Consider the following 68,400-nt stretch of genomic DNA (forward strand, 5'->3'; position numbering starts at 1 on the left):
TGGCCTTCATGGTGGTTGGCCTGGGAGGTACAGAGTCAACCCAGCTGGAGCTTGACCCTGTTTGGGGCATTCCCTACACTGGTTGGACTGTGTGGCCTCCTGTGGGGAACCACTTTGGAGAACAACAGTAGCGTTGATAATTTGTAGCTCTGGTACATTCAGTGTCTTTGTCGCTATCTCATTCTAGTGTGTGTTTTTATTTAATTCCAGGGATAAATAGGTGCAGAGGCTTGTTTTGTATTTGTTGTTTTGGTAGCCCCACCCCCTTTAGTTTGTCTAAGCACATTGGTCTTAACTCTTCTTTTCCTAATGCTGCTGCTGTTAACCATTTTTTGCCTAACATAACTGTACCTTGCTCTCGGGGTGCTAATTGTATTTTGACGGCTGGGCAACCCCAACTTACCGCTAACAAGCAGTAAAGAGTAACACAAACTGGAGTGCAATTAGGTACCCAAATACATGGCTCAAGGGCAAGAATCTCCAACCTTGAAATATTGAAGCCTGTGTGCCCCAGAAAAGTAAGGACTAGATCTTGACACGCACACACCTTTATCTAGAGAGGCACTTGCTCGCCCTTCACCCCTCAACTTTGACTCCTGCCTTCCTCTCAGTGTCGGAAAGCCAGAGCAGGGAAATGGGGGAGGGGGCGTGCCGCTGGCTTCCGTGCTGGTTTATGTCCCTGGCAGTCTGGGGGAGGTGCTGGACGAGCGGCCCCAGTCCAGCCGCAGCCGACCCATGTCCAGGGCCCTGCCCTTTGCTCTGCAGCTTTTCCCTAAGTCCCGAGGCTCTGTTGAGTGGGCGTGGGAGTATCTCTAGCTGAGGCTCCAAGGTCCTCCCGGCTGTTTAGGGGGCCCCAGGCGATAGCCACGTTCGGATCCTGGCTAGCAGCCAGGGGAGGGAGCTTGGGGTAAGGGGAGGGCCCTGAGGGAGGGGTCAGACTCCTTAGGAAAGAGTTAATGGGAAGAGGGGGAGGGGATAGGACGAAGAGACCGAAAGGCAGGCTCAGGTAGGAGAAGGACGGAGGAGGGGAGGCTGGCGGGGAGAAGGTGGCTGGCCGGAGCAGACGTCAGAGGTGGGGGGCTTTTCCCCTTTGCACCCTCACCCCAGAGCAGCCAACTCTAAACCGCGGCAGCGACTTTCAGTTTCATTTCCACGGACCCTCCTTCCTGGGCCGCAGTCGCCGCCGCGATGCCCAGCAAGTTCAGCTGCCGAAAGCTCCGGGAGACCGGCCAGAGGTTCGAGAGTTTCCTGGCAGAACGGGGACTGGACCTGGAGACAGATCGCGAGCGGCTGCGGGCGATTTACAACCACGACTTCAAGCCCAGGTACGGGCCGGCCCACCGTGGGCCCCAAGGCTCGGGGCCAGCGCCGGGGCGGTGGGGCCACCTTCCCGCCGCGGGCGCACGGGGATGCAGCCCCGGGCCGATCGGGCCGGGCCGGTCCTGGCAGTCCTCCGCCCGCGCCTGCCCACGCCCAGCCAGCGCCACCCGGAGCCCGCCCGCTCTGCACAGCCCGGCCCGGCGGGGAGGGGTCGGTGCCCACGCGCGGCTCGCAGCAGCCCGGGCTCAATGGTGGGGGAGGGGAGCCCCACAGGGAAGTCGCTGCAGGCGCGGGCTAAGCGGGGATCCCCGCCCCCTCGATGAGGGGCGGCTGCCCCCGGGGTCCACGCTACGGGAGAGCTGCAGAGGCCCAGGGTAGGCGGGAGAATCTCGGGAGCTTCGGGGAGAAAAAGAACACAAACTGCGTAGGCAGTTAAACCTCCATTAGCACCTGTGGCTTCTCCATGGAGACCCAGGGCCAGGGACAGCCTCCTGGAGGCCCCTTTTCCCCATGGCTGAAGATATTTGGTTTCCCTTTCCTGTTACCACCCAAGTGAAAAATCAAAGAGACTTCTGTCAAACCATAGACGTGTGCTTCGAAACACCTCTATCAACAGGCTGCTGCCCTGGATGGAAGACGAAGAAGGAGTTTAACTGGGATGGGTATAAAGAGTTGCACTAATAAATAGGGAAATGCAATTGGAGCTTAACAGATTTTGAGAGAATTTGAGCTGCAACTGACCAAAATACCTGTATGGGTGAGATATGGCTGCTGCGATTTGGGGCCAATCTTAGATGAAATTAGTAATGGCAGTGTGGCTTGAGGTTAGGAGAGAACATGGGGATTGTCCATATTGACCAGAATATTAGTTATTAATGAATTTATATCTTGAAAGGAACATTAAGAGGGTTGAGCAGCTTCTTGAAAAAGAAGCAAAAATGATGCTGACCTGCTACATTGTGCTGGGCGCTGTGGGAACAAATGAAAACTACAGTAAACAACAAAGGCTATGATATGTGTACAGCATATAGTCTGTAGTATGCCATGCAACAGTCGAAATGATGATGTTTGGAGATAGTAAAGAAAATGTTGACAGAAAGTAAAGAACATTTGCCACTGGGTAGTCACACTTCCCCACCCACGAGTTCACCTCTGTTCACCTACATCCACAAAGCAGTGTGGCTCCAAACACAAGTCAGGTACTTTGGCAGTAGGGGAGAGTGATAGAGCTTAACTCCAAATATGCTGGGTTGCTAGGGACTCATAGCAGATGGAGACATCAGGGCATTACAACCCAAGAGCAGTTCTTGCTATAGGCAGACCAGAAAGCCAGGTATCAAAAGTGGAGGGTGAGAAAGTTGATCAGATCATCAGAACAGGGGAGTGTCTCACTAAATTAACTCGGGCTTCTTATTAAAACAGAGACGGGCAGACCTAAAGCTAAGGGAGTAGGGAGCCAAACTCAAGGCCTAGCCAAGAGGGCTCACAGGAGTTGACTCAAGTTTAACCTAGGAGTCTTTGTCAGCTCCAAAACTGTTTCAGTACCTGGCAGAAGGCAGCTATGTTGGGATGCATACAAAAAAAAACAAAAAAAACAAAAAAAATTATGTGTGATAGATACAGGGTTTGATTTATTTCAGTCAAGTTTATTACTTCCCAGAAAATTTGACTTAAACCACCATTCCTGGCTATTATAATGTGTTGGATTTTTATCTTTCTTTTTTTGTTGTTGTTGTTTGGATGTGATGATATTTTGTTTGTACTCTAACAAAGCTTGCCTGAAGATCAGAGTGCAGAACTAAGCCACTAAGCTAGATATAGAGGGCAGGCAGTGGTGGCCAACACCTTTAATTCCAGCACTCAGGGGAGACAGAGACAGACAGATGATCTCTGGGAGTTCAAGGCCACCCTGGGCCACATGAGAGTGAATCAGTCTAAAAGAGAAACAGAGCTCATGCCTTTGTTCCCAGCACTTGGAATGACACACCTTTGACCCCAGTGCTAGACAGTAATATAAGGGAGGAGCTCAGTGCAGTCTAGGCATTCTGAAGAGTGCAGTTTAATAGAGTTCAGAACTCTCTAGTGATTGGCCTGTTTGCTTCTCTGATCTTCAGGCAAGCTTTATTTGTTAGATTACAAACATTGGAGTCTGGTGTTTTGTTTTAAAATGTATTTTATTTGTGTGTGCATGTGCATACTGTGTATATGCAAGTGCCCACAGGGTCTGAAGAGGGCATCAGATTCCTTGGAGCTAGGGTTGCAGGCAGTCGTGAACTTCTCAATATGGGTGCTTTGAGAATCTAACTCCTGAGCCATCTCTCCAATCCCATTTGGCTTTTGAAACAGGATTTCATGTACCCTAGGCTAGACTCAAAATTACTCTGTAGCCAAGGCTGGCCTTGAGTCTCTGATTTCTCCTTTCTCCAACTCATGTGTGCTACAATGATAGGCATGCCTCACTGCAGCTGGGGTTTGCTCCTATTTTTTTTTTTCCCAATTTATTTTGCAGTGCTGGAGATTGAACCCAGGGCCTTGCATTTGCTAGGCAAGCAAACCCTCCACCACTGATGGCATCTGTAGCCCTAAGGTAATTTTTACTGTGTGCACTTGTATTTTACCCAAATAAAACTGGAAGACTGGCCTTGGCCTTGGAGGAAAGATAAAGTTTTAGTCCCAGAGAGGAGGAAGAAAGCCCTGAGTATGGGTTTTTATGTCATGAGACCTACTCGACAAAACTGAGGAATATTTGACCTGAGTATGTTAGAGACTGCCGTGGTGAGAGTGTTCCCCAAGTCACTCGAAAAAGCAGAAGTAGTAGTAGCATGTTTTTATCGTGTTTTTATCGTATGCCCTTCTCTCCCAGCTGCTGGAGATTTCTACTTGGATGGAAGCTTAAGTCTTCCATGTGCCCCCCACCCCTTTTTAAATAGGGTCTTTTGTATCCCAAACTGACCTTGATGACCTTGAGCTGCTTCCACTTCTGTACTGGGAGTGTCCCTCTGAGGGCTTTGTGTGTGCTAGGCAAACACTCTACCACCAACTGAATTATATCCCCAGCCCCTCCCTCCTATGCAGTGAGTGTATGTGTGTGGGGGGGGGGGGCTCATCAGGTTTGATTGCAAAGCACCATTCCCCATCAGCCGTTTCATCAGCCCTACTATCTGTTCTTTAAAGCCAGACCATGATGAGTTGCTTCTTCCTCTAGAACCTCATGGCTTACTCTTTCTACATTGGGTATAGCCTATTTACAACCGGATTACACTGCTTCTCATTAGAACTCTGCTGCTGCCTCACCCCCCCACCCACCCCCCACCCCCCCCCCACCCCCCGCACACTTTCAGGTCCCCTGCCTTTAGTTCTATGTGTCACAGCTCTCAACATAGAGTTTGTATACAGTAGATGCCCAGTAAATGCCTGCAGAATCCAATTGCTTTCCAGTTGACCAAGAGAATGGGCTAGAGTGAACATAACAAGTCACCCTTCTCAGGAGTTCTTGGGACCTTCCTACTAGGAAGAATAACTGCTGTCCAGGTAGGTGACTTTATATTAAGTGAGCAAGAGGCAGGAGCTGGAGCCCACAGGAGGTAATGGAAGGAGTTTGTTTTGTTTTTTTAGTCTTTTTTTTGGGGGGGGAGGTGAAGCAGGATCCTTCTAGGCTGGCCTAAAACTCATTGTATAGCCCAGATTGACCTCAATTTTGAGACAATTCTTTTGTCTCAGGCTTTGGATAACCCTCCTGCCTCAATGGCCTGCATGCTATTAGTATTATAGATGAAAACCTTCATTTCAAAATAAAAGACTGACAGCCTGGCCTAGTGGTCCATACCATCATTTGAGAGGAAAGAGACAGGATGATCAGGAGCTTAAGAGTGCCTTTGGCATATAGCAAGTTTGAAGCCAGCCTGGGCTATATAAGACCATGTCTTCAAAACCCAAAACATCTTTGAGGAGTGGAGCAGGAAGACGGGAGGGGGGCTGTGAAGAGCTTGCTCTCTTCTGGACATGACAAGACTTTGAACTCACAGTGGCTATCTTTACTGCCGCAGAATTTCAGCATTGGTGGCCCCACCCCTAGCTGAGGACTTAAATGGAAGTTGATGGCTACTGGAGAAGGGAGGATTATTTTTCTTCTTGGGGCAATGGTAACTGGTATTTGCCCATGCTCCAGTGGTGGCACCACATTGATGTCCATATGGGACTCGGTGGGTTATGTTTTTTTAAGGCGGGGAACAGTTTGAGGAGATGACTCAGCTGATACAGGTCCTTACTGCCTAGCCTGATGACTCAAGTTCAAGCCCCAGGACCTATTTAGTCTAAGGAGAGAACCAACTCCCACAAACTGTCCTCTCACTCCCCGTCCCCCAACATACACACACAATAAAGAAAAGTGAATGCTTAAAATAAAAATTAAAGAGGACATGAAATTGGGAGGGAGATGTATGGATAGAAAATTCAGGGAATTGGAGGTGGAGTGGGGGATGTATATGATCAAAAAATATGGTATGTGTGAAATTATAAAGGAATAACTAAAATATTATTCAAAAGTAGGGGCTAGAGATGGCTCATGGATTAAGAGCACTTGATACTCTCACAGAAGACCAGGGCTACATTTCCAGAGCCCACATGGCAGCTCACAGCTGTCTGTAACTCCAGTTCCAGGATTTGTGACACCCTCTTCTGACCTCTGCAGGCACCAAGCACACCACAAGTGGTGTGCAGATGCACATGCCGAAAAACACCTATTCACATAAAATCAAAAGCAAATCAACATAGACTGATATAATTAAAGTTTTAGAAATATTCTTGCCTTTTTGCATGGAGGGTGGTTTGGTGTCTTCCCCGATATCCCCGTGAAAACTGCACTATACTTGGTGGCCTTGGAGTATACACACCCTTCATAAGGCAGTCTCTTCGTGAAACACTAATAGCCATGTCCTGTTTTTTACTCTTGATTTTTTTTTTTTGTGTGTGTGTGTGTGTGTGAGAGAGAGAGAGAGAGAGAGAGAGAGAGGGAGAGAGAGAGAGAGAGAGAATGAAAGAGGGGGAGGGAGGAGAGAGAGACTAGGTCTATGCAACCTAGTTTGGGTTCAAAGTAGCAACAATCCTGGCTTATGTTTGTTGATAGAGGCAGAAAGCACACAGGTTTAAGGCCAGCCTAGGCTAGATAGCTAGGCTTTGTCTCAAAAATCCTAAAAATAAAATTCAAACCCGAATTTGTAAAACTAGATGTCTCTTTAAGATCACTTCCAAATCAGATACCAGATTCCTGGTTTGGGTTTTTTGGTACCCAGTAAGTACTCAGACAAGTGTTCTGCTGGTAGAGATAATGCTGCACATGCACTATCATTGTAACTATAAGTGTGACAGGGGTGCTGGAGAGATGGCTCAGTGGTTAAGAGCAGTGGCTGCTCTTCCAGAGGTCCTCTTCCCAGCAACCACATGGTAGCTCACAACCGCCCGTAATGAGATCTGGTTCCCTCTTCTGGCCTGCAGGGATTCATGCAGGCAAAACACTGTATACATAATAAATAAATAAATCTAAAAAAAAAAAAACTATAAGTGTGACATGCCGAAGGGTCAAGTGGGTTTGTGCACTGTGGAGTTGTTAGTGGGCACGTGGTTAGATCTGTGTTTGGCAACCCTGCCTATGTTCAGGATAGGCATGAAAGGAGAGCTGCAAAGCCAGAAGTAGGGTCAGCAGTTAACAGAGCCTAGAAATAATGACAACAAATATGACCAAGCCAGTTTCAGAGACATTACAAATGACATGCTAGGCAAGGTTCATGTGAGATATAATCTCATCACTTGGGAGGTAGCAGCAGGAGAATCTATGCCTGTTCAAGGCAAGTCAGAGCTACATAGTGAGACCCTGTCATCTACATGACTGACCAGGGAAGTAAGAATTAAAAAAAAAAAAAAAAAAACCTGGCTTTTTTTAATTAAAAAAAAATTTAAAAGATAGCAAAAACTAGCCAGGCGTGTGTCACATACCTGGTTAGAGGTAAGAGGATCAGGAGTTTTAGGCCAGCCTGAGCTACAAGAGAGCTTGTCTCAAAATGGAAACTATAAAACAATATAAACAATTAGCCTGTGGTGGTGATGCATGCACACACCTTTAGTCCAGCAGAGGTGGGCAGATCTCTTGAGTTTAAGGCCAGCCTGGTCTACAGATCTTTCCAGGACAGCCAGGACTGTTACACGGAGAAACCCTGTCTTGAAAAACTAGAAAAAACAATTGAAAATTTCTGGTGTTAGGGACTGGAAAGGGGGCTTTCTGAAGCTCTTGCTAATGAGAACATAAATTTGTATGGCTTGTCTAGGAGGCAATTTTGCAGAAGTTACCAGTTGTACTGGATGTGGTTGCATAAGCCTGTAAATCCAGCATCTGAAAATCCAAACAGTAGGGTCATGGGTTTGAGGCCAGTTTCTATCTCCAAAAGAATATCACCTTTTTATTAAAGTTGTAAAAGTTCATTCATTCTCTTTGGCTCACCCAGAAATTCTGTTTCCAAGAGTGTGTCCCACTGGACTTGTTTAAAGTACAAGGAGTTTTTTGTATGAATGATTATTATTATGACATCAGGAAGCATGGGCAGCCTGCCTGTCATTGGAGAATTGGCTACCCCATTTAAATTAAAGCTGGGGTACTTTCTGTAACTGTTCAGAGGAAGAGGATGGCATCATAGAGCCCTGTCATAAACGATGTCTGTATATGTGTGGTTAAGAGGAGTGCTTATCAAGTAACAACTGGATATCCTTCCCATGTCTTCAAGAGCTTGGAGTGAAGGCCTTTCACACTGCATGTGCAATGCTGCCTTGCTTAAATGTCTCACGCTTGCTGAATGCCTTCTTCATTTCTCCTTATGCATGCATACTTAAACTAGGTAAGTTTACCTACAGAGAACCATTGTCATCTGTCCCTCCTCCTCCTCCTCCTCCTCCTCCTCCTCCTCCTCCTCCTCCTTCTTCTTCTTTTTTCTTTTTAGTTTTTTCGAGACAGAGTTTCTCTGTGTAGCCCTGGCTCTCCTGGCACTTGCTTTGTAGACCAGGCTGACCTTGAACTCAGAAATCCCCCTGCCTCTGCCTCCCAAGTGCTGGAACTAAAGGCGTGTACCACCAACACCCAGCTGTCCTTTTCTATCATTCTTTTCATTGTAAACTCCGTATCAACATCCCATCGTGCACTTGTGTAGAGGTCAGAGGACAGATTATAGGAGTCAGCTCTTTCCTTCTACCATATATATATATATATATATATATATATATATATATATATATATATCTCAATGGTGAACCCAGGCAAGCACCTTTATCCATTAGGTTGTCTCACCAGCCTTCTATTTTTGGGGTTTTTTTTTTTTGTTGTTGTTGTTTGTTTTTGAGACAGACTCTTGATGTGTAACTTTAGCTGTTACAAACTCACTAAGTAGGTCAGGCTGGCCTCAAACTCACAGAGATCCACTTGCCCCTGCCTCACAAGCCTCACAAGTGCTGAAATTAAAGGTGTGTGCCACCACACTCAGCCTAGTTTGTTTTTGAGACAGTATCTTACTGTGTAGCCCCAGATAGTCTGCACCCTATTATGTAGACCAGACTAACATCAGATTTGGGGTGGTGGGATTATGGTTGTGAACCACCATGCTTCATGTTCTCTTCTGATTCTTCTCCCTCTTGAGGCTTCTGTTTTCTCTTCACCCATGGCCTGTGTTGGTCTTGGCTATTCTCAGACTACATCTCCCTGGGGAGGTCCCAAGCACGAGTCCTTGGTTGTTAACTGCCACCAGGGGACTCCCTAATATTATTAGATTCTGACCTTAACTTTGGTGTGAGATCTCAGCTCCTGCCTCACATAACCAGGGCTGCCTTTGGACCACAGGCATCTCAAACCCAGCATGTCCAATGCAAATGTGATGGTCCTTCTGGCTACCTACCTTCTGCTTCCTTGGAGACAATCCCAGAACCAAAGTCCTAGATGTGGGTATTCCAGGTGCTTCTCTCCTTCCACTCTCTATTCTCCCGTCAGTCACCAAATTCTGCTAATTTGCATTCTCAATATGATCAGATCTGACCCCCCCTGTTTCTACCACTGCCTCATTCAGGCCTTTGGTATCTTTTAACCAGACAACTGCAGTGGCCTCCTTCTAACTGGTCTCCCTGCCTACAGTCCTGCCTCCAGCATATTCATCCTCCAATCCTGATGCCAGAGTGATCTGAAATGCAAACATGATCTTGCCACTCCCCTGCTTAAAACCCACCAACTGCAGTGGTTCTGTAAACTACAGGGTAGCCTCTGACGAGGGCTGAAAGTAAGTTGTTACTACTCCTACCCCTGCTGTGATTAGACCTCTTCCCACTAATACAAATACTAACTATAGCAGCTAACACTTACCAAGCATTTGTCACTATGCTTTAAAATGACTGACCATCCTTTTAAAAGAAGTCATAGCCTCTTCAATGTTGTCTGAATCATACTGCTCTTCTTTCTTGGGATGAAGGAGAGAGGCAGAGTTATAGGTATGGGGCACAAGGAGATGTTCTGAGCCACAAAGGACCTTACTATGTACTCTTATAAGCAACCTTGCTGATTTATCCCCAGTGATGGGTTACTGAGAATCACCACACCGTCGCTAGGATATGCTGTAATAACCCAACAGCCCCAACAATCATTGAGGAAGGTTATCACTCCTCCAGATCTTGATGGTTCATCAGATATGTCATGTGTTTGGGAGCATCCTCGGACTCCTGGGTACCAGAAAAGGGAAGTGAAGAACTGCTGAAAGTCAGGGTCAAGTACAGGCTCCTTGCCTGTCGTGTTAAACTATCTGGATCTGCCCATCTCTGCCACCTCCTGTCATCCCTTTCTTTGAGCCTTTCACTGTAGTACAAACCAACTGTATGTGACACTAACCATCACTCTCCCTTACTGAGGTCTGCTTTGTGCCAAGCACTGGGCTAATGGTTCCCTACAAAGTCAGTATCTCAAGTGAGCCTCATGGAGGCCTTTTAAGGCAGGTCTTCAATCCCCATATTTTTTTTGTTTTTGTTTTTGGGTATTGGAGTGTTTTGGTTTGTTTGGGTTTTTTGTTTTGTTTTTGTGTTGTTTTTCTGTTTTTGTTTTGTGGTGCTAGGGGTTGAACTTCAGGCCTCACACATGCTAGGTAGCATTCCTAACCTCTGCCTTCCATAGCCCTCAATAGTTCAAAAAGAGGAAGAACGCAAAGTGCTGGAGGTAGCCCAGCTGAAGCAGCTGGGATGTACACCCTATCACCCATACCCATGAGTTTGCTTACTTTGTGCTTCCTCTTGCCCGGAAAATGCCTACTCATTCCTCAGAGACCTATCCCTGCCCCAGACAGTCCCCAGTGCCCCGACTTAGCCCACTGAGCTGCTCTGGGCAGCCTCAGCAACCCTGCCCCATCACCATTCCGGAACGTCTGGGTTCTCTCCGAGTGGTCCTCAAGGCTAGATGTAGGTCTGGCATCTTGGAACCAGCCGCAAGTACAGTATTGGCACCTAACATGCCTCCATAAGTGTGTGTGCAGTGGACTACACTGAACACCAGGTGCTGAGCCTGAGGTCGCCCTGCTGACCACTTTTCCTGTCTTCACCTCTCTAGGCACAAAGCCAGGCTATTTGATCTCGGGAGAAGGATCCTTTCCCTTCCTGCTTGGGTTCCACCTGCACCCTTTGACTTCCGGTGGAAACTGCTGTCCGGTCCGCCACCTTGCCCACACTCTGGACATCTCTGCTCTCTATGACCCTCTTTCTCAGCCCTCCCTACAGCCTGGGACCTGTCCATTCCTATGAGCCATCGTTTTCAACTTCCCCTAAGCCTTAGCTCTTGCCACTGCACTTTTTTTTTTAATGTCCCAAATAGTCCCCTCCCTTTAAAAAAAAAAAAAAAATCTGTTTCTCTCTTTGTCTTCCCAGCCAACAGCCCAATATTGGACTTTTCTCCACAGTGCTGTTTAAGCCAGTTATTTTGTGTTGGAAAGCCCCAATGCCTTGCTTTAAGTTGTTAAAAGTTCCTCACATCCCTAGCCGGAGTCTCTGCCTCTGAACCCCATCCTGCCTTGAAGCAGGGCTGGTGTGTCCATGCAGAGAGCAAACAGCCCTTGGACCTTCCCGAGCACCCTCTCCACAGCCACCCTGCCTTCCCTCACTTCCCAGTGTCCTCTGCTTCTGGCAGCTATGGGACCCCTGCCCCTGGCTTCTCCTCCATGCTGTATGGAATGAAGATTGCAAATCTGGCCTTCGTCACCAAGACTCGGGTCAGGTTCTTCAAACTAGACCGTTGGGCTGATGTGCAGTTACCAGAAAAGAGGCGAATAAAGCAAGGCTCGAATATCAGCAAACAACACAGATCACTGTTGGCCAGGATCTTTCATGACAGGTGTGTGGGTGTACCCCCGTGAGTGGGCAGGGAGGGCAAGGGGAAAGGATGTCTGGCTTGAAGACCAGTGGATTTCCTTGGTAAGTCCCCCTTCCCCCAGGAAGTCAGAGAGGCAGGGAATTAATCCAGGGAAGAGGTGGGTTCCCGAGCACAGCTGACACCTTCCCCAGGGCAATTCCCAGTCCAAGGTTCTCCTGTCCTATACCCCCTTGACTCCCACTCTTCCCCAGGGCCGAATATCTTCATGGGAAGCATGGGGTGGACGTGGAGGTCCAGGGGCCCCATGAAGCCCGAGATGGGCAGCTCCTTATCCGCCTGGACTTGAACCGCAAGGAGGTGCTGACTCTAAGGCTTCGAAACGGAGGAACCAAGCCGGTTACCCTCACTCATCTCTTTCCACTCTGCTGGACACCCCAGTTTGCCTTCTACCATGGCGAACAGGACCTGCCCTGCCCACTGGGCCCAGGTGAGTGGTCTTCTAAGGTGAAATAGCCCTTGGGTGGTCTGAGCTTCTGAAAAAATATTGTCTCTGCCCAGTGGGTTCTTGCCTTGGGATGGGGTTTCTGTGGGTAGGGTCTCTGCCTCACTCAGCTTACCTTGTTGCAGGTGAAAGCTATGAGCTGCATGTCTACTGTAAGACCAGCATTGTGGGCTACTTCCCAGCCACTGTCCTCTGGGAACTGCTGGGACCTGGGGAGGCAGGGGCAGAAGGAGCAGAAACTTTCTACATTGCTCGCTTCTTGGCTGCCGTCGCCCACAGCCCCCTGGCTGCACAGTTGAAGCCCACAACTCCCTACAAGCGCACCCCTCGGCTTACTAGAAACCCTGTATTAACCAACCGGATAGAGGAAGGAGAACGGCCTGACCGGTAACTGAATAATGACATCATGGGCACTTGGGAAGACCCCCGAGCTAGGAGACACAGCCCCCTTTCTAAACTTCAAGTTGTTTCCTCCTGGGTCTCAGATCCCTTTCATGTCAGAAAAGCAAGCTGTAGGAGAGTAGCATGTGAAAATTATTGTTTTTTTAAAGATTTATTTATTTATTATGTATACAGTTTTCTGTCTGCATGTATCCCTGCAGGCCAGAAGAGGGCACCAGATCTTCTCACTACCGATGGTTGTGAGCCACCATGTGGTTGCTGGGAATTGAACTCAGGACCTCTGGAAGAACAGACAGTGCTCTTAACCTCTGAGCCATCTCTCCAGCCCCCTGCCACCCCCCCCCTTTTTTTTCTTTTTCAAGACAGGGTTTCTCTTTGGCTTTGGAGGAAATTCTTTTTTATGCTTCACGAGTTTGCCAGTCATCTTTGTGCAGGGGCCATGCTAATTTGCTTTGTATAGTGACATGTGCTGCCAGAGTGAGCATGTGTGGACATTCTTAAGTGTTTACGTTGTATAGAGAAATGGTAGTGTATTGTAGACCTTTCTTTTCCCTCTCCCCTCCACTTTCTCCATCTACCTCTTCTTTTTCCATGGGGCTGGGGATTGAACTCAGGGCTTTGTGCATGCCAGGTAATGTTTTCCCCCTGAACTACATCACCTACTCCATCCCCATTTGTTTTTAAAGATCTTGTGTTATTTTTAATAGTGTGGGTGCCCATTCACCCGGAGCTGGAGTTACAGGCTGTTGTGAGCCACCTGACCTGGGTGGGTAGTGGAAACCAAACTGTATATAATAGCTCTGGCTGTCCTGGAACTCTATGTAGACTAGGTGGGCCTCAAACTCACAGAGATCTGCCTGACTTAGTTTCATTTTTTTAAGACAGGGTCTCACTGTATTACCCTGGAGGACCTGGAGCTCACTATGCAAACTGAAATGCTGTGGAACTCATAGAGATCCACCTCCCTCTGCCTTCCAAGTACTGGAATTAAATGCTGGGCACTCACTATAAGATGTCTACATCTGAGGGAAGCAGCAGAACAGAAGGGTGTTAGCTAAAGGACTTGTCCAAAGTATTCTAAAACTGACAGTAATGACAGTTACACATATGTGTGAATAGACTAGACAAATCACAAAACTGTAATGGAGTTTTTTCAACAAAGCTGTTAAAAGAGCCAGGTGTGGTGGCCCATGCCTTTCATCTCAGCACTCAGGAGGCAAAGGCAAAGGCAGGCAGGTCTCTGTAAATTCAAGACCAGTGCAGTCTACTTAGCACTGCAGACCATCCAGGGCTACATAGTGAATCCTTGTCTAATAAATAGACAATCAAATCTGAGAGCAAGGCATGGTAGCTCAAAACACTGTAATCCTAACACCTTGGAGGCCAGGGCAGAATTGCTGTGACTTACAGTTCAGCCTGTACTCTGAGAGTTTTAGGCTCAAAGAAAGACTTGTCTAAAAGCAATGGAGGGATGACTCTGCTTAAGAGCACCTGCTGCCCTTGCAACAGACCTGAGTTCACTGCCCACCACCCAACTTGGGCGGCTTACAGCTGTTTGTAACTCCAGCTCCTGGTGCCCTCTTCACACACACAGATCCATAGAAAGGTACACATTTTTTAAAAAATGAGTAATAAATGCAAACCATGTAATAAGGCCTTTATAGTTATAACATATGTTCCTCTTATTAACAACATATATAACCAGACAGTGGTGGTGCATCCCTTTAATCCCAGTACCTGAGAGGCAGAAGCAGATGGATCTCTTTGAGTTTGAGGCCAGCCTGGTCTACAGAGCAAGTTCCAGGACATGGAGGACTACACAGAGAAACCCTGTCTCAACACCTGCCACTCCCCCCCTCCCCCCCCCCCCCGCGCGCAAAAAAAAAGAAAGAAAAAACTATTAAGATTGACTGTTCTGGAATGATAGAAATGTTACTTAGTTATTATTTAAAACATATTGCTTTATTTTTATTGTTTATTTTTTGAAAGTTGGGCTGTGTAGCCCAGGCTGGCCTATAGCTCATAAACCTTTTGGACTCATTGCCAGTGCTAAGTGCTGGGATTATAGACCTGTGCCACCACACCCGGTCACAAAATATGTATTTTTTAAATATTTCAAAAATGCAGGCTGGAAAGATGGCTCAGAGGTTAAGAGCATTGACTGAGTTCAAGTCCCAGCAACCACATGGTGGCTCATAACCATTCCTAATGAGATCTGGTGCCCTCTTCTGTCATGCAGTCATACATTTGATCAGAACACTGTATATACATAGTAAATAAGTAAATCTTTAAAAAATATTTCAACCTGAGTTTGACCTCAGGCAAATGGTCCAACCTTGGACCAAGCCACTGCATGAGCAAAGGATCCCTGCATGGCTGATGACCACACCACAGAAGTCATTGGAGAAATGTTTCTTTGTGCTCCATTTGGGAGCAAGGACACTAAAAAAGTGGACCGATATACAGAGGAATGCCTTCTGCAGAGTCCATGGGGACATTTCAGAGTCTTTGAAGATGAGGGATTTCTGTGTTTGTGACAGGTTTTCTTCCTTCCCACAGCGCCAAGGGCTATGAACTAGAGCTAAGTTTGGCCCTGGGGACCTACTACCCACCCCTCCGCCTCAGGCAGCTGCTCCCTACCCTTCTTCAGGGACCAAGTATCTTCACCTCCCCAAAGGAGGTTGCTGAGATCAAGTAAGTACCGGCACTTCGTGCCACATTCTGCCTTGTCTTTTTCTCTCTACTGGCTTCTCCTGTCTGTGCTCACCTCACTGGTTCACTTGAACACTGCTTGGTGCCCACTGCATGTCAGTGTGGGGATGAACAAATGGAGAGGGTAGAGTCCCCTGGGCGGGGGGTCTACTCTGTTCCTGCCCCAACTCAACCATCCCTACCAGGGCCCAGTTGGAGACAACCCTGAAGTCCAGGAACTATGAAGTGAAGCTCCGGCTGCTGCTGCACCTGGAGGAGCTGCAGATGGAGCATGATATCCGGCACTACGACCTGGAGTCGGTGCCCATGACCTGGGACCCTGTGGACCAGAATCCCAGGCTGCTCACACTGGAGGTTAGGGCTCAGAGATCTGTGGGGAGAGGTAATAGGTCATGATCCCTGACAGCAGGGCAAACATACAAAAAGGATGAAACAGCTCCTGTTTTAGAAGATATGGACAAAGAGTAGGGTGAGCTTCCTGTTCCCCATAATGTACCAGGATAGGACAATGTTTTTTTTGTTTGTTTGTTTTTTGTTTTTTGTTTTTTTTCCTACTCATTTATTTTAGGCAGGGTCCCATGTAACTCAGGCTAGCTTCAGACTTACTTTGTAGCCAAAGGTGATCTCAAACTTCTAACTCTCCTGTGTCTACCACCCCAGTATTGGCATGATAGGAACAGTCTACCACACCCAGTTCATATTCGTAATGAGATTTTAATCTAGATTTTTGCTACCAGCTGTGTGATATTGGTGAGTCCCTTTTTCTCTCAAGTTTTGTGACTAATTCTGAGACCCCTTTCAAATGTTCACAATTTGGGGTTTTTTTTGGGGGGGGTGGTTTTCAAGACAGGGTTTCTCTGTGGCTTTGGAAGCTGTCCTAGAACTAGCTCTTGTAGACCAGGCTGGTCTCGAACTCCCAGAGATCCACCTGCCTCTGCTTCCTGAGTGCTAGGATTAAAGGAGTACGCCACCACTGCCTGGCATCATATGTGTGTGTGCCAGTACATATATGTGCACGTGTATGGTGTGTGTGTGTGTGTATGTGTGTGTGTGTGTGTGTATGTGTGTGTGTGTGTGTGTGTGTGTGTGTGTGTATAATTTTGTGCATTGCAATATGAATAGCACACAAGTGGAGGTCAGAGGACAATTTGCAGGAGTCTCTTTTCTCTTTCCACCATGTAGGTCCCAGGGATTAAATCTAGGTTGTCAGTTTTAGCAGCAGGCACCCTTACCCAGCCCTCACATTTTGAATATTTACACACAAACTCAGACTTGCTCATGAGAATGGATTAATGCAGAAGAGTGCATACAGGTGGGAAGGGAGAGACCTAAGATGATCAGGGAAAGGTTATTACAAGAAGGAAGTTTGCACCAAGGCACTAAAGCTGAGCTGGCCAAGGAAGCAGCTAGCTGGACTGGGGACATTGGCCACCACATCTTAAAATCCTACCCCAGAAGTTGTTGGATTTCCAGGCTAGGTGCCTCTAGCAGCCTGTGGTCCTTCCCGTTCCTGTTGATTCTTGCTTTGCCTTGTAGGAAAGGAAAGCTGGGGTGAATTGATGCTATGAAGCCAGAGCCCATGGGATATGGAATAGAAAAGCTTTCTTAAGCCGGGTGGTGGTGGCACACACCTTTCATCCCAGTACCCGGGAGGCAGAAGCAGGCAGATCGCTGTGAATTTGAGGCCAACCTGATGTATAGAGAGTTCCAGGACAGCCAGCCAGTGATACACAGAGAAACCCTGTCTCGGGGAAAGAAAGTTTCCTTATGTTCATATCCTGTAGGTTCCTGGTGTGACCGAGAGCCGTCCCTCAGTGCTACGGGGTGACCACCTGTTTGCCCTTTTGTCCTCTGAGACCCAACAAGAGGACCCTATCACCTACAAGGGTTTTGTACACAAGGTGGAACTGGACCGTGTCAAGCTGAGCTTTTCCACAAGGTGAGTGTTGGGAGGACCAAATCACCAAAAGCAATCTTCAGGCTTCTAAGGCCTGGAGTTAGGAGGTCTTGCTTCCAGAGATGACTAGGACCCTGGACACAGGCAGGGAGTCCCCAAGCTGTGTGAACTACTACATCTCCTAGAGAACTTTGTAAGGACCTCTTGGGAAGAGGGAGTGAAATGGTGGGAGGTGGAGAGGGTCTGTTTTTTTACAGCCCACTCCACCTAGCTGGAACTCTCCCACTTAATTCTTTGCCTTAAGCCTCCTGAGCCGATTTGTGGATGGGCTGACCTTCAAGGTGAACTTTACCTTCAACCGCCAGCCCCTTCGGGTTCAGCACCGGGCCTTGGAGTTGACAGAGCGATGGCTGCTATGGCCCATGCTCTTTCCTGTGGCCTCCCGTGGGGTCTCCCTGCTGCCCTCAGATGTGAAGTTCAAGTGAGACTGTGGGTCCTGGGGCTACTTGGGGTGTGGATATTGGGAATGGAGGCCCAAAAGCCTCTGGAATATTGGATGATGTCCAGCTAATATTCCTGGACCCCTCTGCCAGGCTGTATGATCGGAGTCTGGAGTCGAACCCTGAGCAGCTTCAGGCCATGAAGCACATTGTGAGGGGCACCACCCGGCCTGCCCCCTACATCATCTTTGGGCCTCCAGGTACCGGCAAGACTGTCACATTAGTGGAGGCCATCAAGCAGGTGAGGCTGAAGCACAATCCCAGGGCCTACCCTGAATTACTCAGCCCCAGCATTTGTCTTCAATTTTGATTCCCTCTAGTCAACTGAATGTTCCTATATGAACAGTCACCCAAAGAGGAGTTAGGGAGTTATGGTCATTATGACTGTTGAGTGTTGGTGTGTAAACATGCAGAGGTGAATTTGCAGATATCCAATACCAAAGAAATCTAGACTATCAGGTGTCTGGGAGGCAGATGGAGCCCGAGTCCCCGTCACAGGAAGCTTCTGCCCATACTGTTGTTTTCTTTATCTCAGGTAGTGAAGCTCTTGCCCAAAGCCCACATCCTGGCCTGCACTCCATCCAACTCAGGGGCTGACCTCCTCTGTCAGCGGCTCCGGGTCCACCTACCCAGCTCCATCTACCGTCTTCTGGCCCCCAGCAGGGACATCCGAATGGTACCTGAGGACATTAAGGTATGCAGGAAGTGCAGAAGGCCAAGTGATGATGGATGCCTGGGAGGTTCTCAGAGCATCTAAAGACTTGCTGTGTGACTTCGGGTGGGTCAGGCCCGCTGTGGGGACTTTTGTTTTCTTACCAGCAAAGGGAGGGAGGCAGGTAATAAGTGTTGGTTAGAGGGTCCAGAGCCAGGGTGAGAGTGAGAAAGCAAAGAGCCAAGCCGATTTCACATCCTTTCATATCCCACAGACTTGCTGTAACTGGGATCCTAAAAAGGGAGAGTATGTATATCCTGCCAAGAAGCATCTCCAGCAATATCGGGTCTTAATTACCACCCTCATCACTGCCAGCAGGTAAGGGATGTATAGGATCTCTTTCTCGCTTGCTAGTAAAAAGTAAAGTGGTGTAGGGCTAGGGAAAGAGGAAGGGTCCCTGAGGGCAGGGTGAAATGAAGGGCCAGAGTTCAGGTTTGGTAGTTGGGTGCCTGGGAATGACCCCTGCTTGGCCTGACACTCCCAGGTTGGTGTCAGCCCAGTTTCCCATCGATCACTTCACACACATCTTCATCGATGAGGCTGGCCACTGCATGGAGCCTGAGAGTCTGGTGGCCATAGCAGGTGAGGGGGCTCAGGATGGGCTATAGGTACACCACCCCACACCAACTGGGTAAGTCCCACCATTTACTCTTTCTCCCGTGCCTCTCAGGACTGCTGGATGTAAAGGAAACGGGCAATCCAGGAGGGCAGCTAGTGCTGGCAGGAGACCCGCGGCAGCTGGGGCCTGTGCTGCGTTCACCACTGGCACAGAAGCATGGGCTTGGCTACTCTCTGCTGGAGCGCCTACTCACCTACAACTCCTTATACAAGAAGGGCCCCAATGGCTATGACCCCCAGTTCATCACCAAACTGCTCCGCAACTACAGGTATCATGGTCCCCGCCTCAGGTAGAAGAGGATGTCTCCTTGGTCACCCCCTTACAGCTACTTGTCCTGTGACTTAGCAGGCAGCTGTTTCTTGGACCAGTGGTTTACCTGTATATTAGAGGTCATCAGACCAGAATGTGTCTGGATGGGTCTAAGTTTCTAGGCAATCCAACAAGGAAAAAGAAAGGGAGTGTAAGTTTTTCCTTAAAACCATTGTTAGTTGAATTACATACACAGCTGAGGCCTATGTACTTGCAGTTTTTACTTTTGTGGGGTGCTGGGACTTGAGCCCAGGACCTTGCATGTATGTTGCTTGCAAGTGTTCTACCACTAATGTACATCCCCGACTCTCCTCTCCCCTTTGCGACAAAGTCTGCCTGTTTTGCCTAGGTTGATTTTAACTCTTGACTCAAGCAGTCCTGCCTCAGCCTCCTGAGTATCTAGGACAGTAGGTACATTCCACCCTTACCATCTTACGAATTTCTTCTAGTAAGTTTAACGTCAGTGCTTAGGTGAGTTCTAGACCGTCAGTGAGAGTTTGGTAAATCTGGGGCTGGACAAATGCCTCAGCAGTTAAAAGTGTTGAAGAGGACCCATGTTTAGCACCCATGGCTCATAGTCTCCTCTAACTCTTTAACTCCAAGGGGATCTTGACGCCTTTGGCCTCCATGGTCACCTGCATACCCCCCTTCCCTACACACTAACATAATTAAAAAGAATAAAAATCTTTTAAGCGTTGGGTAAATATAAGCTAGGCTGTGGTTGCACATGCTTGTAATCCCAGCATTTAGAGATTGAGTGAGACAGGATTCAGATTTTAAAGGCTAGCCTGGGCTATACAGTCAGACACCATCCCAAAATGGCAGGGTTGTGATAGCTCAGTAGGTAGAAGTACTTGGTGAACACATACCTAGCAACCTAAATTGGATTTCCTAAACTGGTGAACCCACTTACAGGTGGAAGGAGAAAACTGACACTACAAGGTTGTCCTCTGACCTCCACACAGCAAAGCATGATTACCCACACCACACAGTGATAACTGTAAAAGTTTTGTAGATGCTTTTGGGTGGATACTTATATTTTGGGGGTATAACCTAATTAAGTGGTGATGGTAATTTGTTTCTGGACTGTTTTTGTTCAGTAAACTAAAGCCTGAGAATGGGTCCTAATTTCTTGGTTTTGAAAAGGAACTTGGCGGGTCAGTGAGAGCCCTAGCCTGATTGCTTATTAGAACCACTTTGGCTTGGCTTTCTGCTGTGTATAGCACCTGGCAGCAGACACTGATGATGAATGTGTCCTGGGCATGGCTGGAGGGCCAGAGGCTGGGGCAGGGGGAACACATGGAGCAGGGCTCCCCCAAAGGGCCTTGATCTTGTTCTTTCTCCTCCTGCCTCCTAGGTCTCACCCCACCATCCTGGACATCCCTAACCGGCTGTACTATGATGGAGAGCTGCAGGCCTGTGCAGATGTGGTGGACCGAGAAAGGTTCTGCCGCTGGGAGGGGCTGCCTCAACAGGTGAGGCCTAGCATGGCAGGGCTCCATCCCTGGACCCTGACTCCCTTCTCCTGAAGGCACAGAGACCTCCCTTTGTCATTATGGCTCGGAACCCCTGATTCCCTATCTGAGCTGGAGGGCAGGGAGGCAAGGAGATCAGCCTGAGGGTTTCTTCTCACTTTGTGTTCAGGGCTTCCCCATCATCTTCCATGGTGTAATGGGCAAAGATGAGCGAGAGGGCAATAGCCCATCCTTCTTCAACCCTGAAGAGGCCGCCACAGTGACATCGTACTTGAAACAGCTCCTGGCCCCTTCCTCCAAGAAGGGTAAAGCCCGCCTGAGCCCCCGGAGTGTGGGCATCATCTCCCCATACCGGAAGCAGGTCAGGATTTCCCTCTTTGCCCGCCAGCACCCTGGCCAGCTGCCTGCCTCTGCCTCCCTCTTTGTGGGGTGATGGCATGAGAAAAAGGAACCTATCTCCTCCCTCCAGGTAGAAAAAATCCGGTACTGCATCACCAAACTTGACCGGGAACTTCGAGGACTGGATGACATCAAGGATTTGAAGGTGACATACATCCCATATTCTCTCCCAGACTTCCACGTGCCTCTGACCTCACCCTTGTTGTGTCCTGGCCCACCCTCTTTCCTCCAAATGAAACTGGGGTTTCCCCAGGTGTTCTGAGATGGAACCTGGAGGCCTGCCTGTTTAACAAGCGCTATCTTTTATCAGTCAGGTGTGTGGCCTCTGCCCTAGGGATGAAGTCCAAACTCTCTAGACCAGCCCTGCCTGTCATGTGATGTTGTGTCCTTGCTCCCTCTGTAGCTTAACTCTTCGGCTGAACAAGTGGCTCAACTCTGATTCAGCTAAAAATCACTTGGAGAACTTTAATAATGCCACTGCTTGGGTCCCACCCAGACAATTAGCATAGCTGTCTAGAGAAAAAGCCAGGGTGGGTTTTTTTTTGTTGTTGTTATTTTATTATTTATTTTTGCTTTTCAAGACCGGGTTTCTCTGTGTAGGTAGCCATAGCTGTCCTGGAACTTGCTCTGTATGTAGACCAGGCTGGCCTCGAATTCAAGAGATTAGCCTGTCTCTGCCTCCCGAGTGCTGGGATTATGAATGCCATCACCACCCAGCTTCATTTTTTTAAAGCTCCACAGGTGGTTCTGATGTGTAGAGCCAGGGTTGAAAACCACTGCTTTGTGATCTACAGGCCTCTCCTCTCCCTCTGAAATTCTGACCAAATTAGTGACTGTCTCCTGGGATAGGAACTCTGCTCAGTGCATGCTTCAAAGGGCCTGCCACTTGATTTGCATTGAATACTTTCCAGGCCCCACCCTGTAACTGGCTCTGTTCTTTAGGCCTCCTCTCACTGAGCTACAAGGAACCAGTGACTGCTCTGTACCTTCCTGGCAGCTTTGCCCCCCCTTGAGCGGGTTTGTCCCGAGGTTCCTCTTAGGCCTGCCTGGTCTTCAGACCGGCCTCTGCTCTCTAGGTGGGCTCTGTGGAAGAATTCCAAGGGCAAGAACGAAGCGTCATCCTCATCTCCACCGTCCGAAGCAGCCAGAGCTTTGTACAGCTGGACCTGGACTTCAACCTCGGTTTCCTTAAGAACCCCAAGGTAGGCAGGCTTGTGGGTGGCATGAATCCTTCCTCAGAGCCTGTCCCTTCCATGACATCATCACTTCTTCCTTCCAGAGGTTCAACGTGGCTGTGACCCGGGCCAAGGCTTTGCTCATCGTAGTGGGCAACCCCCTCCTCCTAGGCCATGACCCGGACTGGAAAACGTAAGCACTCCCACCCCATAATCGTTCTTGATAACTACGAGCCCCAGGCTAGGGCGGGTGTCTTTACTAAGCACCCACTTACACTCCGTTAGTCCTCAGTTCTATTGGTGTTCACACGCCCACCCTGGGTTAGTAAGTAAGGGTGAGCCACTCTGCCTTCTGCCTCTGCTTCTCACAGCCTCCTATCCAATGTCTCTGTACCCCACAGATTCCTGGAGTTCTGTAAAGAAAACGGGGGGTATACTGGATGCCCCTTTCCTGCCAAACTGGACCTGCAGCAGGGACAGGATTTACTCCAAGGCCTGAGCAAACTCAGCCCCTCTACCTCAGGTATGGATGGGCCATGGTGGGCCAGGCAGAGATGCTGTGGGAAGAAGAGGCAAAAATACATGTCTCTTTTTCTTCCTAGGGCCCCGGCGTCACCAAAATCTCCCCCAGGAGCGGGAGGGTGAAGGGGGCCTGCCCTTACAAGTGGAGCCAGAGTGGAGAAATGAGCTCTGAAGATATAGCTGCCTGCCTTCTCACACCAGCCAAGCCTTATTGCTGCCTATCCCTGACCCAAAACCCAGCTCACCTGTCCCTGCAAGAGACAGGAAGGCTGGGAAGTTTACAGCCCAAACCATTCCACCCCTTCCTCTGCTGGGGAAAATAACCCAAGCTGCTAAAACTTGGAGGAAGGGGGAGGAAGGAAAGCTTTTTTCCCTCCCTCTCCTTTGCAGTACTGGGGACTGAACCCACAACTGCGAGTATGCTAGGCAAGCAAGCAGTCTGTCGCTGAGCTGCTTTAGGAAAACAAAATGCCGTTCTATGCAAAAGTCTCTTGCTTATGTCTCATCAGCCTGGCTTTGCTTCCTGTGCCCCCAAGCTGACCCTCCAGGAGGGTTGTCTGTCCAGCGCCACACCCCTTCATAACTACGTGGAGGACAGGAAACTCAGTGTACAGGGAAGCCACCCACAGGCTTCTATGTTTAGCCAATGGTACAGACCACTCCCCTCACCCACCCAGGCAGTTAGCCAAATATGACCTCATCCTTTACTCTAGACTCCACCCTGTCCCCTGCTGCCTCCGCCCCCAACCCTGCCTCTGCAGACAGGCCAGGCCCAGCCGGCAACTTGGAAATGAAGAGAAAAAGATGGGACTCCAGGCTCAGAGCCAAGGTAGGCTAGGAAAGACAGGAAGCTGCCACACATGGTGCAACCTTTGACCTTTATTCATGTCCTGCCCTCCCACCAAGTAAAGTCGTTGACAAGGCTACTACCTAAAGCAGAAATCCCAGTCCCTACCCCAGATGCCTCCTGTGAGCCAGAAATATATAAAGTGCTGGTGTGTGATATGGGGAAGGTCGAAAGGACTAAGAGCCCTACCCCTGGACCAACGCAGCAGGAGGAGCCCTGCACAGGAAGGGCAGGGCACCAGCCTGGTTCCCAGAGGCAGGGAAGAAAGGGCCTACCAGCCCCCACTTGGGGCTGGGGAAACAAACTCATGCAGTCCTGGGCAGGAAGGAACCAAAAAAGAAACTGGCAGCATGGAGTCCTAGAAGGATGGAGTGGGATGGGGATAATTTGTACCCCTTTGAAAAGGAAGGAGGGAAAATTGGAGAGACCTTGGGAAACTCAGAGAATGGGACAGCCCCTCCGGCGCTTATTCTTGCGGACCTGTAGGCCAGCCCGAGTGGCCATCTCAAATACCTCCCGCACCCCTTCTTTAGTCTTGGCTGAGCACTCAAGGTAGCCAAAGGCACTGATCCTGTTTGCCATATCCCGGCCTTCCTCAGATCGAACAGGCTCCTGAAAAGACAAGATATGGAGTCAAAAAAAAAAAAAAAAAAAAGCAGGGGTAAATAAATATCCTACAGACTAGCCCTGCAGCAGAACACCAAGGTCCCAGCTACCACTGGCAGTTTCCAGATTGGGACCATAAGACCTAAGTTGCCATTTCAGAATTCTGCCTATTCTCTCCTCCCACCCAGCCTTATTCCTACAGTGTCCATTTCTCCTCTAAACAAGTGTCCACTGCCCAACTGACCTCCATTCTCATTTTCCTCTATCTAGTCCACTGGTTCTCAACTTTCATACAGTTTCTCATGCTGTGGTGACTCACAACCATAAAGTTATTTCATTGCTACTTCATAACTAATTATGCTGCTGTTATGAATCTTTAAATGACTGATACGAAACCCCAAAGGGGTTTCGACCCACCAGTTGAGAATCACTGTTCTAGCCCATTCTACACAGCAACCAGAATATTTTTACTAACATACAGACTGGACATCTGTCCCCAGTTAAAACCTTAATTATCCTCCCAAGATAGCCTACCTTGCTTACCTTCCTCTAAATAAAACCATCCTCTGACTAGAGTCATTTAGCAAGTCTTTGCGTGTACATCCCTGAGCCTTTCTTCCAGCCACTAAAAATGCTCTCCCTCCCAGAGCACTCTTAATGACACAGCTGTCCCCTGAGGATGAGGATGGCTCTTCATTCATCTTTGGCGCCCCAACTCCAAAGCAGACCAGACCATAAGCTGGAATAAACCTTTTTGTTAGATGCCCTCTCTGATACTTTAGGTACTTGCAGACCCTCTAGTTCTCCCAACATGCAGATGTGGGACGGCAGGTGGACATCACAGTCCCTTCTAAGGCTGGCTGTCAGCTGTTTCCATCGCCCTTTCTGACCCTCAGAGGCCTTTCCTCCTGCAAGAACTGCCCCACGTACCTGTTTCATCTTGGCCAGCTCTCTTCTGGTGTGCTCATCTTGCCTCAGATCCTTTTTATTCCCCACGAGGATGATGGGCACATTGGGACAAAAATGCTTCACCTCTGGGGTCCACTTCTCAGGAATGTTTTCTGCAGATATCCCAAAAGGTGTAGATACACCCACAGAGCATCAGAAGCCCCATCTCCACAGCGGTCACAGAGACTATGGAACGGGCAGTACCCTTGCACAGCTCAAAGCCCCTTGTAGTGGATCACTCGCACCTGAAGGGCTGTCTCCATAGCAAAGGAGACCTTGCAGGGCCTACATGCTCCCAACACTCGCTCCCCACAGCCTCTTAAGATGGCAGGTACCAAAAGCCCTCAATCCCCCCTCCAAAGCCTTACCCAGGCTGTCAGGACTGTCGATGGAGAAACACATGAGGATGACGTCAGTGTCCGGGTAGGACAGAGGCCGCAGGCGATCATAGTCTTCTTGCCCTGCTGTGTCCCACAGAGCCAGCTCCACCTGACATATAGGGATCCCAAACTTAACACCCTGGGGTCCTCTGAAATCACTAGTCTTATAAACTTAACATCTTTTCAGCACTCATTATGCGCTGAATTATATTGACCAATCACAAAACCAACAACACACTTTAAAAACAATCCAAGGTGGTTTTGATCCTTGTGTAGTATGAGCTGCCTTTGTAAGCACCGTTTAATTCTTACAGCAACCCTTTGGGGTAGGTCTTGCCCTCATTCACATTTTGCAGTGGGGAGAGGTTAAGCCCAGAGGCAAAGGGACTTGGCTCAGATTCCAGAGCCAGTATGTGGTCGAACCAGATAGGACATCCAGGTTTTCTAGGGCTACAGTTTCACTTCCAAACTTCTGCTGGTTGCAGCAGGGAAATGAAGCAAAGATGTTCGTGGGCCCTAAGAAAGGGCATACTAGGGCCCTACAGGACTGGGGCCAGGGTTCCCAGGCAGGAAAGTCTTGGCCTTCACCTGCTTGCCATCCACTTCAATGTCTGCAATGTAGTTCTCAAAGACAGTAGGGACGTAGACCTCTGGGAACTGATCCTTGCTGAAGACAATGAGAAGGCAGGTCTTGCCACAGGCTCCATCACCCACAATCACCAGCTTCTTTCGGATTGCAGCCATGGCTGAAACTGGCATTTAGGTGGCAGTAGGGATTTGGGAGAAAAAAATCCAGTAAGTCCAAAAGCACTTCTCTAGCGCCCCCGAGTTTGCCTGAAAACCACAACATCTAGCAAAGGAAGGGAAGGGGGCTTGCCAAGGCATGTTCTTGCCAAGAACCAATTCTGCAGGCAAAACACCTTGAAATGCTGGTCAGAACAGGTCTTCCTGGATGGGTTAGAATTGATCAGGAGGAGGAAGATGATGACACTTGGGAGCCAGGAATACCTGCTTAAATCTTACTCATTCACGTGCAAAACTCTGAACACCTGAGATTTATCTGCCTTGCCTAGCAGCTTAATTTGTTACCTGGATTTTGACTCATTAATAATCACTAAAATGCAAGCTAGAATAGACTGTCCCTCAACAGAAGTCATGCATGCCTGGTCACAAGCCAGCTACAGGTGGTAGGATAAAGCAAGGAACACTTGTAGAGCCTCAAGGTGTTCGCCTCTCCGTGGACACACAAACACTTTGTTGGGCATTTGAGAAGAATCTTCAATCTCCAGCTGCCTGTTAGGTGGATGTAAACATCAAAAGACAGCTTGTAATCAGTTCTCTCCTAGGCTCAAACTCTGGTCCTTGCACTTACATGGCAAGTATCTTTGCCCATTGAACCATTTCACTGACCCCAGGGCATCCTACTTTGACAAAAAGAAACAGGCTCAGTGAGATTTTAGACACTTATTTAGAGTCTGATACATAAGGTGCAGGATCGGCTCTCAAAGCAGGGCTATGTTATCCAGTCTGTCTAGCCTACACAGCACCCCACAGGTGAGAAGAGAAGCAGAAGCCGACAAAGTAAGCTGGACGATGGTGGGAGCAGCTGGCTGGCTGCCCTGGTCCACCCCACTACTTCCCCAAAGTCTCAAGTCACACAAAGAAGGCTCAGTCCTGGCAGCTCACGGTCAGGCAGCCTCCTACCCCACCCCACTCTGGGGCCTGGCAGCAACATTGGGCCACTCAGTCCCTACAGGGGACAATGACCACACTGTGGGGAATCACACATCTATCACAGCACTGCTGTGATGGAGCTAATCCACTTGGGAATCACCTCCACCCACTCTCTGAACAGCCCCTTCCTCCTAGAGACCAGCTAACTCTTAGGCCCTGCAGACACCTCCCTTTGACTCAAGGCAAGGAGTCAGCTTCTCAGGGTTTGCATATGTCCGCACCCCAGCACACATGATGAACAAGCCGTTCACACCTTTGCAGCTTCTCTTCCTTCCCAGCTGAGGGGAGCTGACCAGGCCACTGACATCCCAGGCCTACACAAAACAGGGAGCGAGAGTGCCAGCCAGCTCCGGAGTAGAGGAGTCAAGCCTGTTGGGGAGGGGGAAGGGGCTGGAACCTGGACTGGGAGGAGCCCCAAAAGAAAAGACTAATGAGCCTCAGTCTAAGCTTTGACCAGGCAGGGAGCAGTTAAGAAGGGACAGTAACCCGATCTCAGCCCCAAACTTGGCTTTTCCTTTCAATTCCATATCCTGTCTGGCTCAGTTGGACTCCCTACATACCACCAGCTCAGACCCTGGCCTGTGCTTCCTTTTAGGAAGCTGAATACCCAGCATCAGGTTCCTGGGTGGTTTCTCCTCCCCTACACGCGCACACACAGAGAAAACACACACACACACACACACACACACACACACACACAAAAAAAAAAAAAAAACTGGGATGTGAGGGAAGAGGACATGAGTCACAGAGAATTTATAGGAGTATGCCACAGCCACACTTACCACCCCCCACCACAAGGGGTTCTCCCTGATACCCTCAAAAGACTGAGAAGGCATTCACTCTCCTGCTCATCTCCTTTAAAAGTGAGTACATCCAGGGAACACGCAGGATTCCTTCCAGCCCTCCCCCCACTCCCATTAATTTAGCTAGTCCAGCTGTACACAGGCTGGATGAGACAGCCCCAACCCAGGGTGGGTAGTGCTGATGGAGGGTGACTACAAAACTAAACACCAGTCACTTCCGCAAGCATGTGCCACTTGCTGTCCCACAGCAACACGGTTGGCACCAGATGGTAGGAGGCAGGGGCTGGAACTTCAGGGCAGGTTACAAGTTCCCAGATCAGAAATTTTGCATCTAACCTCTTCTTGGGCCAGAAGAGTTGAAGACACTGGCCAAACCAGGACATTAGGCCCAAGGCCAAAATGTCAAGGCTAACATTCCCTGTGAAATGCAGTCCCAAAGGAACTGCCCCACTGACCCTAAGAGAGAGAAGGAAACCTCAGGAAGGGCCTGGAGAGGGGTCTAGAACTTCTGGGGCCTTCCCTGGGACAAAACACCAGCTCTCTTTCTCTTGGTTTCCCGGGTGATCCAACAGGCCTTTGTACTCTGCACCCCTGAGATCTACGCAAGAAATCACTCTTCAGGCAACACCTTTTCCTTAACTTTAAAGCCAGAAGTGAAGGGAGAAATGGGTCTCGGCTTTCGGCTCAATCCCCTAACACTCCCAAACCTCCCAACAGGATGGGAGGCAGAGTCTGAGATTTTGGTGTTCTGTTTTTTTTCCTCACTCTCAGACGGACATAACACAACACAGGAGCGGGATCTTTCCTAGTCGTCTCAACCTCTTAGCTCAGACTAGCTCCAAAAACGGTCTAGGGCGCGACTAGACCCGCCAGGCAGTCGCAGCCCCCAGTAGTAACACCCGCCCCTATTCCCGCCATTCCCCTTTCCAAGCCAGGACTCCCCTAGCCGGCCTAAGGCCCTGTTCCTTTACGCCCCGCCGGGAACTGGAGTGTGTGGATTAGGGTCGCTCACAGACATTCAAGTGGGTCCGTGGCCCGGCTAGAGAGGTTCGGAAAGGCAGGGCTCAGAAAGAGAAGAGGCTCTGGTTCGAGAGCCCAGGAGACTAGAGTGCCTGCCCCGCAGCTCGCAGCAGCTCGGGGCGCTCTCCCTTGCGCGGCCCGGAGCCCCCTGCCGCGCCCTTCCCGGAGCGAACAGAAAACCGGGAAAGTGCTTTCCCCGGAGTCGAGTTCCCACGACGCCCCGCCACCCCCCAACTCGGGCCCCGGTACCTTCCGCTCCTCCGCCTCCAGCTGCGCGGCCGGTGCCGGAGGCTGAGACTGATCCGAACCCCGCCCCACTCTCCAGCACCGCTCCGGGGCGGGCCAGTCGGGTGGGGGTGGAGGGGTCGACGGGGGCGGCCCTTGGCTCGGCCCGCCTCTGCTTCCCGCCCCGGGCGGCCGCAGGTCATCCGGGCTGCGGGCCGGCTGGGGGCGTGGGGCTCAGCTGGAGGGACCGTGCCGAGGAGACGTCTGGGCGGTGAGCGAGCGGGTGGGACCCCAGAGGACTCGGCCCCTTTACTTCCAAGCCTCCTACGGTGGGGGGCGGACCCGAGTAGGGAAAGTTGAGCGGCTCCCAGGGTGGGGTCAGCGAGGGCCGCTGCTGCCCTCGCGTGGCCAAGCAGCCCTCGAGGTTTCTGCCCCTCCTTCGCCCTAGCTGTGACCGAGGGCACCGGTTTTGCCGAAGCTGCCCACTCTGCTCCAGGAATCACTGCGTTAAGTGTAACACGACGCTTTCCCGAGCCTTGGAGGCCTTTTGCGATCTGCAGTCCCCAGCCACCGTCGCCTTACAAGGCCCTTCCTTCCTTGGCCGGGAATTTCCCTACGTCCTGTTAAGAGCACACTCCTGGAAGTGCTTCCGCGTGGCCAACTGGAACTGAGCTCATACTCCTATTTTATTGTGCTGTTGAGCCCAGTCTGGTGTGTTTCATAGTTACTTACTCCTTCCTTATAAAGGGCCCAGGAGGTGAGTGTTTGAGGAAGTCTAATATTTTATTTGCTAGTGATTGATACTTTAAACACGAAGGTCTCTGGAATAAGTTCACCCATTCCCTTTTGCCTGGAAAGAAACCGAGGCCCAGGGAAGTGGTTTTGCAAACCATTTGTGACAGCAAAAATTTACAGTGAGGTGAACCATGATGATGCATAGGGAGTAGAGGTAGGTGAATCTCTTTGAATTAGTTCCAGACCAATCTTGGCTACATGAGACCCTGTCTCAAAAATCAATCAATCAGGCTCAGAGGTTGAGAGTCCTGGCTGTTCCTTCAAAGGTCCTGAGTTCAATTCTCAGCAACCACATGGTGGCTCACAACCATCTAGAATGAGATCTGATGCACTCTTCTGGTGGCAGGCATACATGCGGACAGAACACTATACATAATAAATTTAAAAAAAAAAATGCTGGGTGGTGGTGGTGCACACCTTTAATCCCAGCGCTAGGGAAGCAGAGGCAAGTGGATCTTTCTGAGTTCGAGGTCAGCCAAGTCTACAACGTGTGCTCCAGGACAGCTGAGCTACACAGAGAAACCCTGTCTCAAAAAATTAACAAAGCGGGCGTTGGTGGCACACGCCTTTAATCCCAGCACTTGGATCATTATGAGTTTGAGGCCAGCCTGGTCTACAGAGTGAGTGCCAAAGTTATCTCAAACACAGGTAGACACATACACAGACATTTGCTCAGGATCTGAAGCACAAACCACACATTTGGAAAATCAGGTAACTGAGGTGGTGAAAGGCAATTTGGCCACCAGGCCTCTTAATTCACTCAGTAAGCACTGGTTATCTATGAACTGAAGGCTGTATGCTAACCATGAACTTCTGCCTTCAAATAAGAGTCTAAATGAAGAACATAGGCAACCTAACATAGCTAACATTTATTGAAGCTTTATCACATGGCCCTTACTTATGTCTAGTTCTTATGAGGCACTACTGTTATCTACATTTTACTGAGACATGGAGGCTCACAGAAGTTACTGTGATGTTGGGTCAAAACAGTCAGACTTAAGAATCCCTGCTCTTCATAGCTACCCTCCATTGGCTCCTCCTGTGGATAGTTAAAATCCTGGAGGAAATGCCTTAGCAGCATACAGGGACTGTGGGATACCCAGTCCTGGAGGACAGTGAAATAGCCGAGAAATGGTAATATGAGATTTAAAATAAGTTGGAGCTCTTAACAAGCCCTTAAGAGTTTGGAGGGGATTGGTGAAGCTGGAGAAAGAAACAGTAGCCAGACCATATTATGAAGGTCCTTAAATGCCATGCTCAAGACTTTAACTTCAGTTTGTTCTAGACACAATAAGGAGTCCCTGAAGTTGGGAACTTGGTGTAATAAAGAGCTAATGTGACGGTGATGATGGAGGCAGAGATAAAGGCAAATATGAAATATTTCTAAGTAGTCAACAGCAGAGTCATGCATCCCTCGATGTTAGAGATGTTATGAGAATGTGTTGCTAGGGAATTTCATCATTGTGTGAATAGCAATGTGTACTTACACAAACTGAGATGGCACAGCCTAGGACACAGCTGGGTTACATTGCATATACCATCGTATAGGCAGCTGATTTCCTGAAACATTACATGGCCTGCACGACTGAAGCAGTTGAGAATGGTAATGAAGATACATAAGCCAGGTGTGAGCACCTACTGGATTACTGGCTTTAGCAGCCATGATGGTGCCCATAAGATGAATCGGGAGAAGAATCGTTCATGGGGGAAATTGTGCATTCAGTTCAAGGTGTGTTGATTGGAAGCACCAGAGTACTATAGAGGAGATGGTTGGGTGATGACTGGAATACATGGGTCTAAAGCTTGGCCAAGGTTTGGGCTAGACACACAGACTTGGCTGTATTAGCAGATGGAAGAAGCCACAGACGGATGAGGCAAGTACATGGTGGCAAGTACATGGAGTGGGCAAAGGGGGCAGAGAAGACTCCGGGGAAGCCACATTTTTAGTAATGTTCTGATGTTCTTTCCATTGATGACCTGCTTTTCAGGCTCCAGTCAAAGCAAATAACGACACACACCTTTATCCATCTGGTTTATTTGTCAGTTGCTGAAATTCTGTATCTGGTGGGCATCCCTTTGTCAATTAAATGGCCACTCGAGTCGGGGACACAACTTCAGTATTTGGACTGGGAGAAGGGGAAGTATGGAGAAGCAGAGATGGCAGTGAGAGGGTTGGGGCAGAGCCCATCAGGAGTAACTGCCTGGCCCTCCCAGGGGGATGACGAAGACCGAGATGTCATCCCCGGAACCCAGCTTGTTGTTGGGGAGACGCCAGCCACGGTCCCGGGGGATGCCCCGGGCCCCCAGGACCAGAGCTTGGGCCAGAGCTGTATACCTGCCAGGAGCACATGTGCACATTCATGTACCCACATGTATATGAGAAGACAGATATACAGGCCCACACATGGGTCTCCAGGCTTGGTTCCCCTTCGCCCTTCTTTCAGTAGTGCTACCCCCCAACACCTTGCCAGGCAACCCCCTACCTGCTGGGATCATTGGGCTCATAGGCTGACAGCACCCTGTCCACAGTGGCGGCTACCTCACAGTCATTGGTCACATCCCACAAGCCATCTGTTCCCAGGACTAGCACATCATCTGGACAATGCTCATACTGTGTCAGGTCATACACTCGCACCTGGTAGGGAAAGACAGAAGCAAGGACTAAGGTGTGAGGGTTGCTGGACAGGGAGGTTGGCGATAAAAGGGTAAAAGCCAGCCTGAGCCTCCTGAAGGAAAGGTGTGCTCACCTCTGGGAAGCAGGAGAGGAAGGGCTTTATGGGCAGAGTGGAACTGCAGACCTTAAGGTTGTGGTCTCCCAAGCCTCGGGTCACCCCAATGGTGGCCATTACCCGGGCCTGAGGGAAGGAGAAAGAACGATGCTATTTAGTTCCCTTCTTAGACTCACCGAAACCACAGAACCCTCCCATACCTCCTGTTCAGTGAAACCTCCACCTCCCTCAACAAGCTGTGGTGGGTCTTCCTGCCCTCTCCCACCTCTGCCACAGGGTTTACCTTCTTGCCCTCCCCACAGACCAGAGGAAACCTGAGATCCTCCAGCTCAATCTTTTTGTAGGCCCTGGGGAGGGAGGAGTAGAGGAGGCATCACCCAGGTGGCAAAGCCCTTATCCCCTACGAACAGCACACCCCCACATAAGGCCTTCCAGGGATGACCATATTCCCCATCTCCCAGCCTGACCCAGCCTGCAGCTGCCACCTTGCTGCTTGTGAAGGATTGGTTGCATTGCCATGGGCATGGCCCAGCTCTGAGGGAAGTGTTACCAGCCAGTCATATTCTGGTCTCTGTACAGCATCCTCTGCCCGAGTTCCTTGGGCTGAACTCTTCTGGGGAACTCGAGGTGAGTGAACTCACTGCCTAGCAGTTCTGGTTTCAGGAAGCCCTGAGGTTGGGAGGGGCAAGAGCCAGACAGGAGAGAGGGCATTACACTCGCATCACACCCAGATATAACATATAGCTGATAAGTTATAGCAGATCCTTAAATTAAGTTTACTGCAGGCTACACACTAATAGTAACATAAATGAATTCATTCACCCCTTACAAAGGCCCTTGAGCAAGAACCATTGAATAAGGGACTTGCCAGACATCACACATTTACACAAAGCAGGATTCAGCCCCAGGCAATCCCGATGCCCACATGAGGATGCATTAAGATAAAGCCCTTGCTGGATGGAGTCTTTGTTCTCATCCCCCACCTCTGACTCTACTTCCTTCCTCAACGGAGGCTACAATGGCAGCTCAGGCTCCTTCCTGCTGCTTCACCCCTCCAGCTTACCGAGTACTCCACAGTCCACTCAGCACCTTCCCAGGAAGTTCTCAGTAGGAAGCTTTCAGTAGGGAGAGGTGTAAGAGTGAGACTGGGGTATCGAGTTTGGCCCCTACTTACAAGCAGCTGAAGACGCTGGCGCTCTGTCTCTGGTGTGAACTCCCTGGACATTGGAATGATGTCACCATTCCGGATAATGATGGCCCTGCCCAGAGACAGACAAGGCTTGGATCTGGCTTTCTCAGACCCCTCCAGGGAGCATCCCAGAAGGACCAGGCCCTCCCCATAATGAGCCTGATGATTCTTCACTCGGGTCCCCACCTTTCCCTCCCTTGTAGATGTTTCAAACCTTGCCATATAGCTGTCACTGCCCCTACCCCGTCCCGCCCACCGCCACCTCACTCTCTGCTTTCCCATCATCCTGGAGAGTGTGGCCCCATATATGGCCACTCTCAAAGCCCTCTCCCCACTCACCTGCTGTCACCTGCATTGGCCACATACATCTTGCCTAGCAGGTACACCACAACCAGTGCACAGCAGCCCCCCTCCACTTGGTGGCCACGCCTCTCCGGAGCCATCTGCTCATCCTGCCAGGTGAGGAAGGGTCAAAGGGAACAGAAAAACTTCCAAACCACAGTCACCTGCTCTACTACCTGCCTCTGCAGGCCAGAGTGGACAAGAGGGGACCACATAGGGTAACAGGCTCTCAGAGGTGGTGCGGATTCTGGGGACCACCCACCCACTGACTCCCACCACACAGTTTTGACTAGAGTGTCTCCATAGCACATTATTGGCTCAGGCCACCCACTCACCATGAGCTGGAAGGCATTCTCAATGGCCCCTACTACCAGGCTCTCGTGGGTTATTTCCTTCTGTGGAGACCAGCAGGACTGAGGGCTGACCAGGTGTGAGGGATCAGAGAAACCTGGGGTTCCTGGAGTGGATGGGACACACAGGGGAGGTGGCAAGGGGTCCTGAAGTATTTCTACTAGATCCTTCAGCTGTTCCCGGATGTGGCGATGCAGGAGTCGGGAAGCCATTTCAGCTGCTCCACCACCAGCATGCCCATCAAACAGGCCCCAGTAGTAGAAGCAGAGTCCCTGGTGAGGGAAAAGTTGGAAGTCAGTGTGGGAGGAGGGTGACAGGGCAGAACGCGCCCATAAGCACTCATATAAACATCACATGGGTGAGCTGAGTGTGACATTAAGGTAAAGTAGTTTATTCACTTATTCATGCACAGCCTACTGTGTAAAGAGAGAGAAGAGGCAAATTCAAAACATGAAGGATCCAAAGATCAGCACTGATGATTAGTTAAATCATCCATAAATACATGAGCAGCTCTATTTTAAGTAGAATAATAAATAGAATAGTAAACATTCATAGTAGAACTAATCTAACTGAAGCCACTTAGAGCTTCTGTGGTGGAAGTAAAACCACTACACTTCTTGGATTTAGAACCAGTGCCCAAAATCCCTGGGGAGGGGTGTTATCACATTGCTGGAGGTTAGGAAGCGATGGAGTATTACCTGGTTAACAGTAGATTCCCTGGAGGCCTCTGTAACCCTCCGGCTTTCCACATACACGACTTCACAGCAAGCCTGGTCCTCATTGTGCCTGCTCTTGCCAGCATTGATGACCCTGCCAGGCCAGAGTGTCCCGCATCAGGTTAGACACCAGACTAGGTCCTGGAATAACCCCACCTTAGATACACACACATCCTCTCCTGCCTGCTGGCCAAGCTGAAAAAGGTCACAGCTGCCTAGGCTTCAAGCCAGAGGGAAGAGGAGAAGACAGGGCCAGCAAGAAGTACTGTCTGGGTGGCAGAATGGACAACCTCATAGAAAGGCCCACGACAGTAACTGCCTTGGTAATTTCATCCTTGGGCAAAGGAGGCTTTCTGGAAGGTGGTGCTAGGGGTGTGGCCGGACAGGGGCAGTAAGTTTTACTTCCTTCCCAGCCAAAATTGTACATTCTCACATCCGTCTCAAACAGCTCTGCCAGTGATTCATGGACACATTCACCCTCATCACCCTAAAACTTCCCACTGAAAGTTCCGGTCTCTCTTGCAGTGTGGAAGTGCTCCAGTCCAAGTGGGGTAAGAGGAAACGCAGGCCCACCTGGACTGGGCAAGAGTCTCTTGGCAATAAACTCCTCTCAGGCGGGAGCTAAGTGAGGCGGTGAGGGTGAGGTGCCATCTACCACCTTCCTCCACGACCTCAGTGCCCCCATGTCCCTATTGGCTTGGCTCGGTTTTCCCCAAAGATGCATTAAAAAATATACACGTTCTAGGAGCACGCTGCCGCTCGGGCCGTGCGAACCAAGGGGTCTATTTCTTTGCCCTACCAGCACCTGTCTATCTGCAGACCAGCATCCAAAGGGAATCATCGGGAGCCGCGGGCGGACCCCTCCCCCGCCCCGGGAAGCCCGCGGCCTTCTGGTGTCGCCGGCTATTTCTGGGTGTGGAGGGGGAGGGGACCGGTAAGAAGGACAGGGAACTGGGGCGCTGGGGCCAGGAAGCGAGTGAACGAGTCTTTCCACCCGTGATCTCCCTGGAAAAAGGAACTGCTCCTTCTCGAACCTCCCCTCCCTTAGCCTGTGAACCGCGGGCACCGACTGTGAACCGGCCAACTCATCCTCGGTGCGCGGTGCCCTCTCCTAGGAGGGGACTGTCCTAAGCCGGCCAGGGGGAGGTGGGCAAGCTCCTGAACAAGGCTATTGAGGGTGCACACTGTCCGAGAGAGGGCCGGAAGGGTGCAGGCTCCTGGGAAGGTCCCTGGAACGTCGTGCTGGAGGAGGGAGGGCAGCGGCCGGATACATCTCCTGGGAGGGTGGGAGTCCCATCCTCAACTGGGAGCCCCGGGGGTGCTCACTCGGCATAGCCTGTGCTCCAGGGCAGGCGGCGACCGGTGTCCGGGGGGCTTTGCACAGCCCGGCCTGCGTGGTCGTCGGCGCGTCGCAGCCCCCCGGGGCTCAGCTGAAGAAAGGTGGGTCTGGAGAAGCTCGCCCGGGTCTCCGCGGTCTTCGGGGGCGCCCCGACCTGGCTCCCAGGCCTAGTCCGGGGACTCTTAGGTGTTTCTGCGGCGGCAGACAGCGCAGAGGTCGTGTTGGGCGGATCGGGGGACTTAGGGCGCTGGGACGGAGCGCCACCCGAGCTCACCAGGTGCGCCACAGCCGAGCGCACCCGGCTTAGCATGCTGCCTCCGTACCCCGCCCTCGGCCGTGGCCCCGCCCCCGAAAAGGCCCCGCCCCTAGGGCTCCAAGTAGGCGGTGCCCTCTTTTGATCCAGGCCAAACTTCCCCAGGCTCTAGGTCTTTGGGGGGAACCGCCCCACCAGCTTCCCGCTTCATATCCGCATCCTGACTTCGTTCCGCCAGAGTGTCACAGGGGAAGGATCTGTTGTGGGAAGAAAGCGGAGAGAAGGAAGCATTTCAGTCGTTCTGTAGGTTAGACATCCGCTAGATTTAATCCGTTGGAATTTACCCATTGTGACAGGAGTCGGGGTGGGGTCAGCCTTCCCGCCTTCGGTTCGGGTGCCCAGGCAGCATGGAGAGTTATGGAGCTGATGACTTCGGAACGAAACATCCACTTGGGTGTGAAGAACTTAGGTGTGACAACACTTCAGGCAGGGGCTGCTGAATCCAGAGCAGAGAGCGAGCTGGTGCGGGCTGCTTTACTAATCAAGCCCAGCAGTTGACCTCCCTGGATCCGGGTCCTGAAGCAAAACTCAGCGCTCCTGAAGGGACTGTTCTGTCTGAAAGTCACTTCACATTCTAGAGAACGATTCTCACTCCCATCCCACTTTCTCAGAACTGTTCCTCCATATTTAGACTTCTGCCGGCCAGTTAGCTAGTAAGGCTAACGGCATAATAAATAACTACGATTATTGAGGACTTACTTCACTCTAGGCCCTCTACCAAGTATGTTCTATTCATTAGGCCACTACACCAACATTGCAAGGTGGGTTACACCCATTTTACAGATGAGGCAGGAGTGGACAGTCTCCTGTTATTTTACTAGACTCTCCCAAAAGTCACACAGCCACTTAGAGAACCATATGCATGCCAGAACCTGTTTCTGACGCTGTTTTTTTCTGGATTAAGAAGAAGAGAGCAAAAGCGAGTGGGAATCCTAAATTCCCACTCTAAGAGGCTCCAAGCAGAACGCGGATGCTGAACAAGTTCTCTGGCTACCGCCAGGGGGAGGCAAAGGCCAATCTAAAAACTCGTCTGGGCTGCCGGAAAGCCTTTGTACCCAGCAAAGGTGGGCTATTTTTCAGTCTTCTAGAGAGAAGAGGATCACTGACCCGCCTCGGAAAGAGGTCTGCCCCTATACATGGGATTAGAGAGTTGGTCACTACCCGGTCCCATCTATTCCCAGCACACAGTTCAACAGAAGTTAAGGCCCTTGAGGGACCCACAGACTCCGTGTTCATAGCTAGAATTCTACCTGTAGGCACCCAGTTGGCGCTTCTTCATCATACCCTGGGATAACCTGTGCCTCCCCAAAGGCGTGACTTTCTTAGTCACTTCTAAACAAAAATTCCACGGTAGTCATTCAAAGTACACAGACAAGCTATAAATATGCCCGAGCTTTTGGGAGGAAGATGAGGGCAAAGAGAGATGAAGTCACCGGGACAAAGTTGGGGTGGACTGATAAAAATTCAGACTCAAATACAGCAGAAAAGGCATCCAGGGACAAAGAACATTCTGCCACTATGGGTGTTTTCTTCCTGTTTGAGAAAAACTGAAGCCAACTGTCTGATAAATGGCATAGTATCACTGGGAAGCCAAAGACTGGGGGAAAAAAAGAATAACCTTTGGTTTTATTATTCAGTGTTTCTGGGACAGTTTAGCTATCACTTTTCAGTGTCATCCAGCTTCCTTGCTCTTCACAGCATCCACAGCATGGCTGCAAAAGTGGGCCATAGAACTAGGGCCTTTAGACCCCTGGACTCCAGTACCAGATAATGGACAGGGAGGTCAGTTGCTTCCCCAGACTCTGGAACCATTCTGGCTCCCATCCATAACCAAATTCAAGGGCTCTCATACCTCTGAACACCTCTCCTCACCTATTCCTGGACCATCACACCTCATCCATCCTGACTTCCCCACACCTGTTTAGAGGTCCTCTTGCTGAGACAGTAGAGAGGGAGAGGAAGTGGGGGGGCAAAACAGGAAAAGCACATTTATGAGATATGTTCTCTCCTGGGAGCAGAGAGAGACATTCCTCAGAGACAGAGGAGAACCAGGTCTGAGCCAGGGAGGGGAACAGAGCATCCTCAGAACAGGCCCCCTTAGTCAGGCATGGTAGCATACATCTGTAATCCCAGGAGGTAGAGGCAGAGACAGGCACATCAGAAGCTAGTAGCTAGCCTGGGCTACATACTAAATCCAAGGCCAGCCAAGGCTACATGAGACTTTGTCTTAAAGAGGTGGAGGTAATGGCTTAGTAGAAAAAGGTGATAAGCCTTGTGACTCAAATTCAAAATCCAGCACCTACACAATGGAAAGAGGGTGAGAGAGAGGGAGACTCCATCCCTTGACCCAGGCTGTGTGCTCAGGACCTAGAACCAGGCTCATTCGTTGTTTCTCCCCCACACTTTACCAACTCCCAAAATCTACCTTACTGTAACAGGTGCATATCCCCATGAAGAGACAGATTCACAAAACACATCTGCCCTCAAGTGTTTAATACATCCAAAATCCAAACCTGCTAAAATTTTGTAACTGGGATTATTTACCATTCTTCTGATGAAAACATTAGGAACCTCAGATTTGGTTCCCAAGTTGAGAGTTGTGCCCATCATCCACAGGGCCATTCACCAACCTCTTGAAGCCCTCCAGTCTGATTCTCTGCCCTGGAACTGCCCCTGGTCCTCCCAGGGAAGGAGGGCAGCATTTCTGTGCTGGAAGTATTCCCTAATCCCTTCTGGGTGTCAGCTGGGAACCCTGTGGTAAAGAACTTCGTGCACATAGGAAGCTTCCAGTTCAGTGGTTCTAGCTTCTAGTACACTCGAGTGTACTAACCAAAACTGGGTGGTGGTGGTGCTTCTTCTTCTTCTTCTTCTTCTTCTTCTTCTTCTTCTTCTTCTTCTTCTTCTTCTTCTTCTTCTTCTTCTTCTTCTTCTTTCTTCTTTTCTTCTTCTTCTTCTTCTTCTCTCTCTCTTCTCTCTCTCTCTCTCTCTCTCTCTCTCTCTCTCTCTCTCTCTCTTCTCTCTCTCTCTCTCTCTGGTCTGGAACCCTATGTCAATCATATAGACCAAGCTGTCCTCAAACTTGCAGGCACCCTCCTGTCTCCCCGTCCCCTTCTCTGCTTTTTTTTTTTTTTTTTTTTTTTTTTTTTTGGGTGAGGGTTCACACTATATCCCAGCTGCTCCAGAATTTGTGACAATTCTTCTGCCTTGGTCTCCAAGATTCTGGGATTATAGGTGTGAGCCACTATATGTGGTCTAAAGAACTGAATTTTCAGACTTAATGAGCTCATATTTAACTGTCTACTGCTGGCGTAGGTGAAGACTACTTCCAGCCCCAACGCCCATCCCCGTCTCAGAACACCACCGGCCTCCCTTGAACCACAGGACTAGGGGCCACATTCCTGGAGGTTTTAGGGATCTGTTCTAATTGTCACGTCCTGCCCCAGATAATTGGGAAAACAGAGCCGGTGGGCTTCTGTTCCTGGTCTCTCCCTGCGCCGCCAGAGGCCGCTGCGTGCCTGCTGTGTCCATCCTCCCCGCAGAGCGCCCCATGCTTTTTCCAAAGAGGCGGCGGTACCCGCAAGGGCTGAAAGCAGAGACGACTCCCAGTCAAGAGGCTGTGCTCTCCCAAGCCTGAGGGCGACAAGCTCGGGAGGATCCGGCTGAGCTCTGCAGGGCTGAGCTGTGCAGGCCCAGAGCATCCCGGTACTCAGAACCCGGCTCACTGGGCTAGGATGCCTGCTTAGCCATTGCCCTGCTCTCCTCGGGGCACAGCAACTTGATAACGATCGATCGATCACAGACTGCTGGGGACCAGACAACACCCAAGCTGATCACTCCCGGAGAGAACCCGCCTTTGGGAGTCTAGATCCCAAGCTCAGAGGCATCGAGGACCTCAGCCCAGCAGGTAGGTACCAGAATAAGAATGGGCTCTGGAGGGGGACAGGAGCAAGCAAAGCAAGGTCGAAGGTTCTTGTTGACCCCCTGTTGGTATGCAGGTTGCTCTCTCAGCATCACCTTAGCCTGAATTGGTAATTGGGGAAAACAGCCCAAGGAAACTGAAGTAAATGCTGAAGAACAAATCCCAGAAGACGTCTCCAGCACCATCTGATAAAAGAATAGAATGCCAGAGATTCTGAGTCTCCCTCTCCCCTAAGTTTTCTGAGCATTGGAGTACCTAGGAGAAATGCTCACGCTCACACTTTGGATGGGACGCTGGTAGAGCTCAGCCAGAAATAGGATGTCACCGAGGGAAGAACAAATGTCATTTGCAATGGTCAAAATAAGAGCCCCCGACACAGGCAGGAAGAGGAGACCCACTCAGAAAAGAGGCACATCTGGAAGGGCGGGAACATACTCATCCCCAGCCAGCGGGTGGGCACCACCCCCATTCCCCTCTCTAGGTCTTTCCGGAGCTCAGCAGCCTTTGTGTTTCAGTTTTACTTCCCATCGGAGAAGAGAGAGGTCAGGACCTTGAGGGGAGAAATGGAGAAGCTCTTGTGGGCTGTGCACTGAAGCCGAGACCTGTTGCACTGCTAGGCTAGCCCTTTGTAAGGACAGTAGCAGAATTAAGTCAGCTCCAGAAGCATCTAGGAAGCAGCTCATGATGGTTTGGAGGTGGAGGCTAATGAAATTTGGAGACCTTGGGCATCTCCCCCAGGGGTCTCTTCCAGGACAAAGCTGGCAAATCCTGCAAACTTCTCTGACTCTAGCTGTGTCCCAAGAGCAGAAAGATGACAACACTGATTCTTAAACCCTCTCACCCCTGCTCCTAGGAAAAAGAAAACCCAGCCAATCTTCTCAAGGTCACCTCCCTCAGGTTCCCATAGTTTGGGGGAGGAAGTGGGAGCAGGGACAGATTCCTAGAGCAGAAATGACTCCCCTTGCCATGGGAACAGCCTAAGCAGGACTTCCTTTAGTGCCCAGCCCATTCCCTTATTCTCTTCCAAGCTTTCTCTTAGCCCCTGCAGGGGTCTGGCCTCTCCCTATTCTTTTTGTTTTTTTGATTTTTGAGACTGGGTTTCTCTGTGGCTTTGGAAGCTGTCCTGGAACTAGCTCTTGTAGACCAGAGTGGTCTCGAACTCACAGAGATCCGCCTGCCTCTGCCTCCCAAGTGCTGGGACTAAAGGTGTGCGCCAGCACCTCTCTATTCTAAACTGCTTCCGTATTGCTCCCTACTTATCCAGGTGGAATGAGTCTAAGACCAGCAGATGAACAGACAGAAGTCTAAAGACTTCAGGAACGGTAAGTGAGCCAGCTGGAGATGGGAATGGAGGAGTGGATATCCCCTCCAAGGGAGCAGCTATATCATTTGGGTTGGCCCCTAGTACTCCTCCTCTAAGCTGGCCCTGGCAAATGATCTAGGCTGACCCTTGACCTCCTAGGGCTCTTCCTGTCCCTTCTGTGGCTAGTTTCTCCCAGCTTCTTGGTGCTTCTGCTTCCCTGGTTTCTCTCTGGTTCTTTCTCACCTCTGGTATAGATAGATGTTTGGGGCCCTGTTTGGGTCACGGGAGAAAGGAGGAAGAGAGCAATGGGCCTAGGGCAGGCTTCTGGATCCTGTAACATGGCAGCCAACCTCTGGCAAGACATTTAACTCCTACCCTAGGTTTGTTCCTTCCTTCCTTTGTTTGTTTTGATGTGTGTGCACCCATGTGAAGGCTGGGGAAGCCTTCTGGTAGAGGCTTCCTGATCTATCACTGTCTACCTTACTCCCTTCAGACAGGGTCTTTCCCTGAATGCGGCCTCAGGCTGCCCAGCAATCCAGTGATCTTTTTACATCATCTATGTTTTCACGTCTCTGTTGCCATTCTCATGTTTGCTCAGCAAGTCCTCTCATTTACTGAGCCATCCTCCTTAGCCATGCATTTTATTTTTGTTTGAGATAGGATCTTCCCATGTAGCCCCGCCTAAACCCACTATGTAAACCAGGCTGGCCTCAAACTACCAATGATCCTCCGAAGTGCTAGGATCACAAGCATATGCCACTATGATAAGTCTTTCTTTCTTTCTAAAATTTATAATTGTCTTCAGATTGAATTGCACTGCTACTACAGTTCCACAATTTGAAACTCAAACAGGTAAAAGAAAGAAACTGGTGGATACAAGTCATTCTTCTTCCTACTTCCATCTTCTAGACAAGCAAGAAATCCCCCCCTTTTTTTTTTGGTTTTTTGAGACAGGGTTTCTCTGTGGCTTTGGAGGCTGTCCTGGAACTAGCTCTTGTAGACCAGGCTGGTCTCGAACGCTCAGAGATCCGCCTGTCTCTGCCTCTCAAGTGCTGGGACTAAAGGCGGGCACCACCAACGCCTGGCCAAATTCCCCTTCTTAATGGCAAACAATATACATTTTCCAGACCTGGTGTGTACGTATTAAGTAGCACATGTGGCCCCTGCCTGGTACACACTATGCACACACTGTGTGTGCACCTCCTGCTTGTTGTTTTTCTCCCTCCTGTAAGACTGGATTCTCACTGGAGTCTACCTCACACACCATTACAAAGTTCCTGGATTTTGGCTTTTGTTCTGTTCTGTTCAGTGTTCCCAGTGATCTAGAGGGAACTGCATTTTCGGACTCTCCACAGTATACTCAGCTCCTCTACGGATGGCTGCTGGGGTTATAGCCAAACTTTTGAGCTTTATTTGTAAAATGGGCAATAGCTGTCCTTTGTGCAGTGGGCATAAGAGCACACAAGTGATGCATCCGGGTCAAGAGCTCAAAAAGCAGGAGTCAGCATCATTGTCTAACCCACAGCACAGCCCTTTAATTCTTCGGTGTCTCCTCCACAGGCTCTGCCTTCCTGTTCCCTGGTCCTTCTCTGTCACTCATCCCTTCTTACAGTGACATCACACCTGGCTGCAAGCTGTCTGGAGACAAGGTACGTATGCATCCTGCTTAACCTTGGGCTTCTAGAGCCTGGCATAGAGAAGTGGCTGCAACTAAGTGCAGACGGAGCATCTGCCCTAAGCTGAGCAGGGCATGTGCTTCTCTCCACAGAATGAGTGAGAGGACCTCGAGCAGCTGGAGCCCAGGCAGCTGGGTGCTAGCATTGTGCCTGGCCTGGCTGTGGACACGCCTGGCCTCTGCTTCCTTGCAGCCTCCGACAGCCACAGGTTTGGGGAAGGTGGTGAGACTAGAGAAGGGTTTTGTAGGATATCTGGAGAGCCAGAAGGCACCCCAACCCATCCCACAAAGCAGGCAGGTCTCTGGGACAGAGTAAAATTGGCAGAGGTGACTCCTCTGGACATCACCCAGGAAACTGTCCTCTTCTGCCGCCCAGTCCAGAGAAGGCCTGGATAGGCACATTGGTACTATCTTTTCCAGGGGGAAGGTGTTCTGCAGTGAGAGGCCCTCGGGTGGAGGCTTAAGTCTAGTCTCCTGGCCTAATTCTGGGGTTTTCCTTCTGGGATGGCTAAAGCCTCTGTAAGCGGATGATCCTCCCCCACGCATTGTAAGCTCTGGGGCCCTTGCCCTCACCCTGAGAAAGTGGAAGGTGGGGGCTGGTGTGTAACTCCAGCTTTCAAAGAGTTGTGAGTGTGGCCTCAGGGAGGTGGGGTGGAGAGGTAACACAAAGGTTGTTTCTGCTCTTTTCTACCTTACCATTAGCTAACTCTCTCTTTCTCTCTCTCTCTCTCTCTCTCTCTCTCTCTCTCTCTCTCTCTCTCTCCTGTGTGTGTGTGTGTGTGTGTGTGTGTGTGTGTGTGTGTGTGTGTGTGTGTCGAAGGTATGAACTGAGTCCTCGCCTCTATGCTAGGAAACACTACCACTGAGTTGCAGCCCCATACTCTTAAATGACTGTTCCATGACCAAGGAGGAGGGGCTTGGGGATCCGCAGCAGGGTGGGAGGGAGGAGAGCAGGTTTGGAGGCCTGGGTCTCCTGATCTTATACTGCTGGCCCAATCAGTCCTAGTAAAGCAGGGCACCTGTGAGGTGATTGCTGCGCATCGCTGCTGCAACCGGAATCGCATTGAGGAGCGCTCCCAGACCGTCAAATGCTCCTGCCTTTCCGGCCAGGTGGCTGGCACTACAAGGGCAAAGCCCTCCTGCGTGGATGGTGAGTGACTGGTCAGCCAGGTGGGCCAAGAGGCCCCAGAGCAGAGATAAGAAAGTCTGTTTATACCTCGCCATCTGCTGAGGATCTGGTTTCATAGCCGTCTTGAGGCTTACCTTATCGGTCTCAAGTGATGGAGAATCGACTTGGAGGGGAGGGCAGACACGGCCCGCCCTGTGTCATAGACGGAGAAAGCTCTTGTTACGGGTCATACACCTGCCACCTGGTCCATACACACAGGGATGGAGGCATTCCCTCACATCAACTCCTCTGCCCACATGCTCCTCCAGAGCGTCCCCTCTTATTCTCCGCCTACCTTTGCCTTCTCCTTGTGGACACACGTGATCGCTCACTTCACACACCCACTCTTCCTCCTTTCTGCCCACACTTGCGACATCCACCATGCTCACTAGCTCTCGTGGCAGTTTGTACACTCCTGGATGAGGTTTGGATATCAGCTCATATACACTAACGACAGCCACCTCAGACTCAGCTCCCCTGCCTGCTAGCTTGCTGGCCTCCTTTTGGTGGCCACACCTTTCGGTGTGATGCAGTGATGAAGTTGATTGGGATAGTCCCCAGCCCTCAGCCGAAGTATGATGTTCTCAGCCCAGGGTAAGGGGAAGAGAAGGGAAAGGTGGCGATCAAAGCCAAAGTATGTGGGAAGGTACGCATCACTCATGGACCGGCTGTGGCCAGTGCTATGCCCCCAGAGCTTAGAGACACGCCTGCCTCCTGCCCCACAGCCTCCATCGTCCTGCAGAAGTGGTGGTGTCAGATGGAGCCCTGCCTGCTCGGGGAGGAGTGTAAGGTGCTCCCTGACCTGTCGGGGTGGAGCTGCAGCAGTGGACACAAGGTCAAAACCACCAAGGTATGAGGTGGATGCTCCATCCTCCCCTCCTGTCCCCTTCACCTGGGGTAGCACATGGGCCAAGCCAGGGAGGGCCAGGAAAGCAGTGCCATAGGTGGGCATGTGAACCTCAAGAACACATTCCAGACAGTCCTCCTGAGCCTGTCTCCACTCTAGGCACTGCTGCTAAGAGTGTGGTTTGCCCTTGTCAGCAAAACTGATGTCCTGCCTGCCTTGGTTTTCTCCTCTTTGCTTAGCATGTGTTTACCACTAGAAAATATCATGTCTTTAAAAACAAAGTGGAGCAGAGCACAGTGGCACACATCTGTAATCCTAGCACTCAGCAGGAAGATCAGGAGTCCAAGGCTAGTCTGGGCTACCCAATACCTCTTTCAAAAACAAAAACAAACAAACAAAAAAACCACTAAGGGGGGAAAATGCTGAAGTAGGAAATTACCTAGCTCAGAATTTCTCCTAATACCTGAGTTCCAGAAACAGTAACTACTCTGCCCACCACCTCTGCCACAGACTGTCCCCTGTCACTTACACCACTCCTACAGCCATTAGCTCCCTGCAGTTCCTACCTGCCCTCCTCTAGTCAGATTGATCTGTCCTCAGTGACAGGACCCAAGAAGATTATCAGCATGACTCACTGCCTGCCCCACAAAACAAGGGTAATTAAATTTTTATCAAACTCTTTAGCAGTTCCATGTGTGCCTTGGCTAATTGGTTGCATGCTGTGGTTAATTAGCTGCATGTCATTGTCATCATCATCGGTGCAAATGTGTGACAAGCCAAGGCAGCATCTCTGCCCCCAGTCATCACACACAGCAAGAAGGGCTAGCAATTAAAAGTAAAAACAGGCCCTAGGCTTCTAAGAAAAGTGGGGTTTTTCATAGAGCGCACAACACTGGTAGCTAGCTACAGCAAGAGACAGTTTGGGGCTGGAGAGATGGCTCAGTGGTTAAGAACACTTCCTGCTTTTATAGAGGACCCACGTTCAATTCCCAGAACCCACATAGCAGCTCCCAACTGTCTATAACTAAGACCTAAAGAATCAATATCGTTATGTGGCCTCAGTAGGCATCAGGCACACATGTGGTGCACAGACGTTCATGCAGATATAATACCCATACACACAAAATGAAAAAAAAAAAATAAAAAAAAAGTGGGGCTGGAAGGATGGCTCAGTGGTTAAGAGCAGTGGCTGCTCTTCAGAGGTCCTGAGTTCAATTCCCAGAAACCACATGATGATTCACAACCATCTGTAGTTGGATCTGATGCAGATCAAGTACTCATATACATAAAATTTAAAAAACTGAAAATTAAAAAAAAGAAAGGAAGAAGAGGGTTTGGCTGACTAGAAGGCTGGACAGCCTGTCTGTAGGCAGCAAAGGGAGACAGCCATTCTGAGACTGTTTATTAAGACTTGCAAAGTGGGACCCATCACAGAGCTTGGGACATTGTTACGGGATAGGGTTTGTGGCCTAAAAGGTAGATCATGGCCTTTGAAATTTGTGTAGTGACTCAGAAGCAAACAGTGGTGAGGCTTGTCTGACTAATGTCCACATGGACCACCAGGCCACCACGACCAGCATGGATGGCTTTAGGAGATTGGCAACAATGACCTCTAAGTGACTTTTATGACCTTGTCTTTCTGGCATGCTAAAATGGCTGGCTCCCTGTTGTTTTCTCTAACCTTTTTCTACTCGATCACTTTCTTTTTAGGTCACACGATAACTCTCGGGGGTCGTGGCTTAGGCAGGACAGCCTTGACTGAGCTCTGGACTGAAGAATGGCTTCTGCCCACCAGCCAGCAGACATGAGGACTCACTTACCTTGACATGTAGTCCCATGTGCCCCAAGTCAAATGTGACATCATACTTGCCAGGGCCCTGTTAGTCACACTGCTTAGCAGAAATGCTTAGATCTTCAGCCACATTCTTAGAGACATGTGCTCTCCTACAATCAAAGGTCACACACAATCCTGTCCTTAAGAAATATCTTGTTAAGCTAGGGAGTGGATGACAGACAATTTAAGCAGTTTAAAGTGTGTGGTACCATGGCCTCTGAGCTACCTGTTGTGGGTGTGATGGGGATGGGATGGATAGATCTTCAGCCATCCCCTGATGAGTCACATCAGTACCTTCCCATGAGTCCTGCATCTCTAGCAAGATGCTAAGATGGTCAAGGAGATACTGTCTCCTGATTCCAGTGGGATCTCTTTTAACAGTGCTGGAAAGTAGAGATGAAGTCCAACAGCTCTTCAGCACAGTTCTCCAGAGCAGGGCATGTGACTCACACCTTTTGCTCTCTGTGGATGGATGCACAGATCCTCAGGATCATCCCCACCTGAACTTCACGTGTTTGTTTGTTTCTTGTTTTAATGGACAAGAATACTCAGTCACCGAGGGATGGGATGCTTTGCCCAAGATCTCACAGGTCAGGCTTCCAAACCATGGATGCTGAGATTCTAGGCTAGGTCTTACATGGCAGTTTTATCAAGAAAGCGGGACCCTGAGAACACTGTCTTGAGAGCAATGACATGTTTCTTGGGAGATGGGACTTGGACCACTGGGGCTTTGATTGAGGCCACTGATCTCCCATCCAAAACAATGCAGAATCCCCACATACTGCAGAGTGGATCTACTTCTCAGTCCCCCAGATCCAACCAGTACCCGCAATAGCCCAGAGGTCACTCAGCACAATTGCAGCTGGAGCACTGTGTGCTGGCATCCTGTTGCTCCTCTGACCCTTCTCTTCTGAGAACTTCAGCCCCTACACAGGTACTTGGAAGGCAGAGTCAGGCCAGAGGACAGCCCAAAGCTGAAGGTCTTTGCAATCAGGCTGGCCTCCTAGGTGGCTTGGGGGTAACATGCTGGCTTACTCTCATCACCAAGGCCTCAGGGAGTGGAGTGTGTTAGAGAACAGCCTGGATGATGCCCCATCCCTGACAAGGCAAACCAATGATAGTTTAGGATGGAGTCTCAGCCTCCCCTATCTCCCTAAGCATTTGAATAAGACTCTGATATCAGCCCATCTCAGGGCATGTTTTTATTTTTCCTAAGTGAGATGAGCAGTAATGTTAACTTCAGAAGGCAGGCCTCTAACAATCTCTGCACACAGCGTCCCCATGCAGAGGTCAAAGGCTGTCATGGCCTCCTTCAACACTGAAGGGTGGAGGTCAGAGGATAGATGCAGGGGTTGGCAAACATTTTCTGGAAAAAGTCAGAAAGTGAATATTCTATATTCTGCAGACCACATTAAGTCTCTGTGACATATTCTTTGTTTTGTTTCATTTTGTTTTAAAAACATTTCAGAGCTGCCAATGCCACCTTAGCTCTAGGGTGGAAGAAACACATTGTGACCCATTTCAGGTGTTTGTCACCCCTCCCAGGGGACAGTTGAAGGCCTGGAGTGGCCTCCCAGCCTCCAGGCTTGCCCTCTGTGCCATGGAAACCTGAGCACAGGGCTAGGGCTGGCTTTGTTTTTCTCCTAATGCTCAGAGAGAGATGGGTGAGTGAATTATTTAGGTTACAAATGAGACAGCTTCAGCAGAGCCAGACAATAAGAGCCTGCTTTCCTGGAGGCCAGAATGTAGGTTCTGCAGGCTGATGTGGAGCTCAGTGGGAGAACGCTGAGGTGGGCTCCTGCTTCCCTCCTTCCCAGACACTGTCACAGTCTTGCTTCAGCTGCCCCTCCCCCCACTGTGTCATTGGCATGAGCTGGGGTTGGAGTGGAAAGTATGAAATAATGCCTCACAAACCTTTGAGAGCTGCCATCCTGCACCAGGCTGACTCAGTGTCCCGACTCTGTACTTCCCCTGGTCCCCACTGAAGTCTTCCAAGCCTCCATCCCTCCTGACCTGGCCATGAGTTTATTGGGTGAACTCTGAGGGGGTGTCTGTATAAGGCCAGGAGGGAACCACATAAGACGGTCTGGCAAAGATGAGAAAATGTCCAGCCCTCCCCCCAACTCCAGCTCCCCAAAATTCTATATCCAACTTAGTCCAAACTTGCCTGCATCTTGTAGCTATCCAAAAGACAGTCTAGAAATAAATGGATTTCCTTGGAGCATGGGGTTCCTGGAGTCATTTGTCTCCCTCCTTGGGGAGGGCGTTTCAGATCCTCTGAAATTTGCTGGAACCCCCCCATTCCCTCAACTTCTTAGAGAAGCTGACAACTATAAATCACGTGACTGATTTCTGCTGCCCCCCCCCACCCGGCAGTTTCATTAAAGTCTGCGAGTGACATCCTCATTAATGACCCCAGACAGCTCCACAACATTGAGGCTGCAGCTCCCTAAAACCACAGAATTATAGTTGCAAGGGGTTTTAGAAGCCAGGTTAGCTAACACTCATTTGCCAGCCGAGGAGAGAGTAGTTCAGAAAGGTTAAGTAATTTGCCCACAGTCACACAGCAAGCTGATGGCATGTCCTGCCCAGTGATGCAACACAGTGTTCTTTCCACTAAAGTATGTCCCATTTTGTACCCCAGGACAGATGAGAACTTGGAAGGAAGATAGGGTTTTAGCCATGACGACTGTGAGAGTCTCATTCTAGAATCACCCAATGCTGTAAGGGCAAGGAACAGAGGGAAGAAGAATGGGAAACCTGTAGAGGAAACACACAGAGGGAAGGGGGGTTGAACATCACCACTTCAGAACTTCAAACCACAGAACAAAATCAGACAAGACTGATGTCACTTGAAGAAGGACTGATCTTTGTACTTTCTGGAGGAGGCAGCACGGAGCCCTGTCAGTTTTTGGCAACCCAGGCACAGTGGTGCATACCTACAGCCCCGGCACTTAGGAAGCTGAGGCAGGAGGATGGTGAGATAGAAGCCAGCCTGGACCACACAGAGACCCTGCAAAAGAAAAACAACAACAGAAAAAGAATGGTGCACCTCGCAGAACTGTGAGGCCATCTTGGCAATCCCAGATTCTTTATGTCCTGTGCAAACTAAAGCACACAGCTACAATTTTGTTTTGTTTTGTTTTTCAAGACAGGGTTCCTCTGTGTAGCTGTGACTGTCCTGAAACTCGCTCTGTAGACCAGGCTGGCCTTGAACTCAGAGATCTGCCTGTCTCTGCCTCCAGAGTGCTGGAATTGAAGGCATGCACCACTGACACCAGGCTCATTTTTTGTTCTGCTAAATTATTGTTATTGTATTATATGCTATGCTTATTTGCTTATTATTGGCTACGACTGTCTTTGTGTTATGACATATCTGGGTCATTGTGAAGAGACCACATGACTCTCAAAACAAAAATAAATTCAGCAGAAACTTTTTGCCAGTCTTTGCAATAAGTTTTACAATAGCCTCCAAAATGTGCACACTTGAAATCTAGAAACTAATGGCTGCATTTGATTCCTGTATTTGGGTAGCTTTTCTTTTCCTTTGACCCTGTACCTGTGTCCCCTTAAATCCTTCCCAGTGCCTCTTGTGACATCTAACAACAACAAAAACCACAGACATAAAGTATAAGACAGAATCTAAGAGAAAGACTCGGGACAGATGACACTGCTCAGATACATAGCCCACATCAGTTCAGTTGCTCTTTTCCAAGTTCATGCAACTGCTATTTTTGAACTTCAGGAAGACAACTGCATATGCATCCTGTGTATGCAGTGTGTGTGGCTGGCATTTCTATGTCTGGATTTCAGCATCTCTATGCCCTCAAGCAAGGATGATACTCAGAATGCATAGAAACTAGCTCAGCCTCAACACTGACTAATGAGGCAGATGGCCGGTCCAGGGCACACTGGCTGTTTACAGTGTACATTCCCCCTCCACCCGTGTGGCTGAGATGGGAAGGATCCTTTCTGTTTTCTCCCAGTGTGAGTAGATAAGCTGGTTCCTGATGTCAGTCCTTGGGTTGCGATTTGTCACCAAGTGTGAGTGTGGGGTGGGCACAGGCCCGGCAGCTACTGGTCTCATGTGGCTGTAAATGTGTTTGGAGTAGACATGTGGGCTGAGCATGCAGAGGACCAGAGAACTCCTTTTTAAACCACTCTTGAGGGCATAGATTTATTTTATCCTCTCCACACTACCAAAGCCATTACCATCAAAATCGCTCTTGCTGTCTGACATGACACACACAATGCCCCCAGCCAAGCATCCTAGTCCCTCCTAAGCACAGACTGGCACACAGTACAACTCTGATATGTTCCTTTGTTGTTACTGATTCTGGTTTTTGTTTGTTGTTTGTTTTGTTTTGTTGTTGTATTTTTTATTTTTTATTTTAATTTTTATTTATTTATTTATTTATTTGAGACAGGGTTTCTGTGTAGCATGAAACTCACTCTGTAAACCAGACTGGTCTAGAACTCACAGAGATCTGCCTGTCTCCTGAGTACTGACATTAAAGGCATGCGCCATCACCAACCTACTTACTCTGTTTATTTTTTAAAGACAGGATGTTACTATGTAGTCCAGGCTAACCTTAAACTCATGGCAATCCTCCTGCCTCAGAAACCTCAGGTCAGTGATACTTAGTCATGAAACCCTAAAGATGGGCATGCCCAGAAGTTTCTTCTCATTAGATGCATGAGGTCTACACACACAGTAGAACTTGCTAAGTCCCTGAGAGCAAAAGCAACTCTGGGAGGGAGTGTTCCAGATTCCTGTGTCTCCTATGCCTGCTCAACTTCCCTATGATTTTCCTCCCATAGCTACAGTATCCACCAATATTCTACAACCAGTTTCCCGAGAAACAAAAGAATTCTGACCTACGCTGAGTGTGCTGGTTTGCAACTGTAATCCCAACAGTGGGGGTGGGTACAGGGAAAGGGTGGGCAGGATGATTTCTATGAATTAAAGACTAGCCTGAGCTATGTGCTGAGATTCAATTCAGCCTGTCTCAAAAAAACACAAAGCAAGGGGCTGAAGAGATGGCTCAGCAGTTAAGCGTTCTAGCGGCTCTTGCTGAGGTTCAATTTTCAGCACTTACATGGAGTTCACAAACATCTGTAACTCTACTTCCAGGGGCTCTGATGCCCTCTTCTGGCCTCCACAAGCACCAGGTGTGCATGTGGTGTGCATGCATACATCAAGGCAAAACATTCATACACATAAGAGAAAATAAATATAATATAAAAGTAAACACTTTTTAAATAAAGAAAAACAGCTACATCACTGCTGTTTCATCATGGGAATTCCTAAAGGATAACGGCAAAGGAAAACCTCAGGTGTATCAAAGTGTGGGTAAGACATAGCATTGTTAATTTTGCCGGGAAGGAGAGGCTGGAGGTACCTACACATGCTTTATTTGATGCTTTTCTTAGTTTATTGATTTGTGTGTGGAAGGGGTCACAGGTGGATGTCAAGTTTCCTCCTCTGCTGATCTCCACCTTCTTTGTTTGAAGCAGGGTCTCTGAACCCAGGGCTTACAAACTTTCTAGACTGTCTGGCCAGTGAGTCTCGAGGATCCTCCTGGCTCCATCTTTCCAGTGATGGGGTTAAAGGGTCCTGCTATGCTCTGCTTTGTTAAACCTACATAGGTGCTAGGCATACGGACTCAGGCCTGCCTGATTGCACAGCAAGCATTTTACCACTGAGTCACCTTCCCAGCTCCCCTAAGTATCTATATGTACGCTTTAAAAATATTCTTATTGTTCTCTCTCTCTCTCTCTCTCTCTCTCTCTGTGTGTGTGTGTGTGTGTGTGTGTGTGTGTGTGTGTGTGTGTAAGGAGGCCGGGAACATTAGATTCCAGGGAGCTGGAGTTACAGGCAGTTGTGAGTCACCCAATGTGGGTGATTAGAACCAAACTCAGGGCCTTTGGAAGAACTGCAGCAGTACAAACTCTGCTGGTGAACCATCTCTCCTGACTACTTTTAAACACACACACACACACACACACACACACACACACACACACACACACACACAGTTTTTTTCTTTCTCTTTTCTACTCATGAAAGCAACCAGGGCATTTTCTTACCTGAAAACAACAACCAACAACAAACTATGTGGAATTTCATCCAGACCACAAAAATGAGCAACAATCAGGCTTAAAGCAAAGGTGCATTGAGAACGGCAGTGCCTCTTCCCTGAGTCCTGATGAATCACAGTGACTCTGTGAGCAGGTTACACATACCTTGGCCATTTTGCCCCCATGGGAACCTATGAAGCAAATGTTACTAACATCCTCCTTCGGGTACATCTGCTCAGAGAAGAAAAAGGAGCCATGGGCCCTCACTGGCTGTCACCCTGCCTGGGCGTCTAGAACACAGAAACCGAGGAAATGGACAGTTTCCATTTGAGAGTTAAACCACGAGTTTTGACATAAGCTGGATGTGATGTACCTACCTGTGATCTAGGACTTTGAGGATGCTATGTCGGGGCCCTTGTCAAAAAAGGAGGAAGAAAAAGAGGAGGAGAAGGGAGAAGAGGAGGAGGGAGGAGAGGGGGAGGGAGAAGGACAAGAGGGGACGAAAGACGAGGAAGAGAGAGAAGAGGAGGAGGGAGAAGAAGAGGAGGAGAGGGAAGAGGAGGGGAGGGAGAAGAGAAGGAAGGAGAGGAGGAGCAGAAGGGAAAGAGGAGAAGAAAAGGGAAAGGGGGGAGAAGAAGGGAGAGGAGGAGGAAAAGCTGACGATAATCCAGGTAAGACATAAGCTCTCCAACCTGAAGGGCTGCTTGGCTGCCTGGGGTGTGGCAAGGTGGGGAGGAGGCAAATGACAGTATTTTCCAGTTTGGGGCTTTCTTTTCATTCCTAGTAGTTGATGCTGCTGTCCTTATTCTCTCCTACAATCATAGAGGCCCCTTGGCCCCAGGCACTAGATCTGTGTGCCGTTAGAGCGACACTGGAGACCCAGCGTTCCAACAGCCATCCCCAGATCCTGTGGCCTTTCCCCCAAAGCCCCTTGTACAGCTATAGTCACACAAAAGAGAACACCGAGTAGGTAGATGCTTTGGTTAGTGACTGTCACAGAAGCCACAGTTCAAATCCTAGGCCGGGAGAGGAGTAGATTGATGGACTATCAGTTTTGAGGCTTAGATGACCTGGAATTTCTGAGGCGGAAATGAAGACATACTGCTGAGGGGCACTGGGTTGCTAGAGTGGACAAAGGATCCTTGACCGTAATTTCTGTCCTTTGGTTTCCAGGAATTTGGGAATCACTTTCTCTCTGGTGCAGTATTGAGTTTCTTTTTAACTTCTGTTATGTACATGGGTTCCCAAGCCACATAGTTTTGCTCCAGCCATAGGCAGCCCAGTCCCCACAAGATTTGAGAGACAGAAGTTCAGAAGGTGGCCCACTTAGATTTGAGGGGCCTATCCCAGATTCTCAGTGATCCTGGGGCTGATGGGCTCCTAAGACCCACCACACAAGTTCCAGAGGGCTCACCTAGGACAGGGTTGGTTGCCAAGAGGATGAGCAGACTGAGGGGTTTTATTGTTGTTTTGAGGTGAGGAGCAGGGTGTGGGTGGGGGATGTGTGGTTTATGCTTTTGACCAGAAGTCAATGCCAAGACCCAAAGCTTATGGACACCTCAAGATTATATGGCCTGTGAGCTCCAGGGATTCCTCTCTCTCTACCTCTCCGTCACTAGAACTACAAGGGAAGTCTGGGTTTTTGTTTGTTTTTTAATATGGGTGTGGGAGAGGACACCAGATCTCATTCAAGGTGGTTGTGAGCCACCATGTGGTTGCTGGGAATTGAACTCAGGACCTCTGGAGGAATAGTCAGTGCTCTTAACCGCTGAGCCATCTCTCCAGCCTATGAACTGAGTTTTAATTGCTGGAGGGGCCCGGGACAATCTTCAAGGCTAGAGGGTTGTGGTTTTACGCCATTGATGGGGGGGTGGGGTACACGTGGAGAGCTGTGTCATCCTTGCCTCCTCCCCTAAAGAACATTGCCGACTGGTTAGCCATAGACTTGCCAGCGGGATCTGCTTTAGTTGTGATTGTTAAAGAATAAGCTGCTGGTAAGCTGATTGCCCATCAATAATCTTTCCAGAGAGAGAGAGAGAGGGAGAGAGAGAATCTTGAAGTTTACACAGAAACAAATGGCTGCAATTGTAGACTTTAGTCAACTAAAAATGTCAAAGAAGAAATAGGGCCTGGGATGGGATGGATACAGAAGCTAGGCATGAGGTTGAGAGATGTGTGCAAAATTTGGAGAGGGAAATTAGTCTCTGGTGAAGAGAGGGGCACAGCTGTCCTAGGACACGTTCTGTGAAGACTACTGTGCCCTCCTTCCCCCTAGCCTGTGGGGTTAGACACTCACTCCCAGGGATTCTTCTGGCTTTCCTCCCTGTGCGCGCACATGCTTCTCGGCCTCCTGCAGCAGGCATATCTAGGAGGATCTGTGCCGAGCTCGCGCCCTGGACATCTGGACGTGTCGCGCCCCCTGGCGGCAAGACTGACCTGGTGCTGCAATGACAAAAATCCTGTGTGGAGGGGTGCGCTCAATCCGCACCTTTCCCGCATCTCCGCATCCAGAACCGCTCCGCTGAAGAGGTAAACCTTGGTCCCCTCTCAATGCGGGGCCCTGTGGCTGAGGAGAAAGTCTTCAGGCAGGAAGGCCCAGGCCCCTGTGGGTAAAATGGAGAGATGCAAGGGTACGGATAGTCTGTTGATGCACAGTGAAAAGATTTACCTTCTTGATTTTGTTTTTGTTCTAACCAATGTAGAAGAGCATCTTGCATGCAATAAAATGTCGTTTTTTGAAGTAGATATTTAGTTGAGTTTTCACAAGCTTGTGCAGTACTTCTATGATGGGGATTTTATGTTGGAGTTAAGGATGTCACTCTGATGGCCTAGCTGATATGGTGGTGCATGTTTGGAATCCCAGCACTCAGGAGACAGAGGTACAAAGGTCAGAAGTTCAAAGTCATCCTCTGCTATGTTGTGACCCTATCAAAAAAAATTACAAAAAAATAGAAGTTTTCCCCATCTCCTCAAGCGTTACTAAGCTTGCCTACCTGGTTACTAGGCAACCACCAGAGTGATGCTCTTCTCACTTCAAGGAAAGCAATCAAGATAACTGCTCACAGGCATGCCCAGAGGCCTTCTCGTAGATGATTATGCTAGGTTATGCTAAGTCGACAATAACACTATGACAAATGTCTGTCTTTCTTTTGGATAATGTTGGCTTCAGAAAAAGAAAAGTGTTCACTCCATTTCTACACTCTGGAAGGGATGTGTAAAGTTTGTACTATTTCTTTTTTCAGTTGCTAATAGAATTCACTTTTGGAGACATCTGACTTCTATGTCTTTACATTTTTAAATATATATTTTTAGTGTGTGTGTGTGTGTGTAAATACACCACATGCATGGCTGGTACCCTTGTAGGGCAAAATAGTGTGTAGAATCCCCAGGAATCAGACAATTGTGAGCCTTCATGTAGGTGCTGTGAGCCAAACAAGGGTCCTCTAGACCACTGGGCTATCTCTCCAGCCCCATTTCTTTCTTTTTAAATTTTTATTATTTATTTTATGTGTATGGGTTTTTGTTGTTGTTGTTTTTGCCTGCATGTGTGTCTGTGTACCACATGCATGCCTGGTGCCTTCAGAACCCAGGAGAAGGCATCCAATCCTCTGGGAACTGGAGTTACAGATCTTGTGAGCCACTCGTTTGGGTGCTAAAACTAACTGGAGAATATGAGACTCTTAACCAGTGAGCCGTTTCTCCAGCCCCCAGATTCATTTTTAATTGTTATAAAGTTGAACGACTCCATTGTTCACTGAAGCATTTGGCTTGTACTAAAGCTTTAATCCCCACATTTATATTAAAAATTAAAACACGCATGAAGACAGAATAACAGCAATACCTGATTTCTATCACTAATTTTCCACTTGTAATTCTGCAGATGGAGGCAGGAAGATGCCTCAGCAGGTAGGGTGTTTGCTGCCAGGCCTGACAACCTGAGTTCCCAGAATCCTCATGGTGGAAGGACAGCCGATTGGGGCAAGTGTCCCTGGGCCTCCACAGGCTGCTGTGTTACCAGACTGTTCCCACCCCACTCCACCCCCACATACACAGCAATAAATAATGAGTGAAAACAAAAAGGAAATAAGATGGGAAGGACATGACTGCTCCTAAGTATGGAGAAGGAGAAGGTTTATTGCAGGTAACAGGGAGAGCATAGTCAAAGGCAGGGGACATCTGGGAGGGTCTGAGTGGTCATACCACAGAGCCTGGCTGTGTGAGGAGAGGGGAGAAAGGGGAAGAGGCCCAAGAGAGGACGGAGGGGTAACCAAAATGTCTGGATTATACAGGGAAGAGCATCTGGAGAAAGGGCAGCCCGGCTGCTGGGCTGGAGAAGTTTAGGGTAGGGGGGCGGGGCATGCCATCCGGAAGGACCCTGTAATAGGTAGGGATGCTGTGAGAACCTGGAGGCCAGGTCCACTTTGAGATGTTAAATAAGGCACCTCAGCCATTTGTCCTGGTTTTGAGACCTAACAAATAGTATTAGTTATATTATATACTTAGGAACTTTTTAACCCATGGGGGTTAATATCTAACATCCAGAACAACTGGCAACTGGAAAAACGGGATATTTTGTTTTGAGAATAAAATGTTTCCATCAGCAGAGTATTTATTTATTTAATTTTGGATTTTTTGAGACGGGTTTTTGTCTGTAACAGCCCTGACTTTCCTGGAGCTCACTTTGTAGACCAAGGTGGTCTTGCATTCACAGAGATTCGCTTGCCTCTGTGGGCCAAGTGCTGGGGTTGACAGCGATATCATAGCAGATTTTCAGACATGTTCTTCATGCTGCTGCATGCTAGGGGCATGTTTATAGTGTAACTGTCATATGCTTAGTATCAATAGTACACAGGTTGGTATCTTTAGTATCAATCAGATAGCAGATAGGCCTCACTAAGTGAAGTCTAGATTAATATGTGTGTGTGTGTGTATATATATATATATATATATATATATATATATATATATAAAGAGGAAAGATATTTGGGGAGGAAGAGGACTTAAGGGAGAGAGAAGTGGAGGCAAGGATAGTGGGGAGAGACAAATATCACATTTTTTCTCATATGCAAATTCTAGATTAAATCTATATATTTATGTAGCATGAAATATATATTTGTGCCAGGCAGTGGTAGCTCACGCCTTTAATCCCAGCACTTGGGAGGCAGAGGCAGGCGGATCTCTGTGAGTTCGAGATCACCCTGGTCTACAAGAGCTAGTTCTAGGACAGCCTCCAAAGCCACAGAGAAACTTCGTCTCGAAAAACCAAAAAAAAAAAAAAAAAAAGAAGGAAATATATATTTATAATGTGACATGACAACAGAAGGAAGACTATCTGAGGGGATCTGAGATGCAGTGGAGGTGAATATGAGTGAAGTATAATGATATTCTGTATTTATTTATTTATTTATTACTCTGGGGGCTTGCCACCCAGCTATGAAATAAATACAGAGACTTTTCTTACTTATGAATGCCGGGCCTTAGCTTGGCTTGTTTCTAGTCAGTTTTTCTAATTTAAATTATCCTCGTCTTTCTTTAACTATGTTTTGCCTCTGGGCTTTTTAGCTTTCTTTATTTTATATATCTTTCTTTCCTTCTTACTCTGTGGCTGGCTGTGTGACTGGATGTCTGGCTCCTGGTGTCTTCCTCTCCTTCTCCTTTTCTCACTCCTCCCTTCTTCTCCTGAGCCTACATTTCTCCTCCCACATATTCTCTTTGCCTGGCAGTTCCACCTATCCCTCTCTCCTGCCTAGCTATTGGCCATTCAGCTCTTTATTAGACCAATCAGGTGTTTTAGACAGGCCAAGTAACACAGCTTCACTGAGTTAAACAAATGCAACATGAAAGAATGCAGCACATTTTTGCATCATTAAACAAATATTCCACAGCATAAACGAATGTCATATATCTTAAACTAATATTCTACAACAATAGTTACGTCTGAAAGTAACAATGAAATCCATCATTTTGTGTGCTAACTGTAGCAACAGTAGACAGGAAGGGATGGAGCTTGAAGCTGTCAGCAGTCAAAGGGCAAAAGATTCAGCCAAGCTCTTCTCGGCTGTCCTGCACTGACTATAGCTCAGGGTCTGAAAATAGTTTTTATTTATTGTGTCTGTTTTTCCAGTTATTTTTAGCATGGGGGGTAATGGTCATAACAGTTAATCTTTCATGGAGGAAGCAGAAGTCTGTGTGCTCCATTACCAACTGGGTCTAAGGTGACCACATTCAGGCCAGGAGACTGGGGACTTCTTTATCCTGATGGGTTGACTGGTAGAACCTGGAGTAAATGGGGAACCAAACAGCCTGGGTCAGGTGGATACTCTCTGAGGAAATCTTTGTCTGCCTCTGGTAGGGAAGGGAAGGCAAAGGCTTGGCAACTCTTTGATGTCCTGACACTACCTGTAGAAAAGGCTTTGCATGGGTCCTGGGTGTATGTTTAACACTTGTAAAGCATTCAGCCATTGACCAAGCATCTCTGTACATTTTGTCTCCTGCAGGTTCTACAGTGAGTAGGAGGGAGGATGGGCAGGGAAGGAGGACCTCTGACCAAGTCCTAGCTGACAGACAAGTAGAAATGAAGGACAAGAGGTCTGCAAAGTTGGTGTCTTGCCATATGCTTTGTGGTCTTTGTACTGTTTTAACAAAGAAGAAGCAATGACAAGTTTGATGTTGAGCTGGGGAGCCTCGGGAGAGCGCAGACTTGAACCCACAAGAGCCACAGACTTGGATGCAGGGTCCCCACAGATCAGGAATTTCAGATATTCCCATGTGGCTCTTCTCTGATCTGTTTCCAGAGTCTTCTGGGTCTACTTCCTCCTGTGGCTCTTGACTGGTCATTCTAGGTGCTCAACACTCTTTTTTTTTTTTTTTTTTTTTAAGATTTATTTATTTATTATGTGTACAGTGTTCAGCCTGCTTGTATGCCTGCAGGCCAGAAGAGGGCGCCAGATCTCATTACAGATGGTTGTGAGCCACCGTGGTTGCTGGGAAATGAACTCAGGACCTTTGGAAGAGCAGGCAGTGCTTCCAACATCTGAGCCACCTCTCCAGCCCCGCTCAACACTCTGGTCTGCTTGGTGTCTTAGATTCCAGCTGGCCTCCTCCCCCTCACACAGCGCCCTTTTGAGATGGTCGTGGCTGGACTTACATTTTATGCCTCTAGAGCCCTGAAGTAGGTAGTGACTACTATTGTTTGTGGAATAAACTCGTTTGCGAGTGTGAGGAGCAGAGGGAAGGGCAGATGACGGGTGTGGGAGGGCAAATGCAGAGCCACTGTGTGTAGATGGAGCTCTGAGGGTCTGTGAGACCATGGTTTCTTGTGGGTTAATAAACCTGGATTCTCAAGCTGGGTGTGGTGTGTGCCCAGTCTCAGTTATGGAACACTAAGGGGAGACAATGCCTTGAACCCAAAAGTTCAACACCAATGTGGGCAGTACAATAAAAATCCCCCCTCCTTTTTTTTTTTTTTTTTTTTAGTTTTTCAAGACACGGTTTCTCTGTGTAGATCTGGCTGTCCTGGAACTCAACTCTGTAGATCAGTCTGGCCTCCAACTCAGAGATCCTCCTGCCTCTGCCTCCTGAGTGCTGGGATTAAAGGAATGTGCCACTACCGCCCAGCTCAAGACCCTTTCTTTTAAAAAAGATGTTATTAATTCTTTGAAAAAATGCATTCAATGTATTTTTATTATGTCCATCCTCACTCATCTCCTTGACTCCTCCCCAACCCCTCCCAGATCCTCTCCTACCCCACCCTGCTTGCAATTTCCTTCTTCTTCTTCTTCTTCTTCTTCTTCTTCTTCTTCTTCGTCTTCGTCTTCGTCTTCGTCTTCGTCTTCGTCTTCTCCTTCTCCTTCTGTTTCTTTTTTTAAAATAAACTAACCAAAGGTCAATTTGTGCTGTCCACATACTCACGGGTGGGGTCATCCACCAGAGCTTATAGTTGACCTACCAGGGGCCACACCTTTAAAGAGAACTGACCTCACCTCCCAGCCTTCTCTGCCTCCCAACACTGGGATAACAATTGCACACCACTCCCACTCGTGTTTGTAAGACTCATTCTGAAGAACTTGTCCCTGAATGTTCTTTGGCCTGGGAGAGTGCAAAGGAGGAGGAGAGGGGGACAGCGTTCTGGGCCTGCAGGAGGCCAGAGAGGCCCCAGGGCAGCAGAGGAAAGGACAAAACAACTCCTCAAGAACAAAATCACCTGATGCCAACTCAATGCATGCGTACCTGAAGGTATTTTTAAAATAGCAGAAGTTACAAAAACAACATAAAATCACCTGTTATCTAGTTTCTAGTTTCTTCTTTATGTTTTCTTCTCTTTCCCCTTTGGTTTTGAGACAAGGTCTCTTTATGTGTGCTTTCACTGTTCTGCAACTTGATAAATAGACCTGGCTGGCCTCCAACTCACCAAAATAAGCCTGCCTCAGCCCCCGCCCCCCCCCCCCAGTGCTGGGATTAAAGATGTGTGCCACCATGTTCAGCTGCCTCTTTGTGTTTTCTTTATGACTTTAATTACTACAACCAGATGTTCCGTTAGGCGTGCTTTCTACTGTAAGAAACAGCTAAATTGACTACCAACACAAGTGTAAGAATTAACTTCAAAATAGATTTAGGCCTAGGTGCTGTGTTAATCCCACTGGTTGAGAATAAAACGACTACCAAAATTTAAAGCCAAATTTGAAGCAAGCTTTGATTAAATATTGGCCAGGTGGATGGGCTCTGGCCAGCTCCATCCCTGGATTTCCAGAAAATGGCTCCAGAGTCACAGTTTACAGTGGCCTAAATTTCCTATCAGGTCCAATCAGGGGCAAACATACATCCTGACATATTTCCTGCATGTGAACCTCCCACCCAAATATGATCAAGCACACCTGGTGCAGAGGGGTCAAACAAACTTGTTTAGGGGAGTGAAAGCATGTGGCTTGTTCCCTCCCATAAACAACAGCCTCCAGCATTTCAAACTATCTGTCCTTGGGCAAGGGGCTTGCTGATCACAGGCATTTTTATTTCATGGATCTTAAGCACAGTAATTAATGTAACTTTGGCTCTCACAGCTGCTGCTGGGGGCCAGGGAGAAAAGTCTCAGCCTTCAGCACCGCACCTGAGATAAAAGCCACATGCCGTCAGAGCCCTCAGCAAACACACTCATTTCAGTCCTGTAAGGCTGTGGTTCTCAACCTTCCTAAGGCTGCGACCATCATGTTGTGGCAACTCCATAAAATTATTTTGGTGCTACTTCATAACTGTAATTTTGTTACTGTTACGAATCTCAATGTAATACCTAATATGTGACTCCCGTTGGGGTCATGACCAGGTTGAGAACCACTGCTGTAGGGTTTGGAAAGTGTTCCCCCAACACAACCATATCCCTCTCATCCACAGTCATGGCAGCACAGTTATGCCCAAATTTTTGGAGGTCAGAGGACAACTTGAGGGAATTGATTCTCTCCTTCCGTTGTGAATTAAGGCTGGCAGGATTCTGCAAGCACGTTTATCCACCGAGCTGACTCATCGGCTCTATAGGCAGGTCTTTTAAGGTTAAAGCATGGCTTCTAGTTCTGGAACTCTCTGCTTCCTGGATAGCTGTGATGTGAAGCACCTCCAATCACATGATCCGGAAGAACCATTCCACCGTGAAGGCCTCAAACCGAGACCCTCTGAAACTAAGCCAAACAAAACATTCCTCCCCTATTTTGTCAGATATTTCGGTCACGGTGATGCATTTTGTAATAAAGAAAAGAATTTGAGCTATTGTTGGAATTTTTATATTTAGTTTTTATTTTATGCATGAGGACTTTGCATTTGTCTGTCCCATGTGTGTGCAGTGCCCCCAGAGGCCAGAAGGAGAGTTGTGAGCCGCTGTGTGGATGCTGGGAACTGAATCTTGATCCTTGCTTGGCAGAGCAGTCAGTGCTCTTAACTGATGAACCATCTCCACAGCCGCTGAAATTCTTAGGCTTATTTATTTTTATTTTACATGTATCAGTGTTTTGCTTATATGCACGTAACCGCACCACAAGCATGCAGTTCCCACAGAGGCCAGAAAAGATGTTGGACATCCTAGAATTGGAGTTAAAGATGGTTTGACCAGTCACAGGTTCTGAGATCTGAACCCCTGTCCTCTGCGGGAACAAGCGCTGCTCTTAACCTCAGAGCCATCTCTCCAGCCAGGAACTCCTGATACTATTATTTACACACACACACACACACACACACACACACACACACACACACACAAATATACATATATATATATATATATATATATATTGCTCAACTTGTGTTCCAGGAAGTCAGAGAGGATATGGAACTCCCCAGAACTGGAATTGTACACAGTTGTGAGCTACCATGTGGGTGCAGGGAACTGAACCTGGGTCCTGGAAGAGCAGTCAGTGCTGGTAATCACTGAGCCATTCAGCCCCAACTTATACCCTTATCTTCATCTCCCAAGTATGGGGATTTCAGTCATGCACCACCACACCCAGGTCTGTGAAATCCATGCCTTTCTATTGCAACTACTGACTTTAAGATGTTAATATTATGGGCTGGGGAGATGGCTCAGAGGTTAAGAGCATTGCCTGCTCTTCCAGAGCTCCTGAGTTCAAATCCCAGCAACCACATGGTGGCTCACAACTATCTGTAATGAGATCTAGTTCCCTCTTCTGGCCTGCAGGCATACGGGCAGACAGAATACTGTATACATAATAAATAAATAATTTTAAAAAAAGATGTTAATATTAGAAATCTTAACTTACAAGGTGTATTTGTTCTTACAAAATACCAGTTTTTTTCTCTAAGTAATTAATTTTAGTTTTTTGATAGAGGTTTCATTATATAGCCCTGGCTGGCCTGGAAATTACTAGTAGAACACAAGGCTGCTCTAAAATTTGTGGAATCCTCCTGTCTCGGCCTGCTAAATACCAGGATTACAGGCAAGTACCATCATGCCCACCTAAAGTAGTATTTTGGTCTGTTTTCAATAGTGGGGTGTAGATGGATTTTTCTTTGGGCCACCAGCTAACAGAAATGACACAGAGACTTATTATGAAAGCTCCGCCTATAGCTTAAGCTCATCTCACTAGCTCAGATAAACTAATCCATTTCTATTTGTGAACATGTTGCCACGTGACTCCTAGCTTTTACCTCTCCTCCCTCTGCATCTTTCTCCCTCTCTGCATCTTTCTCCCTCTCTGCATCTAACTGGTGACTCCACCTTTCTTCTTCCCAGAGCTCCCTCTGTCCAGAAGGCCCTGCTATTGCTCCTGCCTAGCTATTGGCCATTTAGCTTTTTATTAAACCAATCATAGTGTAAAGGAATATTCCACAACAATGGGGTTCTGCATGAAGATAGAGTTTGAGAAGTTTCATTGCTTGTCCTAATTTCATATGATCTCGCAACAACCTGATGTAGCTGGGATATTGGTTTCATTTCCCATTTTACAAACATGGAAACAGAGATTAACTGATTTGTCTGAGATAAAATAAGTAGATTGCAGAGGTAAGACCCAAAGCAACTTCTCCAAGTACAAATTTTGACTTCTTTTTAAAAAAGATTTTATTTATTTATTTATCATGTATATAACATTCTGCCTCCGTGTATGCCTGCACACCAGAAGAGGGCACCAGATGTCATTATAGATGGTCATGAGCCACCATATGGTTGCTGGAAATTGAACTCAGATCCTCTGGAAGAGCATTCAGTGCTCTTTACCTCTGAGCCATCTCTCCAGCCCCCAAATTTTGACTTCTTGATGCACCAGGCTGCTATTCGGTCCAGTCCTTGAGCTCCTGGGAGTGTGTATGCTAGCGCTGATTCCAAACTCAAAGGGCAGACAAGCCAGGAACAAAGATGGTCCGTCCCTTCAGGTGGATGGTAGAAGCCACCAACACATCAGTGGCAGCAGCTTTGTGAGCTTGGCGGATTTCCCCCAAGGTCCAGCAGCCGTTTAGGGGTATAAACTAATGACCCATACCGTGCTTGGCAGAGATAAATCCTTAGGGAGTTCCACCCTGCCGGGACCAGAGAAGAAAAGGAGTTGGAAGTAGTCCTAAAGAGGCTCTGTGAACACAGCCTAGCCCAGCTTTGCTAAGTGTCTGGAAGTTGCTGAAAAGAAACTGAAGTGAAGCCTCTTTTCCAGGGTGAGGCATTAATGCGTCCCTTACTTTAGGAGGTTGAGGCAGGAAGTTGTAACGTCAGTCCTCTGAGCTCTTTGGAATTCACACACTATCCTTCTTCCAGGAGAGAGCCATTAGATGCCAGCCCCACCCCATTTACGGATATTTGCTTCATCTAGTCATGGGCAGTGCCCATTAGAGGGTTATGGATGGGGGGGGTGCACTAGCCATGATGCTCCCTGCACAGAGCTTTGGAGCCTACGTGGCAGGAAAAGCTCAAGGACATATCAGCTGTCACACACCCACTCTGTCCCTGAGAACTCTCAGGCTGTCTCCGGTCACCCTCTCATTCTGCCCCATCTGTTTGCACCTTTCATGGGGTATCTGAATCACTCTGTGAAGTTTTTTTTTTTTTTTTTTTCATGTGCATGTATGTTTGTTTACCACTTATGGTAACCTGCCCTTGGAAGTCAGAAGAGTCCATGGGATCCCCTAGAACTGGAGTTACAGATCATCAATGAGCCACCATGTGAATGCTGGGTATTGAACTGGGATCCTTTGGAAGAACAGCTAGTGTTCTTAGCCACCCAACCATTTCTCCAGTTCCTGGGTTTGCATTTTTAAAAGATTTCTTTTTATTATTTTATTTATGTGTTTGCATATGTTTCTGTGTGAGTGAGTGCCATATGTGTTTGGGTGAAGAGGTCCTTGAAGCTGGAGCTACAGGCAGTGGTAAGCCAATCCACACAGGGGCTAGGGGCTGGGGACTGGATTTGGGTCCTTTGGGAGAGCAACAAGCTCTAACTGTTGAGCCACCTGTCCAGCCTCAGGTGTGAACATCTTTAACAAATTCAAGCCACTTAGCAACTTTAACTGACTGCCTTCTTTTCCTGACCAAGCTGACTACTTTTCACCTCTTTCAGCTCTGCTTTTCATCTCCTGATCCCCACTGTAAATCTTTCTAAAACAGCATGGCTGTTGTGCTGTTGATTAATATCCTCTGCCAGACACATTAGCCCTTTGATTTTCAGCCTCGCTTAAAATTTCAAAACATGGGCAAATGCAATCAGTTTCTTTGCCAGAATATACCACCAAAGGCCCATAGCCTGATTTCCTTGATTCCTAGAGTCCTTGTTTCCATCTAAAACCACACAAGCAGCACCCTCTCCTCACAGCATGTCTTTTTCTTTTGAAACAGGGCCTTTGCTTCATAGCATTCATTATATAATTAACCTGGCCTTCAGCTCACAGAAACCCTTCATCCCCAGCTTCCCACATACTGGCATGACAGGTGTTCAGCATCACACCTGGCAGGCTCAGTCTTCACTGCCTGAATTCTGGTCTTCCCATTTCCCACCAGAATCACCTATTAAGTAGAGCTTACAGCATCCCAGGGTTTCTCTAGCCCACAGCTGTAAACTCTTCCTCATTCCTCCTAGAAACCAGTTCCAAAGGCCAAGGAACTACATAGTCAGGTCTGCTACATCAATGGCTTAACTGTGGTGCCAGTTTTCTGTGTTAGCTATTTTTGCATAGCTGTAACAAAAGTATTTGACAGAAACAACATAAAGGAAAGAGGGTTTATTTTGGTCCATTGTCTCAAAAGGATTTTGATCTTTCTTCTCTCTCTCTCTCTCTCTCTCTCTCTCTCTCTCTCTCTCTTTTCTCCCTCTCTCTCTCTCTTTCTGTTTTTTCAAGACGGGGCTTCTCTGTGTAGCCATGGCTGTCCTGGAGCTTGCTCTGTAGACCAGGCTGGCCTTAAACTCACAGAGATTCGCCTGCCTCTGCCTCCTGAGTGCTGGGATTAAAGGCGTTGGACACCATGCCTGGTTTCAGAAGGATTTTGATTGGTCTTAGAAGGGAAGGCATGGGGGCAGGAGACTATCTGTCTATGGGGGTTTCTTCACATAGTATGACCAGAAAGCAAAGAAAACTAGATCAGAATTAGTGGCAAGTAGAACCTTCAAAGGCCACACAGAGTAACCTACTTCCCACTAGTCAGATCCTAACTCCTAAAGGATCCAAGTCTTCCAAATAGCTCCACAAGCTGGGGGCTATACATTCAAAACATCAACCCCTGGGGGATGGAAACCATGACACCTATACTCAGTCTGTTTCTACTGGTATGTCAAAGGGAGAGTCAAGCAACACTGGAAGCTCACACACAAGTGAACTGCAGGAGAGACCTGTCTCAAAATAAAAT

At 48.7% G+C, this 68,400-nt stretch overlaps 5 protein-coding genes and 1 pseudogene across 8 annotated transcripts; 3 read left to right on the forward strand and 3 right to left on the reverse strand.

Moving 5' to 3' along the window:
* The first annotated feature begins 876 nt into the window (after positions 1 to 876).
* On the forward strand, positions 877 to 24,951 carry Mov10 (Mov10 RISC complex RNA helicase). Of its 3 annotated transcripts, none has more exons than XM_027393866.2 (21): positions 877 to 1,006; positions 1,108 to 1,325; positions 11,510 to 11,713; positions 11,944 to 12,179; positions 12,320 to 12,581; positions 15,156 to 15,290; positions 15,494 to 15,662; positions 17,093 to 17,247; positions 17,510 to 17,686; positions 17,799 to 17,946; positions 18,241 to 18,399; positions 18,632 to 18,735; positions 18,902 to 18,999; positions 19,088 to 19,304; positions 20,703 to 20,820; positions 20,990 to 21,181; positions 21,290 to 21,364; positions 22,296 to 22,421; positions 22,499 to 22,587; positions 22,796 to 22,917; positions 22,997 to 24,951. In XM_027393866.2, exons 2-21 carry the CDS (start codon positions 1,189 to 1,191, stop codon positions 23,086 to 23,088), a joined length of 3,015 nt encoding a protein of 1,004 aa, XP_027249667.1. In that variant the 5' UTR covers positions 877 to 1,006; positions 1,108 to 1,188; the 3' UTR covers positions 23,089 to 24,951. The 3 variants fall into 3 exon arrangements, with proteins under 3 accessions (XP_027249667.1, XP_027249669.1, XP_027249670.1); XM_027393868.2 differs by having other exon boundaries at positions 982 to 1,006; positions 1,178 to 1,325; XM_027393869.2 differs by lacking the exon at positions 877 to 1,006 and adding an exon at positions 3,830 to 3,907 and having other exon boundaries at positions 1,187 to 1,325.
* Positions 12,986 to 13,079, reverse strand: LOC113831111 (annotated as a pseudogene).
* Rhoc (ras homolog family member C) lies at positions 23,776 to 29,633 on the reverse strand. 2 transcript variants are annotated; one of them, XM_027393870.2, is made up of 5 exons: positions 29,504 to 29,633; positions 26,286 to 26,449; positions 25,686 to 25,806; positions 25,300 to 25,430; positions 23,776 to 24,375 (listed from the first exon to the last, which is right to left on the reverse strand). In XM_027393870.2, exons 2-5 carry the CDS (start codon positions 26,439 to 26,441, stop codon positions 24,202 to 24,204), a joined length of 582 nt encoding a protein of 193 aa, XP_027249671.1. In that variant the 5' UTR covers positions 26,442 to 26,449; positions 29,504 to 29,633; the 3' UTR covers positions 23,776 to 24,201. The 2 variants fall into 2 exon arrangements, with proteins under 2 accessions (XP_027249671.1, XP_027249672.1); XM_027393871.2 differs by lacking the exon at positions 29,504 to 29,633 and adding an exon at positions 27,685 to 27,798.
* Positions 28,460 to 30,240, forward strand: LOC118239515. The gene is made up of 3 exons (XM_035451306.1): positions 28,460 to 28,489; positions 29,278 to 29,750; positions 29,928 to 30,240. Exons 1-3 carry the CDS (start codon positions 28,460 to 28,462, stop codon positions 30,148 to 30,150), a joined length of 726 nt encoding a protein of 241 aa, XP_035307197.1. The 3' UTR covers positions 30,151 to 30,240.
* A 2,053-nt stretch (positions 30,241 to 32,293) lies between these two features.
* On the reverse strand, positions 32,294 to 37,250 carry Ppm1j (protein phosphatase, Mg2+/Mn2+ dependent 1J). The gene is made up of 10 exons (XM_027393865.2): positions 36,928 to 37,250; positions 35,584 to 35,695; positions 34,870 to 35,157; positions 34,532 to 34,644; positions 34,178 to 34,262; positions 33,554 to 33,672; positions 33,287 to 33,350; positions 33,022 to 33,129; positions 32,758 to 32,909; positions 32,294 to 32,609 (listed from the first exon to the last, which is right to left on the reverse strand). Exons 1-10 carry the CDS (start codon positions 37,248 to 37,250, stop codon positions 32,462 to 32,464), a joined length of 1,512 nt encoding a protein of 503 aa, XP_027249666.1. The 3' UTR covers positions 32,294 to 32,461.
* Positions 37,251 to 40,420: 3,170 nt separating this feature from the next.
* On the forward strand, positions 40,421 to 51,420 carry Tafa3 (TAFA chemokine like family member 3). Its single transcript, XM_027393864.2, has 7 exons — positions 40,421 to 41,157; positions 42,437 to 42,494; positions 44,036 to 44,124; positions 44,244 to 44,359; positions 45,151 to 45,300; positions 46,044 to 46,168; positions 47,876 to 51,420. The coding sequence occupies exons 4-7, from the start codon at positions 44,245 to 44,247 to the stop codon at positions 47,885 to 47,887; spliced, it is 402 nt and encodes a 133-aa protein (XP_027249665.1). The 5' UTR covers positions 40,421 to 41,157; positions 42,437 to 42,494; positions 44,036 to 44,124; position 44,244; the 3' UTR covers positions 47,888 to 51,420.
* Positions 51,421 to 68,400: the final 16,980 nt, after the last annotated feature.

The sequence above is a fragment of the Cricetulus griseus genome, assembly GCF_003668045.3.
Source record: "Cricetulus griseus strain 17A/GY chromosome 1 unlocalized genomic scaffold, alternate assembly CriGri-PICRH-1.0 chr1_0, whole genome shotgun sequence".
Classification (NCBI taxonomy): Eukaryota; Metazoa; Chordata; class Mammalia; order Rodentia; family Cricetidae; genus Cricetulus; species Cricetulus griseus.

Coding starts and splice junctions, on each gene's coding strand:
- Ppm1j (XM_027393865.2), bottom strand. CDS start 37,250: ATGCTAAGCCGGGTGCGCTCGGCTGTGGCGCACCTGGTGAGCTCGGGT. Junction 33,130..33,286: donor TCTGTGGGGAGGGCAAGAAG/GTAAACCCTGTG, acceptor TCCTTCCCTCAG/GCCCGGGTAATGGCCACCAT. Junction 32,910..33,021: donor TCCTCTCCTGCTTCCCAGAG/GTGAGCACACCT, acceptor TTTCCCTACCAG/GTGCGAGTGTATGACCTGAC.
- Rhoc (XM_027393870.2), bottom strand. CDS start 26,441: ATGGCTGCAATCCGAAAGAAGCTGGTGATTGTGGGTGATGGAGCCTGT. Junction 25,431..25,685: donor CGACAGTCCTGACAGCCTGG/GTAAGGCTTTGG, acceptor GGATATCTGCAG/AAAACATTCCTGAGAAGTGG. Junction 24,376..25,299: donor AGCTGGCCAAGATGAAACAG/GTACGTGGGGCA, acceptor TTGTCTTTTCAG/GAGCCTGTTCGATCTGAGGA.
- LOC118239515 (XM_035451306.1), top strand. CDS start 28,460: ATGTGCCACTTGCTGTCCCACAGCAACACG. Junction 28,490..29,277: donor TGCTGTCCCACAGCAACACG/GTTGGCACCAGA, acceptor TGGCCCGGCTAG/AGAGGTTCGGAAAGGCAGGG. Junction 29,751..29,927: donor GCCGAGGAGACGTCTGGGCG/GTGAGCGAGCGG, acceptor CCTTCGCCCTAG/CTGTGACCGAGGGCACCGGT.
- Mov10 (XM_027393866.2), top strand. CDS start 1,189: ATGCCCAGCAAGTTCAGCTGCCGAAAGCTCCGGGAGACCGGCCAGAGG. Junction 12,180..12,319: donor GCCCTGCCCACTGGGCCCAG/GTGAGTGGTCTT, acceptor ACCTTGTTGCAG/GTGAAAGCTATGAGCTGCAT. Junction 15,291..15,493: donor AAGGAGGTTGCTGAGATCAA/GTAAGTACCGGC, acceptor CATCCCTACCAG/GGCCCAGTTGGAGACAACCC.
- Tafa3 (XM_027393864.2), top strand. CDS start 44,245: ATGAGTGAGAGGACCTCGAGCAGCTGGAGCCCAGGCAGCTGGGTGCTA. Junction 44,360..45,150: donor GCAGCCTCCGACAGCCACAG/GTTTGGGGAAGG, acceptor TGGCCCAATCAG/TCCTAGTAAAGCAGGGCACC. Junction 45,301..46,043: donor AAAGCCCTCCTGCGTGGATG/GTGAGTGACTGG, acceptor CCTGCCCCACAG/CCTCCATCGTCCTGCAGAAG.